Consider the following 53,225-nt stretch of genomic DNA (forward strand, 5'->3'; position numbering starts at 1 on the left):
AATAATAATAATAAAAAAAAAAACTGCTAAATAATTTGAAACAGTGGATAATTTTTATGCAAAAAAAAAAGTTTTAATAATGATGAATAAAATTCATTCAAAATTGGATTGGAACAACATGAGGGTGAGAAAACCATGACATAATTGTATTGTTTTAGTGGACAATCCATTTAAGACAACTCAAATGTTCAACTATTTAGTCATTTATGCTGATCTCAACTAAAAAGTTAAAAAGTTGCCAAGTAAACATAAAGTTGTCCTGACAAGTGTGTCTTGAAAAAGAGTCTTCTTTCAGATAGTAGATCTGCCAGGATCAAAGCTTGAATGACTGGTGACATTATTGTCCCTGAAGACAAAACACAAAATTAGGGACATTTAACTCACAATTAAACAACATTTATGGACAGCTTATTTTTGTGAATCATAAGACAACTTTCAACCACTTCAAACGTAGCATTAGCAATTACCTGACATCTTTATTAAAAACCCAAAGCAACTTTAGGATAAGTGCAAGTAGAAATATAAAAGAAGTCGCTATGCAGCGTCCTGTGAGGCAGCGGGGAATGTGTGGAGTGGACGTGACTGACTGAAAAATGCGCGCGGTTTTTGAAAAATATCCGGATAATATTTTGTCTCCAGTAAAAGTAATTACTTTTAAAAGGATTAATAGTATTGATAATATTCTCGTTTGGCTCTGTTCGAAGGCGGTCGCATTTTTCTTCCCTCCCTCCCTACCCTGAACTTCCCTGCTTGCTCTCTTGTATTGTCCTGTCCTTCTTAAGAGACTCTCGCTGCACTATTTACAAAACCGAAATTATGGATCTGATCAACTGGTCTCTTAACGCAATTGACACCATCTTCTCGACTAGGAAAGCGGGATCTGGAGAACCGGAATGTCCCGCTGGGACGTTTGCTGCTGGCTACACGATGGACGCATGGGAGAGATGGCGGGTCGTGTGGCTGGCGGCTCTCTCCGTGGAGGACATTGAAGACATCTTCTTATTCGGAACAATGATAACTGGGTTTCTGCTATTTGGATTAGGCGTTGCCCTAAATTATCAGAAAATTAAGGAGACGGGACTGGCTATCCAAAACCTCTCACGGCTGCCCGTCATGATGGAGGCTGTAGGCAGAGCGGTCGCCTCTGAAACAGAGGCGATTAACCGCAATATGGATTCGATCACGGCTAAGCTCTCGGCTTTGGAAAGGAAAATTGATGGACAAGGAGATCAGAATGGGCAATGAGAATAGCTGTGAAACTGGAAGACAGCTGTTCGCCCTAAGACAAAACAATCTTATCTCTTTCCGGCTTCCCACAACAGAACGGCTTGGCAAGGCCGCTCTGGTATCAACTCTCCGGTGAATACTGCAGGGAGACGCTCTTTCTTCCATTCCCTCCCCCCATCAAACACCTTGTTATTGTCGGGCGCTTGTGCTCTGTCCAAGGTCGTTTCCATGGCAATTGCTATGTCGCATCACAACCTGCGAACTGAGTCGACTGGTTTGGAGTGCTGGCGAAACGGATTTCAAGGCATACGAACTCACACGAACGTACACATACACACACTCATACACCTCCCTACCCCCATCCCACGCCTTCGTCGCTTCATCCTGTCAGTGATAACGGGTCCGTGTGTTTGCGCTGTAATGGCTGCTGGCCGGATGGCTGTTTCGTCTGAACTAGGATTACTATGCAAGTTATGTTCCTGTGTTGACTGTGCTTTATGCTGAGGTTTTTGTCTGTTCTCACACTGCACTCTCGTTCAGGAGCGTAGTGTGAGGACATTTTTTTTCTCCTCTCTTTCCTCATGTTATGCTGTATTTCTTCTTCTTTATTGCATTTCGTTGCCTTGTACCTACATGTGCAATGACAATAAATTGAATCCAATCCAAATTGAATCCAATTGAAATAGATTTATGTATTTATTATCACTTAGTTATGAAAGGTAATATATTACAGTTTAGTTAGGCTATTTAATTAGTTATAGAATATATAAAGCACAATAACCTAGAGACCTATGTTATACAAACGTGATTTGAAAAAAAAAACTATATTAGAAATCACATAATGCATATCTGAAATCCCAGCTAAGTTTATAATGGAACTTATAGGTCATGCTGACTAAGAATTAGATGGAAATTTTCCTGTAGCATTTGTTATTCAATAAACACACACTCTAATTATATTATGATTTTGTGATCTGTGATTTGCTGCATAATTGAACTGTACCTCAAGCTTGTTAAAACCCTAAAAATGTACCCTTTGCTGTCAGAACTGATTTTGTACCTTTAAATTAAAATAAAGGTCACCTTAAGGACCATTCTGTACCTTACAGGGTACTTTCGTGGCAAATGTACCTTTAGGTACAGAAACAATACCCCTATTTTTCTGTGTGTAGAACATCCAAAGGAAAAACAAACATGTTTTCAAGATTAAAAAACAAATGTTAAATATGTGAAGTATGGCATCCTAAATAGCATTTTGCAGATCAATCACATATATTGATTGCTCGTAGTTGACTCTAATAACTCACTGCTGGAAACTTGTCATGTCCTGCCTGGTTAGGACACAGTATGATACCATCATTATTTCATATGGTACTGCCACTGTATTTTTTTGCAAGGCTTTCTCTGAAAAGTAGACACAGCTACTGCAACATGTGAGAGTATGTCTTGGAATTCAACATCTACTTCAGACTAATACACAACATTGCACAAATAACATTTACCGAGCTGAACATACCTGTTTAATAGATTGCAAAGGTCAGCTGTCATCGTATTTGGAATATATCAAACGCATTGAGCTGCTCTGCTGATATGGCACGAAAAGTGCTAGTGCTCCATCTGCATCAACAATAGCCTTAATCCCATCCATTTGCCATTTCTGGAGGATTTGTTGAGCCTGACCTCAATATTACAGCATAATACAGGGTGCAACAGAACATTCATTGTAACCTCAAGGATATATTTGTTGGTTTGTCATGCAGTTGAATCAGGTCAAATTTTGCAAAAAACTTATTGATATTATACCCACTGCTTTTAGACCCACAACTAAGGAAAATTCTTGTATGAGAGATTGAGAGAGATCTCTCATGAACTCTATGCTTATTTAGGCCAAGGATCTTCTGGCCTGCACTAGTTACAAAAAGCTGACATTTTGCCAAGGTCTAACTGCTGACCTTCTCATGAGGCGAGAGCTCATGCCATTTAATGTCCTCTAATTGAGCACACTTGCATTGCCAAGAAAACATTGCCCTGAGATTTGCTTTACTGAGAGGGATGCTATCCACTTGCTATTAATAAAGGCCAGAGCAGCACCTTATCTTATTTAATATAACATATTAAGAGAATATAGGTTCAGTAACTTAGGTTAGATACTTACTTTACACAATACATACAGTATCTCTCCATTACACATAGTCTACCCCTGTTAAAAAAAAAAAAAGGATATGTGTCAGTCCTCTGTCTTGTGTGTCGTGTTCCCGCCTCATGTTTCCATATTTGGTTTGTTTCCTGTCCTTGTTATATGTAATCATTAGTTAGTTCTTGTCCAGCCGTGTTCGTCTCATTATCTATGATTATCCTGTGTATTTATAGTCCTGTCTGTTCAGTTTGATTTGGTCTGGTCTACTCGTTACACCCGGTGTTTCCTGTCGGTAAGCCTTGTCTTGCCCTGCCTTGCCCTGCCTTCATGTGTTCAATAAAGACTATTATTTGAGTTTACGTCCTCGTCTGCGTGTTCATCGTTCCTTGTTCCTCCCTGCTGTGTGCACCGTGACAATATGCTTGATAATAGGCATGTTTTGCAGCATGGCAGCTGGTTTGAGCTGGTCATGTGCTGGTCCTCAACTAGCTCCTGCTCAGCACCAGCACATGACTAGCTTAAACCAGCTGAAATCAGCAGCCATGCTGCAAAACATACCTAACCAGCATATGCTGTTTTTTTTTTGGGGGGGGGGATTTATTTTGACATCAAATAAATATCTAGATCAGTCAAGAAACTCTAGATGCCACAGGTTCTTTACATCCAATCTGTTAGCTTGTACGGTGTAGTAAATTTGATTGCTATCGCATCATTATTAGAGTTCTTCTGAAACCTTGCACCTCTCCCCAGCTCCAGGGGCACAGATGGGATTTTTTAACTGGGTCGGGGACCAAGACCAAGGGGGTTGGGGGGTGGGCAGTTAGGGGGTTTGCCTGAGGCATGAATCCGTATTCAGAAAGGCATGGAAAACAAATAACGATTGCTAACGGTTGCCTGTTACATTAGAGTACATACAATTTCACTTACCACATATACAGAGTAAGGAGAGATGACTGAGGACGATGGCGAATTATTTGCAGATCCTCAGCACCACTGACAAGCATCTGATCTTGTAAAATGTGTGGTAAGTACTGCCGCTCCTATGTGCGATCGCGAATCTCGAAAGTGAAACTAGAAAAAGCGATCGTGCATTCAAAAGCAGTTTCAATGCCAGGCATAATGTGGGGGGGGGGGGGGGCAACGACAATCGCGGAAACAAGTGAAGATGACACAAGCATATTCAAGCAAAAGCAAACACGGATAAGTTGTGTGAAACAAAGCAAAATCAACGTTACTCACCTATCAAGAAGAAATAAGGCAACCTCCGATTCGAGCCCTTCCCGCTCCTTGAGTTCTCTCCACTGCTGGAAAGCTGCTGATTGGCTACAAGTGTTTTTTGGGACTCAGTCAGACACTGCGGTCAAAAACGTTTTTCAAAAATCGTTCAGTGCACGTTTACGGAGCAGCAGGCTGGGCCACCACTACTTAGGCTAATGTACATAGCGGAAACCCTGATTAATCCTGTTTACCGATGTTGCCTTTCGTAGAGACAGTGAGGGGGACGGATCAGGTCACTATGAATCTAGGGGGGTCATGTCCCCCCCGTCCCTAGTGCCATCTACGCACCTGCCCAGCTCCACTTGTCTAAGCAATTTATGTATATTTATTCATGAAGCAGCATATCATGCTCACAGTGGCATGTTTGTATATCTATTTGCAGCAAGTTGCTCTGAAAACAGAAAATAATTGGCCACGTATAGTTCAATCATGACAACAAACTGCATAATTTTAGCATGATATGACAATGTTAATGTATTTGGACTTGGTTGACTGCATCTGCTACATCAGCAGCCGTGTGCAAAGCAGATGTAGTCTGCCAAGACCAAATATATTAACATTGTCATATTGTACTAAAACTATCCACAGAGTTGTTATGATTGAACTATATGTGAACAATTACTTTCTATTTTTAATATTAACATATTTGGGATTATTCAAGCATGGCCATTAAAAATAAATGAGAGAACATACTGATAAAATTAACAGATGGCAAGGATTTAGAGGACATCTTTTCCAGAGTTGTCTGACTCTTATTCACCAGCAGCTGTGGGATATAAAAAGATTGTCTTATGAGTGTGTGAAGTAGACATGAAGGTGAGATGCACTGCTGAGGAGTGTTAGGTGACGAGCAGAAGGTGACAACTTGTGATCATGTTTTCCATGAATAGATGCAGATTTCACAGCATGCGCAAGTTTACATTTACATGTGGTTAAGTTTTATTATGCTTGTTTAAGGTGGTAGAAGAATGCACACGTCTGGACGATACACAGAGGATTTCAACAAACAAACTTGCAAAAAAACATGTATATACTATAAGCAGGGGTGCATCTTTAGAAAGCTTGCATACATTGAGTGCATCCTTTGAATTAATATGTTGAATGAGATGAAAATAGGTGTCTTCAATTCCAGCTATGGATGGACTTAACCGATCAGAAATATATGACACTTGCAGTTTGGGGAGGAGTTGAAATAGGGATGTGAATTCAGACACTGTCTGTTTCCCATATTGAAACTTGCTATGTATTTGTGTACTTTTTCACAGATCATGTAGCAACATGCCATACTGTAAACCTCTGTTGTTGAAGAGGCTTTTTGATAAGGGTGTGGTAGCTGAAGGTCAAGTTCACCTTTGACCTAAGAAATGCCAACGCTGAAATTAATAATAATAATAATAATGAATTTAAATAACTATTATTATTATGAAAAAATACATGTTGAAAAATGCAACAACAACAAAAAAATAATAATACAATTAATAAAAGTTCACAGGTGAACATAGAAAAATTATATATATACATAAATGTGATTTCTGTTTAGTTCTTCTGAATAGATGCATAACCATGAATGAACCAAGTCATTTGATCAGTGTCAATGTGCTTGTAAAAATTCACCCACTCCAAAAAGAAAATACATAATGTAAAATAAAAATAATAAATAAATAAAAAATTAAATAAAAATATGAAATCTGTAAATAATGTCCTCTGCACAGGTAGGTGTTTTCCACCTATTTAGCTCACTAAAAACATATATTTGAAATGAAGAGGAAAAAAAGGTTACAAAGACAACTGACATTCATCATAACAATTGCCAGACTGCCAGTCGGGCAAGAAAAAGGCTATCAATTTTAAATATTTTGACATCTCAGGATTATTGCCATTTCTGACAAGCCCATTAAATATTGATAGTTGTATTATGGGCTCTGTCAATTTACCTTATGTCTTTTCGAACAATCCATTATGTGAATAATGTTGCTTGTTAGTTATGACTACAAGCTGTCAGAAGTATTCACACACCTCCCACCATATCACACATACACTGTAATAGCTGGATCTGTTTCTCTTTATTTAGAGATAGGATGGAACAATGCAAACATGAATGACCTGAATGTTTCAAATGAAATTTGACCTGATACTTCAAATTATACATCTTTATAATAAAATAACTATTGGGTAAGTCAAGGAGACAGTTTTAAACATATATTTCTGTCATGACAACTCTGGGAGGGATTGGCATGTAATGTACATGACAATGTAAATGTGTTTGGTATTGGCGGAATGAATCAGCTACACAGCTGCTATGGCAGAGCAAGTATCGAGAATACATCCACAAGATGCTGCTGTGAGCATGTAAGAAATACTGCTGCTGCACATATAACATACATGAAATAACCCCCATAGCATACCCAAATCACCCGATAGCAGATCTATACAAGTTGAGCTGGGGAAGGTGAAGGGTTTCTGAAGCATGCTGCAACTGCTACAGCAAACACTAGTCATATAATTGAATGTTGAGCAGCGAGCTCATTGGCTACCGATGGAGGAGAGAACCAATCAGCTGTGCCATGTGATAATGATGCCATTATGTCAGATTGAGTTAGACCTATCAGACTGCGCCATCTAGAGTTTAATGCCAGATCTTTGTGTGTGTGTGTGTGTGTGTGTGTACATACATATGTATGTATATGCAGGCGATTAATTTTTTCAGATTATCGCGTAAAAAATATTTAACGCAATTAACGCAGTGGCGGGGCTAGGGTTGGCCACCCCATTCACAACTGCCGCCTCTGTCACTTTTTTACTGAAAAGGATTGCATTTATTTAGATGCAGAACGTCTTTATGACCACATCAAACGGGTTTCAGACGCTCTTCAAATACACGCACAAAGGTACCGGTGCGCGCTTTAGCCTGTTTCATTTCATATGAAACAGCGAAAGAAACTATACGTGCATGCAATGTTGTAGTTATGCCGTCAGTTAAGGCATGAAGTTACCAAAAAGGCGATTAAAGCTGCCTTAAAACTGTGTGCATGCATGCAATATGTTATATGTGCGTCACATTTAAGAATATGTCTCTGAAATGGTTTTAAAAACAGTCCTGAGGCACCCCAGCACTGTCTCCCTCATCTAAAAAACCCGATTCAACTCGTCCGCTCATTAGTAGAGACTTTAAGACCTGAAGTGGGTCAGAAAAGGTAAAGAGATTTGTGAGAAAATAAGATGCATGTCAGATCCGCGTCACGTTCAAATAAGCTAATAACCAGCTGCTGTGACGTCTATTAATCCAAGAACAAAAGAAAAAAAGAGGAAATCAATAACTTTTATAGCTTTAAGGGGTTCATCTATATTTAATTTAGAATTTAGTGTTTGGTAACTATTAATTTTCTGTATATTTCTGCTAAAGGACACAGGTAGGTCATTTATTATAATGGGTTCATGTGAAGATTGTTTTAAATTCACTTAAATTAGAAGTTAAGTCTAATAAATGTTCAAATTGATAGCTCTCAATTACACTGTAATGCTGAATGGCTACAGTCAATGGTTAAATATTCAGGGGAAAAAAAAAACATTTTATAGAAACATCAGTAGTATTGATATCAGTGATGCTGGCCTTCAATCATAAAAAAGATGCCATTAAAGAAATATAAAAATATATACTGTCTTTATGTTGTTTGCACATTGTACATTCGAAGATTGAATGTGAAATTATTGCAATATAAAAGTATATTTTAAAACTTTAATGTTAGGTGCGATTAATCGCGATAAATTTTAGAAAAATGTGTGATTAATTAGTTGTTTTTTTAATCAATTGACAGCACTAATATATATATATATATATATATATATATATATATATATATATAGTCATGGCCAAAAATATCGGCACCCTTGGTAAATATGATCAAAGAAGGCTGTGAAAATTAATCTGCATTGTTAATCCTTTTGATCTTTTATTTAAAAAATTCACAAAAATCTAACCTTTCATTGGATAATAAGAATTTTAAATGGGGGAAATATCATTATGAAATAAATGTTTTTTCTCAAATACACATTAGACACAATTACTGGCACCCCTAGAAATTCTTATGAGTAAAATATCTCTGAAGTATATTCCCATTCACAATTTTGAGCACTCCAGGGTGATTATGAACATGAAATTATCCCAGCCATGGCTTCCTCTTTCACAGAAATATAAATAGTAGGGAAAACAAAGCCCAAATTCCCTTAATCATCCATCATTATGAGAAAAACCAAAGGATATATTTCTAATGTGCAGCAAAAGATAATTGAGCTTCACAAATTAGTGAAGTGGCTTTAAGAAAAGTGCTAGAGCAGTGAAAATTCCCATTTCCACCATCAGGACAACAATTAAGAATTTCCAATCAACATAAAATGTTACGAAACTGCCTGGAAGAGGACGTGTGTCTATATCGTCCTAATGCATGGTGAGAAGGAGAGTTTGCGTGGCTAAAGACTCTCCAAGGACCACAGCTAGAGAATTGCAGAAAATAGTCTCAGGGTCAGAAAACCTTAAAAAAATAGTCAAACAGCCCCTACATCACCACATGTTGTTTGGGAAGGTTTCAAGAAAAATTCTCCTAGCTCATCCAAAAACAAACTCCAGCATATTCAGTTGTCAGACACAACTGGAGCTTCAAATGGGACTGGCTTCTATGGTCAGATGAAACTAAAAAATTTGCTTTTTAGCAGCAAACACTCAAGATGGGTTTGGTGAACACAGGGATAAAAAGTATCCCATGTGTACAATGAAATATACTGCTGTATTTTTTATGTTGTGGGCCTATATTTCAGCTGGAGGTCCTGGACATCTTGTTTAGACACATGGCATCATGGGTTCTATCAAATACCAACAGATAAAAAATCAATAAGTGACTAACTCTGTTAGAAATCTTATTATGGGCAATGTTTGGATCTTTCAACCAGAAAATAATCCAAATACAAACCTTAAAAACAACACAAAAATGGGTCACTGAGCACAAAACCAAGCTTCTGCTATGGCCATTCCAGTCCTCTGACCTGAACCCTGTAGAAAATGAGTGAGGTGAACTGAAGAGCAGCAGCACCAACACCAACATGGATCTGTGAATCTGAAGGATCTGGAGTGATCCTGGATGAAAGAATGGTCTCTGATCTCTCTAACCTCATCAGGCATTATAGGAGAAAATTTAGAGCTGTTAAACTGGCAAATGGAGGTTTCAAAAAGTATTGAATAAAAGGGTACCATTAATTGGCCAATGTGTATTTGAGAAAAAAACATTTATTTCATAATGATATTTCCCCTCATTTTAAATTCTTATTATAAGGTTAGATTTTTGTGAATTTTTAAAATAAAAGATCAAAAGGATTAACAATGCAGATTAATTTTCATAGCCATCTTTGATCATATTTACCAAGGGTGCCGATATTTTTGGCCATGACTGTATACATATACAGTGGGGGAAAAATTTATCCCCTGCTGATTTTGTACGTTTGCCCACTGACAAAGAAATGATCAGTCTAATGGTAGGTAATGGTAGTTCGCAAATCCTTTATATGATTGATCTTAGGAAATATTCTAATATTTTGAGATACTGGATTTTTGACTTTCATGAGCTGTAAGCTCTAATCATCAAAATAAAAAAAAAATAAAAAAAAAAAATAAAAATAAAAAAACTTTTGGAATGATTTACTTTAATATGAATCTAGAATATATAAAAATTTCACTTTTTGAAATAAATACTAAAAAGAAACGTTTTCACAATATAAAATTTTTTTCAGATGCACCTATATATACCGTATATATATATATATATGTATACACACACACACACACACACATATCTTGCTCAATAATTGAATTATAATAAGAAATTATCCATAGTAATAATAATAATAATAATAATAATTCATTACATTTATATAGCGCTTTTCTGCTTTTCTAAGCACTCAAGGCGCTCTACATTGTGAGGGGTGGTGTGTCCTCGTCCACCACCCGTGTATATATGTAATTTATCAGTACTTAAAATAAAAACATATTTATTTTATATAATATATAAAAAAAATATATAATAATAAGATCATTCAACCCCAATACTGCTTGGGAAAGTAGTATTTCTACAGTTTTTTTTATTGTTTTTATTAATTTTAACCTTAAAATCACTCTTGAATGACTCCTTGTTTTCCACATGCTCTGCCAGCCATGTGTGCCCTCATGTCTGTTAGATAAAAGTGACAGACATGTCATCATGCCAGGACTCCCTGATGTTCATGATGTGTGCTGACAAACTGTGTGTTTAGAGAATTCATACATAAGTGAATATTTGAGCGTTTTACATATCACGGTGGACTAAAGGAACAGGGAGAAAGAAATGCATAAAAGTTGTTTACTCTTTATCTAATATTTTAATCTATTCATGTTGGAGGAAAAACACTAACAGATGGACAAGGCACAATGTTAGTTCTCAAGCTCACTAACCCTGCTGGATCAGTGTCACACATTAAGCCCCCAGATAGACAGACCTACTGCTGCCCCTACCCTTGTGAAAAATAAGCGCACTTAAAGAGAGCACACTTTCATGAGCTGTACCAATACCCACAATTGAGGCCCTTGACCACTTGCCTACTTAACTTATTTCCTGTATGTGGGCTTAAGTGTTCAAGTAGGCATGACGACACAAGTGTTTGTAGAAGTTTTGATTCTCCAATGGAACACATTTACAACATAGTGTTGTAAAAATGTGAATAAAGTTTTTACAGAGGTTTATTTACACATTTTGTACATTTGACTTAGAATTTCAAAATATTTTGAAAACTGTAAAATACAAAATACAATACTAATTTCTGCACCAATAAAATGTGCAACACTTTACATTTTTATATGTAATATCTAATTAAATTAAAAACTTTTTCTCCGACATCTTATGATTTTGAGGCACGTGAGTTCCTAAACATGAATTCTTGTCAATGTATTCAGCAGTACACATATAAAGATGTAATCAGTCTAATCAGTAAATTAATGTATTTAGAGTCTACATATAAAGATGCAATTAAGTCCTACTTAAGTGGGTCCAAAAACACTCTTAAGTTCAATTAACTGCATTCAGTATAAAGGATAATACACTTTTATTTAATTTAAAATATTGAAAATTATTTTCTAGAGCCATTTTAAAAGTTGCTTCCTCAAAGTTCTATACAAAGGCAAAACACAACAAAAAGAAACAAGGCAACACATAAACAAACAAACAAACCAAAATAGACAAGTAAATCTACCCTGAAATAAAATGTGTTAAAATGAGATTTAAAAGTACCTAACGATTGTGATTCCCTACTGTCAGTCGGGTTACAAAATGTCAGGGCATTGTCATAGTATGAGGAACAACTAAGAGACAACTGTGGGAAAAGCACAGGTTTACAACTTGATGGTGTTAGGAGCTCAGGCCAATACTGCAGAGTCAGACCATTAAATGCTTTATATGTCTGAACCTGACAGGAAGCCAGTGCAAAAACAATCCAAAATAGGGGTAATCTGATCATCAACCCTGGTCCCGATTTTGGCTGCCAAATTTTTCATTTGTTTAGAGAGGGTTTAGAAACTCTAGTAAGGAGTTCATTACAGTAGTCATAGTGCTATACAGACTTTTAGCAACAGAAAAGGATAGAATAGGTCATAGGCTTTCAATATTTCTGGGATAAAAAGGAAGTCTTAACGATGTTCTGCACATGGAGCTCAAATGTCAGGCTGGCATCATAGATAACTCTGCATTTTATGAATATAAATCTGTGTGTCATCAGCATAAGTGATCGTGGTAGCTGGCCAAGGGGTAAAATGTACATGCTAAAAAGTAAAGGGCCAAGAACTGAACCTTGCAGGACACCAGTATGAACAGGCCCAACCATCAAGATCATAAAGTGATTGTGGAGTTTTGAAGTGGCACTTATTATCACTTTTAGTCAATGAGATTAGAAATTAAAATAAGTTACTAAAAACTGTTCAAATCAGTGTTGTTGATGTTTTTGTGTTGTTGTTGTTTTTTTCCAAACTGGAGATTTAAATGCCCTTGAAAGCAAAGGTTCAAGCATGCAAGTGAAAGCTTTTATACACGACAGCAGCATACAAAATGACTCAGGATCTAGAAAGGAAAATTTAGAAAGAAAAGTATGCTTGATCAATCGGCAAGTAATGTCAATGGCACTAGTGAGCTAGAGATGTTTATGAACATTTTCAATTTTACAACTAAAAAGAGAGCAAGAGAGAGAGAGAGAGAGAGAGAGAGTAAGAGAGAGAAATCAATACTGAACTGAAGCAGATAAAGTGCTAGCAGCATTTACTTTAAATGGCCTATTAATACTGTGAAAGAGCTATATAGAATTGCTTTGGCTATTTTTAGTAATCATAATATGAGAAGAATATGAAGATCTTGCCATTTCAATTGATGCAGAGATTCAGTTTGCACTTAATATATTAAAGTATGTTATTTCTGTAAAACGTACTTTGTAAAAGTATGCTGAAGTGTACTTCTTTTCATGGGGGTAGATAACTACAATGCTTGTAACAGATGAATACCATTCATTTTCTCCAGAAATAACATTTTAACAATAACATAGAAATATATACAAAGCCACAACATATAAAGCTTTTAGTAGGCTACAGATGAGACTGTTAAGAAATCATAAATAGCTATACAAATCCATTAATCAAAGAAGTCACTATAAACATCATTGCATAAAAAGCTCAACAGTGCATGATTTATTTGAGTTGTACACTCTCAAAAGAATTAAACATTTGTATCTAATATTTGTAATAAACCTAAAATATAATGTACAACTGTTTGTTCTGCTCCTAAGCTGTTTGTCAAGTGCCATTTAGAGAATGTTGATATTTTGTATAACATCTCTTAAATGTTTTAAATCTTGGTGCTTGTCTGTTTTAGACCAGAGTATGAGCGATGCAGAGTATATCTGCCCTGGGGTGAAGAACAAGTTACATGTAATTAACATTAAATTGGAAAATGAAAAAAACATTTGAAACTGAGATTTCATATTTAAAAGTGTGTACTATGCAACACTGATGAATACAGACAATAAGCCTATTTCCATAATAGAATATAATAGAATAGGGTCCTTGTTCACATCTCAATGGAGGAGTATTTTATAGCTCGCTTTCCACCATCTCTATTGGATTTGGCAGAAATGTTGTACTGTTCTCCTACCTCAGACTTGATATGCCCAGAGGTGGGAGAAAAGGAGAAGGTTTCATTAACAGTCGTTTTAATTGCTAATCGACTGTGCTAATTAATGAGAATGGAGCACGACTATGCAGAGCTGACAAAAAGACAACTGCTGCAGTTCAGACACTGAGAGGAGCCGGTGTCTCAGAATAGATTCAGGGTAAAGAGCTGTACTGGTGATTGTTTTCCCTCTAGATTTGGTTTAATAGCCCTCCTAGGCTCTAAGGCAACAGAGGTTGGGGAAGTATAAAGCCTACTGAGCTGCATTGCTGTCTACTGTCTACATGAGACAATAGTAATAAAATAGACTTTTCCAATAAATTTACCATATTTGCTATTCACACATGCAGTTTATGTTTTTAAACAATACCCTACCATTCACATATTAGTAGCAAAATTCCATTATTACATTGTGATATAATTTGCCAGAAATCCGTTTTGCTAGAGAAACTGTTTTCATATTGTAGTGTGGACTGTGAAAATGTAGGTATTTGAAAAAGAGGTACGAGCAAGGTAATTTAAACATTTTCAGACATGTAGGTGTGAACAAGAAACTTTTGGAAAATGCTGGACAGAGAGCATTTTTAAACCAAAACACGATTTTCAAATATATCCGGATTAAAATGGATTTAGTCTTACCTGCTGACATATTTACAGAGACAAAGTGAGCATTATGCACTAAATGATTGAAGGTCACATTATACCAGACTTCCAAGTTGTTGTGAACTCTACAAACACGCACAGAAACAGGTGCCTGGTTGCTAGGAGACATGATATGACAAATGAAAACAATATGTGTTCTAAAATCATCTTGTTTGATAACCTCCTATTGGAAAGAATCATAGTCTGAACTCGGCTGCTAAAAATTGGAAATCTGTGCCCATCATACACTACACATTTTTTTCTGTGAAATCTGTCAACCAAGCCCTGTGGCCTACTGCATAAAGCTAGTTGAAAAACTTTAGTTTCAGAGTAGGTTTAGAGTTGACAAAACCAAAATAATCCAACAGGTTCAACATGCTCACAAATTTCGATATAAATATTAACAGTTAATACAGGGTTTGATCTCTGGAGCGTGTGCACCTAAATGTTTAATACATACAGCAAATATCCAATCACACAGAACATGGAGTGCATCGGTTTGATTAACTTCTAATTTGATTAACTCTCTATGGTCGGCACAACTCACTTCTCTGCTGAAGATCATTATTAAAAATAAAATGGATTTAAACACATTCACAAAGCAAGCATAAACACTGCTGCTACAGTGAAAGCTTGAGAAGGCAGCTGAAATACAGTATATGATTATATCACAGCCTATTCATTCTTGCCTGTTTCTTGGGGAAATTTTACAACCCGAATTCCGGAAATGCTGGGACGTTTTTTTTTTTATTTGAATAAAATGAAAACTAAAGGACTTTCAAATCACATGAGCCAATATTTTATTCACAATAGAACATAGAGAACATAACAAATGTAGAGAGGCAGAGTCTCTCAGAAGTAAATATAGGCAGAGGCTCTTCAATCTGTGAAAGAGTGTGTAAAAAGATTGCGGAATACTTTAAAAACAACGTTCCTCATCGTCAAATTGCAAAGGCTTTGCAAATCTCATCATCTACAGTCCATAACATCATCAAAAGATTCAGAGAAACTGGAGAAATCTCTGTGTGTAAGGGACAAGGCCGAATACCTTTTTTGGATGGCCGCGGTCTTTGGGCCCTCAGACGACACTGCATCACTCACTGGCATGATTCTGTCATTGACATTACTAAATGGGCCCAGGAATACTTCTAGAAACCACTGTCGGTAAACACAATCCGCCGTGTCATCTGCAGATGCCAACTAAAGCATTATCATTCAAACAGGAAGCCATATGTGAACATGGTCCAAAAGTGCCGTCATGTCCTGTGGACCAAGGCTAATTTAAAATGGACTGATTCAAAGTGGAAAAGTGTTCTATGCTCAGACGAGTCCAAATTTGACATTCTTGTTGGAAATCATGGACGCCGTGTCCTGAGGAGGGGGCTAAAGAGGGCTAAAGAGGAGGGAGACCTTCCTGCGTGTCATCAGCGTTCAGTTCAAAAGCCTGAAGGAAGGCCTTGTGCATTTCAGCAGGACAATGCAAAACAACATACTGCAGCTATTACAAAAGCATGGCTTCGTAGTAGAAGAGTCTGGGTGATGAATTGGCCTGCCTGCAGTCCGGATCTTTCACCTATAGAGAACATTTGGGGCATCCTTAAATGAAAAATACATCAAAGATGACCACGCACTCTTCAGCAGCTGTAAACTTAAATCAGGTAAGAATCAGGCCAAAATTCCAACACCAAATCTCCAGAAACTCATAACCTCGATGCCCAGATGTCTTAAAGAGGAGATGCTACACCATGGTAAACATGCCCCCGTCCCAACTATTTTGAGACCTGTAGCAGGCATCAAATTTGAAATGAGCTTATTTTGTGCATAAAATTGTAAAATTTCTCAGGTTTAAACATTTGTTATGTTATCTATGTTCTATTGTGAATTAAATATTTCCCCTGTGTTCAATACATACAATATGCATTAAATGGTTATTTATATATGTAAATATACATGACTGTAATGGCAGGATAAAGCAATGTAGATGTAGTGAGAAAAACGAATAAAACTTTACAGCACTACTGCTATGTTTCTCTTTTCCAGTTGTACCTACCACTAGGAAGGCCGTTCATTTGCTCAAACTAAACTCAAACTTACCTGAGTAGCAATGGAAACCGGCTTCATGCAACAGGTCTCAACACGCATACCTGTAGTTTTCAAATAAGCCTGAAGAGCCTGATGAGCGGGGTCAGGTGTGTTTAATTAAGGTTGAAGCTAAACTCTGCAGGGCTATGGCTATGAGTCTTTAGTATAGTGTTTATAGTACATACTGGCTACTGTCTGTTGTGATCAGATCTATTTATGATTTTTCAAAAAAAAAAAAAATTTTATTTGACAGGGGACTTCTTGATTGAGTTGGCCAAAGACATTTGATGGGGTTCACGATTGCTCTTAAAGTATTTGGGAAAAAAACTAATGCATCAACAAAAATGCTTTAGTAAAGTTAGCATGTTACTAAGCTAACAATGCAGTATTATTAAGCACAAAAATAGGAGACTAGCAAACAAAGTTTTGTGAGGTAGTTTATTTTAGTTTATCATTTAGACACGTTTATCCACGGGCAAATTACAAATGTGGACAACAGAAGCAAATCAGTACTGTCCTTTGACTCAGCTTATATTTATTTATTTATTCATTCATTCATTCATTCATTCACATAGCTTGTCACAATGCATTCTGGTGTTGCTTTCTCCAGAAAGGAAGGTTGCAATTATTCCTTTACATTAGCTATATGAGACGACATTTCAATTACAATGCCCACTGCTTGGATCGGGCTTTGTATCGAGGTCATACAAAATGCTTTAAATCTAATTAGTTTATCTAATCTAGTGTTTTTTTTTTTAACACACCTTTAAGGCCCATTCACACCAAGGACTATACTTACAGCTATAAAGATATTATAGCTATATTAGCATCGACACCAACACACAATAACATTCTGTTTATTTTGCATTCACACTGCGATTACATCATCTGCTGCTTTAAATGTTCAAGCTTTTTAAAGTCGGTTGTATTCTGACTGATATTAATGTTTTTATCGTTCAATAGCTGGAAAACATGTTCTGGAAGTGATTCCAGTAATATTGTTCCAACAGTATTGTTATAATTATGGTGTTGAGTACCCTATTGTCAATTAAATAGAATGATTATTACAACTTTATAATTATTGTCATTTGTGTGAATGGGCCTTGAGAATGCTTAGAAACTTAGAAAATATATTTTATATTAATGCAATACTTTACTTAGGCCTCATTAAACAACCAAATATAAAAATATTTTTTATTTCTTCCACTGCCCCTTTTCAAAAGCACTCTGACTAAATGCAAAATTAACCCATTCTCAAAAATGAAGCATAATGTATATAAATAAACCATCCTCTGATTTTGAATTATGCATGCATAAGGACTGAATGGTAGTCCCAAGGTCTACTGGTGAACACAATGCCTATGGGTAGGAAGGCGGACAGGCAACTGAGGCAAGCAATTAAACATCCCTGGAAAAGTAGGCCACGCCAAAATTACACACAAGCCATGAGTGTGCCCTGCTGGGATCCCTAAAGACAAAATAGTGAGCAAAGAATTATTCAAAAGGTGGAAAGAACCAGACACATTTGAAAAAAAATTTTTTTTCTCAAGGACAAGTAGTGTGAAGTTAGAGTTTTATGTTAAAGCACTAAAGTCATAGCTGCTCCAATTATAAATATGATCATTTGTATGGTAATAGAAAGCTTCGTTAGTGTAATTTAGCAGACATTTAATCATAATTGACCTCATTTAGTCTCCTAATAAACATTCCTGGCCTTAGGTCGACAAAAAAACTATTTACAAATATGTGACCATAAACGCAACTGTCAGCATTGCCACAAGGGGCACTATAGCGGACATTCGCATAAACGGTCTTCTTCTACAGAGTTTCCCCTTCAGGAACTCGAGCTGCGTCAGATACGCTTTGGGAACTCCTTCAGCGTGACCGTGCTCGGAATTATCTGTACAATCAGTCCAATGGAAGGGCGAGGCATCACGGGCGGGTGACGTCACGACCAGGAAGCTTTAAAAGCACGTGAGGTGGAGCCGGCTTCAGCTTTCTGTCATTCAGCAAGCGCTCTATGTGTCTGTCAGTCCGATATTCTCTTCAAGAAGGGAGCCTTTGTGAGTGTTCCTCACGGTGCTGGCCCCGCGGCTGCCAAGGCAGAGCACATGGATCATCAGATCCAGGTCCCGCTCTCTGTGTTTGGAAGCCCGTCCCGCGGTTTCTTCCCCCAGAGAGAGGGCTCGACGCTCCGCTTGTCTTCCTCCGAGGAGGTGGACGTGAAAGACGTCGATGAGCTTTGTAAAGCTGCAGTGTTTACACAAGCATATTATGTATGACAACATCATTATAGTCACGCTGTCAGCTCTAAGATAAAGGGAAGATCTTGCGGTTCCGGTCCGCCACTGCTGAGGCATGGCGGCAAGTGAGATCGCGGGGATTGCAACATGGATCTGGCGGATGGGTTGGAGACGGGTTCGCCCTATCTCCACCTGCATTCCCCTATATACATACATATGTGTATATAGGAGCCTCTTGGGACTTTTCTCGAGTGAGAGCACGATGCTTTACCTTTCTTCCTCTAAGGAGGTTGAGGTGATTAGCAGGGGCTGCTGGGTGGAGCAGCCCCAACCGTGGTCCAGCTCCTCATTAAGGAGCAACATCATTTTGGCTCAAGACCAAGGGGTTCTCCCCGAGGGGAAAACCACTCCGCACTTTCAAGGTCATGAGACGTTGCATACGTGCCTTAGACATGTGGAGGAAACCTTGGTTCTTGTCCCAGGGCCCGGTGTTGGGAGCTCCTTGTCGCCGTGTAACACTAGCGACGGATGCGTGCCTCACCGGTTGGGGAGCGGTCATGAGTGGCCACCCTGCCCGCGGTCTGTGGAATGGCCGCCATCTGACATGGCATATCAATTGGCTGGAGATGCTTGCCATGTATCAAGCACTCAAACACTTCCTCCCAGACCTAAGAGACCACCTTGTGTTGGTGCACACAGACAGCACGTCGGTGGTCTCGTACATAAACCACCAGGGAAGTCTGCGGCCGCGACCCTTGTACAAGCTGGCGCACCAGATCCTCGTGTGGTCCCAGAGCAATCGTCCACAATCGTCCACCCTCGCCCGGAGCTGTGGAAGCTGTGGGTGTGGCCACTGAGGGGGCACAGCTCATAGCTTCCGGTCTCTCAACCGAGGTTGCTGAGACCATCCTCCAATCCAGAGCTCCCTCTGCTTCAGGCCTTCTGTCCTCCTCCCTTCAGGGAGCTCGACCAGCAGAAGCTTGGATAGTAGATGCTATTAATATTAATACTGCCTATGAGTCCTCTCAGCTCCCCTCGCCGATGGGAGTCAGAGCTCTCTCAACCCGAAGTGTGGCGGCCTCCAGGGCCTCCCTAGCAGGTGTGTCTATGCAGGACATCTGCAACGCTGCTGGGTGGTCCACGCCCCTCACTTTTGTAAGGTTTCATGATCTTGACATTTTAGCCGCTCCGGGCTCTTCTGTCCTCTCGTCCTAGTCACACTAGGCAGGGACTTCCCAAAGCGTATCTGACGCAGCTCGAGTTCCTGAAGGGGAACGTCTCAGGTTATGCATGTAACCATGGTTCCCCGAAGGGAATGAGACGCTGCGTCTCGAGGCCATTCCTCCGGCATCCCTGCCAGCGCTTGCTTCATTCTTAGAAGCTGAAGCCGGCTCCACCTCTCGTGCTTTTAAAGCTTCCTGGTCATGACGTCACCCGCCCGTGACGCCTCGCCCTTCCATTGGACTGATTGTACAGATAATTCAGAGCACGGTCTGAATTATCAGACCGTGATAATTCAGATACGCTTTGGGAAGGCGTTCCCAAAGCGTATCTGACGCAGCGTCTCGTTCCCTTCGGGGAACCATGGTTACATGTGTAACCTGAGACGTTCTCTTTCAGGCCAGCACTGTGATGGCAGAGCAACCTTGCTGAGTAAGTTAACATGCTAATAGCTGTACCTGAGTTATACCACATTTGGTTTAGTAGAAGATAAATTTGAGCACTATCGCCACCTAGAGTGTTGGAGTTTGTACTGTCACAGCAAAAGCAGGTATTGTTGTATGCTGTACTATTAAATGCAATTATTTATATTTTAATATGTAATTTCTTACTACTTCTGAAATCTTTGAAATATGGTTAAAGTGTACTGCCAAATGTACTGATAAGTGTTTAATATACATTAATGTCATATTTTATTGAAACTCATATGTCATGTATTTAAATAAAGGCAGCAGCTATTTGTACTAAATGTAAATAGCGAAAGAGGACTTTTTACACTAAGTGCAATAGATTTAAATAGTATTTACACTAAGTTCAAATAGCAATGGACTCTATTTACACTAAGTGAACATACCAGTATTTTTAGCGATATGTTATTTACACCAAAGGCTATAGAATACCCTAAAAAAGAAAAAGAGAGTTTGTTTACACTATGAGCAAATAGCTATTCTATTTACAAGATTTTCTGCTATTTATAATACTTGTTATGAATATTGGCCATTATATCCACCTCAGTATTGTAGTACATTATAAAACAGTATGCAATAACGTATTCAGTGTAAATTATCATTTTAATTCAAATTATTAAATGGATGCCACCTTGGGACAATATAAGCCCTCCCTACAGCTCACCCTACCCGATTATTTCCTTCTGTTTTTATTGAAAATATTCGCCTGTCTGATGTGATATGAGATTTAAAAAGTCTGGCAAAAGGCGAGTTCGAACCCATATCGTGTCAAACATGCCTCCTGCACATGCTTTATCATCTATGCCTCTGAAACTGTTGTTAGACTTTTGTAGACTTTTTTTGTCTTTTGTAGTGTTGATTCGCCCAATCACTCGTTGGTGGGCAGAGTTAGTGTAAATAGTCTCTGCCAAAAAGACGGCTATTTAAACTTAGTGCAAATTTTAATGATGTCACATTTTAATGATGAAGTTGCAATTACATGTATCAACTTTAAATATAATCAAATAGCACTTCTAATCAAGTACTTTACATATATTTTAATATGTTAGTCAACACATACTTAAAGTATGTAAAAAAAAAAGTAAAGCGTAACTAAAATTATAAAACATTTTTAAAAATGATTTAAAATTTTTGACATTACTACAGAGTGCAAGTCTACATAAGTGTGTTAAGAAACATAGTCATGAAGCAAAGTACATTTCTTTTAATTTACATTTAAGATTTAAAGTACACTACAAGTGCTCATTCAATACAGTTAAGTGCACTTTTTTCCATTGGTATCCTGTTGCATGCTAAAATTCAGTACATTGTAAGTTTTGGGTTGTGAATGCCACTTCATGTAGACCTTAATATCTGTGTGTGAGACGCCTGTAGCATTTGTCAAGTTCTGACTATGTAAAATAAAACATCTTTACCACATTGCTACATTTGAGCACAAAACTACGCTCTCGCCTAAAATGAGGTGACAGATGTCACAATCAGAAATCTGTTGGGATCCTGTTAGAGGGGGTCGGCATCAACACAGTGGGAGAGCTTCCTGTTGAGTTGAGTCATCTGTGTAAAAACAAAACGGGGTGTTGTGGACCTTAGCTTTTAGTAAGTTTGTGGTGTTCTGTGATTTTTTTTAACCTTGCTTGCTTTACTTAGTCGTGACAGGTGACCTGCTCCCTCTCTCCTTGTGGCCAGACAACAGCTTTTGGTTGACAGGAGCACAGCAGGACACACACACACACACACACACACAAATGTGCTGTAACCTCTTGAGGGAGCCAATCCATTTCGTAAGCCATAGGCTCTGCAGACATAGTATGTCAGATTCATCTTCTCACGCAGATGAAACAGACATTTATCATGACATACATGTTTGTAAGCCTCAATCTGAGTAAAAAAGATTGAATAAGTCCAACTGGATCTGTCACGGTACTTAAATATTCATGAAAACCAGAGGGACAGCATTAGTCCTATTTCTTGACACTACAAATTGCAAGCACCACTGTGAAATGATATTTTCATCTTTACTCATTTAGGGCAATGTTTTTTAGTAGAGTAGAAGCCAGAGAATCTTTCACAGATAAAGACTCAGTCCTACACTAATTTTACTGTAATGTCATTAGACTGACTTACACTAAGGTACTTAGATTGCATTTTGGTTTGTCACTTAGTGTTCAAATAAATTATACTTACAAATACTGACGTGTTGTTTTCCACTGTGCTTTTCCTCACATGCGTCACAAGTGCATTGCCACAGGTTGTGGTGAGACACGAAAGCTCGATGCTTCAGCTGCCTCCATAGCAACAGTGAAACATCACAATTTGCTAAACCTTAATTTAACTGGACCTGTTTCTCCCAGGCACTTCCATGCTCTTGTGTTTTCTTTGAATGTGATTATTGTGTTCTGTTTAAGGGTTTGGAAATGCTGTAGTATGCATGCTTTTTTAGTTTTGTAGTAGTTTCATTAGTTATCTGCTAAAACATAAATTAATCTATATTTATTATTTTGTCCTTTGTGAAAAAGAAAGTGCACGTAATTGTACTGAATGTGCACTTGTAGTGTTCAAATCTCAGAAGTTTATTTTTCAGAAAACTGTACTTGCAGATAATATAATATGAATTAAATTAAAGGCCATTTATTTATTTACATTTCAGAAATGTTCAGATTTGTGGTTGTTTTAGGGTCATTGGACATTTTGGAAATATTTCTGATTATATTTAATGTTTATTAAAATAAATCAGCAACTATCTGTTATAATGATAATACCACAGACTATAACATCGTATGACATGAAGTACAATTTCCTGACTTTTTGTAAGGCCAATTTGCATTATGGTAAAACCACCATCACTTTATTGTTTATTTAAAGTTTGTATGTCTGTTATTTGTTATTTTTAAGAATATGATGCTCACCTTGAAAGCGAGCTTCAGCCAGCCTGCCTAAGCCTATTCTGTTCTGATGGATTTTAGAAGGGTTTGAGGTATTTGTCAGTTTGCGAGACCATGCAGCTACACTAGCGAACCACCGCAAGCTGTTTTAAACAAGTTGTATGATCTTATGAGCTCACTGCTCTTTGTGGGATTTTTTTTGTCTTTGACTAAATTTTTCCACCAGCACAGATCTACCTTATACTTTGAGAAAATCCTCTTAAATCTGAAACCTCAGAAGGATTTGCAAATGTCCTTAAGTGTCGTAACCAATCAACGATAAAACAAGTTCAAAGGATCTTTTGAACACCATTCTCACAGATCTTGTTCTTGTCGAGTACAGTGCAGTTTAATATAGACTTTTGAATGAATGCTCTGTAAGGATAAAGCCAGAAAATGTTATTGCTCATATGTTGCTCTTTCATAGCTCATGAGACTTGAGTACCTTCAAATGTTCAAATTTCAATTTCGGCTGAAAACTTCATCAGTGCATGTTATATAAAAAATAAATAAAAATAACCAGTAGCCAACTTTTCATGAACTCATCAATTTCAAAATCAAGAGCCAACCCTGCATTTTTATTGATTAATTTATTTATTTATCATTGCATATTGTGTTTAACCCAGAACTGCATTTTACTAAGGAATGAAATTTCTTTCAAATGCTGCTTTGTGTTGACTTTTTATATTGCTTTTTTAAGAGCATTTTAAGAGTATTCTCGTTTTATACTCATTTAGCATCTATGTTCAACTCATTACAGAATCAGTGCATCCATGGCATCTGTTTTTCGATCTGTATCTTGACATTCAGTCTTCTCAGCACGAGAGAATGTGAGGTGAAGGAGAGCTGTGAACAGACGAGATGAACAGGGCTGCTAATTAGCCAAGCAGAAATAAACCAGCTGTCAGTCTAATGTGCGACTGCTGTGCTTCACTCATATGAGACTCCAGCCCACCCAGGAGAGAGAAATTGTGATCATCTTGAGTCAGTGGAATGAGTTCTGACAGATTTGTCAAGTCATTGTCATTGGACATTGTTTTAAGCAGTTAAATATTGTATTTCTGATATGTGGTTTACAAGACTATTGCCGTGTTGCTGTTATGATTAATGAATTACTCAAGTATCAGTTTGCTCTTTTTAAAGCTCAGAAGACTTACAAGTATAGCTGTTTTATTAACTTTCTCAAGGTTTTTCCTAAGATTCCTTTGATGGCTTGTGCTTGTGGGGAAAAAAGTACACTTCTACTAACTGATTTTGGACACTCAATTCCATGTTAATGCAATTAAATAAAATGTATTATAGTTTAAATGTATATAAACTTTAGAATGTGTTTTGACCCACTTAAAGACATAGGTCTGTCTTTACAAGTACTTCCATAATTACATTTTTAAAGACTTAAACCTGCTTTAAGATGTACTTTAAAGTAAATGTTTTAGACATTATTACAAAGTGTACTTACAGTCATGAAAGAGTACTCTCTTTGAGTACTCGAGTTGTTATCTCACACAAACGCACTGTGCCAAACTGCTACTCAACAAAAACCAAAAGACAGAACAATTGAACACCTTGTATATCTTTATTATTTTGAACCTAAAGGATACACAATCAAAAATACTCAAGGCTTTGCTACATCTCAACTAACAACAGCACAAGATTTCAAAAATCCATTTTTTTCTGACAACAAATATAAAAATGGAAAAAGAGCAGACTTGAGACCAAACATAGCAGAAAATCAAACTTTGGCAGGAATTCAGATGAGACATTTTACCAAATCATCTCAAGAGTCCAAGGTTTCGCCTCTGGTTAAATGCAAGCATAGACACCAGCAAAAGCAAGTCGCAAAGCTCTAAACACCTCCATCCATTGAGAAACAGTGAGAATATTACAATGTGTCTGACGAACATACACACCATGGGTAATTGCTCTCATGAGTTATTTACATCGAGGTTCAAAGTAGGAACCATAACATTCTGTACATTTACAATATGTTCTTTTGCCATTTTATTGTTGGACTATATCAATATTTCAATAACATGTTGTAATAGGTCGTACATAAAAATGAGTCTAACAAGTAGGGTGTCTGTTTTCGTATTCTAACGTGAGAGCATGTATGTATATTTTCTGCTGTTTCAGAAATAAAATCACAAAACTCCCTGTTTTATCATGCCTTTCAAGATTGTTACTTATCTACATAAGGGGCGTATGGATATTCTGCTTCCATAATGGGTCATTGACACTCACAGACATTGTGGGGAAACCGCTTGACAAGATTGCAGAGTCATGCCTTTGTACAAACAATAGCTGAGTATTAAATAAATAAAAAATTACAACAAAAATAAATATTAATAAATAATAATAAAAAATGAATATAAGATTAAAAATATGCAGCTAAAAAATTAAACACTGGACAAAAAAGAAACAAATGAACTGGTGGAATATTGGGGGGGTTAGGGAATTGCGCGATGCAGGTGGACGTGATGACAAATCTTTAAAAAGCAGCGTGGAAAATCTCATTGGCTGTCTGTGTTGGGAGGCTTGACATCATGTTGAGCACTTCCAGCAGGAAGCCATGGAGAAACAGAGCGGGAGGTGGTCTGCTTGGCCATGCTGTAATGGCTGATGACAGTGTAAAAGCGGCCGCGGCTGTTGGCGTCCTGGGCAGTGTAGTAGGCCTCCAGTGAGGCAGGGATGCAGCGCTTGTGCTGTTGGAAAAAATAGGAATATGTAACATTAGAGCTATGAATTTAACTCCAAATTTGTTGTCAGCATATGAGCATTACTATTATTTCAAGATTATCATTTAAATGCTTCAATGCATCACACAAATTGCTATTATTCTGTCATCGTCATAGATTAATGTATCAATAATTTAAGAAGGTTTATTAAGTATCTTTATATGTTACATGTTGGTTTCTGTTTAGTTCCTGTCTGACCTTATTTGGTATTTCCTGTTCTCGTTTTGATAATCTTCATTCATTTTTAATCAATCATCTTGTTTGCTCCTTTGTTTCTCATCCTTTATAAGTCCTCAGTTCTCCCCTTATCTTTGTCTTGGTTTAATGTTATTAAATTTGTGTGTTGATGACAATTATTAAATACTCCTTTCATCTACTCCTTTGTCGTGCGCCAGTTACTACAACCACGTTCCGTGACAGAAACCAAGACCTAGAACAGAAGAACAGATCCTTAAATGGATTAACGAGCCCAGTTCATCGCCGTGGCTCAGGCGATTCACGACCCGTTTGCCTTCGCGGGGGCATTCTTTCCACTCGCCCTCGCAAGTTCACTTGAGGGAGATGTCCTCAAGACACTGTTCCGGATCGGGATCACATATCACCAGCCTATGGAGCTCCCAGACACTTCCAACCTCGATTGGAAGGAGGCGGTCGTCCGGTGTCTGGAGAGTCTCCCATCCCGATCCGGAAGCCCGCCGGCCGCTCCCTCAAGACCTCAATCCGCGGTCACCTCAAGCCCGCCGCCTTCCGCGGCCCTCCCAAGCCCGCCGACAGAGAGTATGGCAAGCCCGCCCTCGAAATGCGCTTTCCAATGCCCGCCTCTCCAGGGCCAGTCCCTCCAGTGCCCGCCTCTCCAGGGCCAATTGCTCTAGAGCCTGCACTTCCAGAGCGCCCTCCTGTGCCCGCTCCTCCAGAGTGCCCCCCAGACTTTGATCTCCCCAAGAATTTTTTTTGGGGGGCTATATAGCCATGGCCTGTGTGGCCGGGCCAAGGGCCAAGGCCACAGAATCCCCTGATCCGCCATGGCCACCTGAATCCCCTGATCCGCCATGGCCACCTGAGGCTCCTGATTCACCATGGCTCCCTGAGACTCCTGATCCGCCATGGCTCCCTGAGGCTCCTGATCTGCCCTAGAGGTCTCCCTTGTCTCCGCCTTGTTCTAGCCCTGCTCAAGCCTCCAGGGCGCCCGCCCCCCCTTCCCTATGGGACTGTTACGGCGCAAGACGTGCCTTCAGGGCGATATCTGTTACGTGTTGGTTTCAGTTTAGTTCCCGCCTGACCTTATTTGGTATTTCCTGTTCTCGTTTTGCTAATCTTCTTTCATTTTTAATCAATCATCTTGTTTGTTCCTTTGTTTCCGTTCCTCTATAAGTCCTCAGTTCTCCCCTTATCTTTGTCTTGGTTTAATGTTATTTCAATGGAAATTCGTGTGTTGATGACAATTATTAAAGACTCTTTCATTTATTCCTTCGTTGTGTGTCATTTACTACAACCACGTTCCGTGACAATATGTAATTTCGTAATTACTTCATGTGTGTTTGAAATATTGTTAAAATGTGCTACATTTATGGTAAACTAAAATATACTTGGTATAAGAAATTATGATCCGCACTCACGAGAACAGTCTTATTTTTCCATTTTATTTAACATTCATCACTGATGGAGAAAAGAGACAAACGTTTCGGCTCAAGTAACGGAAGAGCACGGTGCAAACAATGTTGTTAAACTAAAATATACTTAAATGTTTTTTTTATTTAATGTTTTACATTTGTAATTACACATCTGTAATTATGAAGATGCAATTAAGTAGATTTAAAAATATTAACTGTAAATGTAATGTTCTATAACATACTATACTTAAATTTATAATCAAGAATGACATTAAAACATGATTTTAAATTAACTTTAAAACTTTTAATATACCATTAATACAAAGTGCACTTTTTAAAAGTGTAATTATAGTTATGAAAGTGTACAAAGGAAGTCGTGGCCTAATGGTTAGAGAGTCGGACTCGTAATCCAAAGGTTGCGGGTTCGAGTCTCGGGCCGGCAGGGACTGTAGGTGGGGGGAGTGAATGTCCAGTACTCTCTCCACCCTCAATAACACGACTGAGGTGCCCTTGAGCAAGGCACCGAACCCCCAACTGGGCACCGCAGCATAAATGGCTGCCCACTGCTCCGGGTGTGTGTTCACGGTGTGTGTGTGTTCACTGCTGTGTGTGTGTGTTCACTGCTGTGTGTGTGCATGTTGAATGGGTTAAATGCAGAGCACTAATTCCGAGTATGGGTCACCATACTTGGTAGTATGTCACTTCACTTCAAAATGTCCTTTTAATTTGGCTTTTTTTTTTTGGACTTTTGGCCTTTTTTTGTGGAATTTAGTCTAAAAAACAAAGTGGGCATTAGTATTATTTTGAACACCTATTAATTTTACAGCAGTATATACAGTGTCATGAAAAGGTTTTTGCCCCTTCCTGTTTTTTTTGGGGGTTTTTTTGCATATTTGTCACACTTAAAAGATTCAGATCATCAAAGAAATTTTAATATTACACAAAGATAATGCAAGTAAATACAAAATGCAGTTTTTAAGTGGTGATTTAATTTATTAAGGGAAAAAAGCTGTCCAAAACTACCTGGCCCTACGTGAAAGATTAGTTGCCCCCTCCTGTTAAATCATGAAATAACTGTGATTAACCACATTATTTTAGAAAGCTGAGTTAAATTTCACTAGCCACACCCAGGACTGATTACTGCCAGACCTGTTGAATCAAGAAATCATTTAAATAGAACCTGTCTGACAAAGTGAAGCTTGCTTAAAGAGCAATGCATCATCTAAAGATCTAAAGAAATTCAAGAACAGATGAGAAACAACATAGTTGACATGTATCAGTCTGGAAAGGGTTATAAAGCCATTTCTAAGGCTTTGGGACTCCAGCGAACCACGGTCAGAGCCATTATCCACAAATGGAGACAACTTATGACAGTGGTGAAACTTCCCAGGAGTGGCTGGCCTACCAAAATTACTCCAAGAGCGTAACGACGACTCATCCAGGAGGTCATAAAAAAAATAAAAAAATAGCATATAAAGAACTGCAGGCCTCACTTGCCTCAATTAAGGTCAGTGTTCATGATTCAACAATAAGAAAGAGACTGGGCAAAAACGGCATCAATGGGAGAGTTCCAAGGCAAAAACCATTGCTGACCAAAAAGAACACAAAGCCTCATCCCACATTTTCCAAAAAATATCTTGATTATCCCCAAGACTTTTGGGCAAATATTCTGTGGACTGATGAGACAAAAATTAAACTTTTTGGAAGGTGTGTGTCCCGTTACATCTGGTGTAAAACCAACACAGGATTTCATAAGAATAACATCATACCACCAGTCAAACATGATGATGGTAGTGGGATGATCTGAAGCTGCTTTGCAGTTTCAGGACCTGGACGACTTGCTGTAATTGATGGAACCATGAATTCTGAACTCTATCAGAAAATCCTGAAGGAGAATGTCCAGCCATCAGTTTGTGACCTCAAGCTCAAGCACCCTTGGGTTATGTAGCAGGACATTTTGGTTTTGGAGTGGCCAAGTCAAAGTTTGGGCTTAAATCTAATTGAGATGCTGTGGCATGCCCTTAAACAGTCCATTCGAAAGCCCTCCAATGTGGCTGAATTAAAACAATTCTGCAAAGAAGAGTGGACCAAAGTTCCTCCACAGCGATGTGAAAGACTCATTGCCAGTTATCGCAAATGTTTGATTGCAGTTGTTGCTGCAAAAAGTGGCACAACCAGTTCTTCGATTTAGGGGGCAATTACTTTTTCATGTAGGGTCAGACAGGTTTGGACTGCTTTTTTCCCTTAATAAAATGAAATCATTATTTCAAAACTGAATTTTGTATTCCTCAGGTTATCCTTGTGTAATATTAAAATTAGTTTGATGATCTGAATCATTCAAGTATGACAAATATGCAAAAAAATAAATAAATAAAAAAACAGGAAGGGGGCAAAAACTTTTTCAAACCCCTGTATTTACAGTATTTCTCTCTAAGTAATTGCATTTATATGTAACATTTGACAGTTGAAACTGGATGTGTCTTTAGTAGTTTAGTCAAATTAAACAACCAGAACACAGACGCAACATCTCATTTACATATCGACCAACGCAATGTACCAAGCGCAGCGCAAATTAGTGTAGTCGCGAATAAACAATAAAGAAAGAAATAAGCCACAGTATGTTGAAAAGAACCTGAGACCAAAAAATGAAGGGTTGAAACTATTTTGATAAAGCTGGTATTGCGTTACTCCTAGTTGAGGGTTCCAAGTCGTCTTTTATTTCCTGAAGCAAATTAAAAATAACATTGCTTGGTAAACGATATGTTCGGATAATGTGTTCATCTGGAATTCAAAATATATTAATATGTGTGGAAAAAATTCTCTCCTTTCTACCACGCACTCTCTGTTCTCTGTGGTGCCTCTCCTAGCAACAAATTGCATCCATTTCAAGCGCAAAATAGTTTAAGACATGTTTTCTTGGGGCGTTAAACAATGGAGCAAATGCCAGTAATTTGACGAGAACAAACGTTAGTAAATCTCGTTGCGTGATTCATTTGAATTCTCTCCTCCCATAACTTTTGCGTCTGAAAGGGAAACTCCTAGAAATGCATATTCAATAAGGTCAGGCGCAAAAATAACTGTGTCCACGCCTTTTCACCGCTAATTCGTCACTGCGCATCTTTAGTAAAACCTGACAGTACTATATGAATGCCAAAAGACGGTTTGCACTGGCACAAGCTTTTAGTAAAACTGGCCCTTTGTGCTCATCTACTTACCTTATACACAAAGCCATCAGGGCAGGTGTGGTCATAGGTAAATGCCTTGTACACCACCAGAAACACTATGCAGGCAAGAAAGGCCAAGGCCAGTATGATGAGGATAGTCACCTGTGTGTGGAAAAAAAAAGACACAAAGTTCATTACTGTGCCCTTTTAGCTATTCTAGAAGTATTTAAGAGTGCTTTCACACTTGTAAATCAATTGTTTTGTTCCGAAACAGGGTTTAAAATGATTACAATCTTGTTTTTTATTCTTGGTGAGGTTCACTTTCACACGGCAAAGTTTCACACAGACCAAATTTGTTAATACAAGTCACACGCGAGTAAACTGTTCTCTCGTTGTCACGGCTGTCATCTGTCAGGATGGAACAACAGTTTTGCGGGCTTATTGTTGGGTTTTTTTGTAGCTGTCATTATATTATTTTTTCATTTTGAGCAGGAGTCCAGGATTCATTGGGAAAACATTTTTAAAATGCACCTACTAAGAAGAAGACCAATAAGACGGCATTATAAAATGAAAAAGTGCGCTTTGATTTTGAATGGCGAAGACGTGCTCACCCACAGACATTATAGGTTCATTTTGAGGTATTAGCAAAACAACAAAGTTAATGCTTTTCATGGAACTTACGTAATTACCCATCATACATTGTGATAAAGCAGGGTTCATTGGTCTGTTGCATCGGATTTCTTTCTCACTACAACCGAACCGCTCCAGAGTTTGTTTTCAATCGAGCCGAGACCACCTCGTTCAGGCGATCTCGGACCGATTGTTTTGGCGCAGATCCGAGCACGATTGCTGTGTTCACATATGCCCAAATAAACCGAGCAAAGGGGGGAAACACGCCAGGTTCCAAAACATCGGGCCAAGTGTGAAAGCACCCTAAGATTGACACTTTACTTGTAGCTCAAACAGTAGGCCATGTCAAGGTCAAGAGGGAAAAGCAAGAAATGCAATGCAAGTCACTTTGTAATAAAGCATTTGCCAACTGCATAAGTCTAGATTAAATGGTCATAACCTTGTACAAGTCTTAAAACATCAAGTGAATCTGCTTCTCAAATGAATTTAACTGTTTAAATTCAGCAAAAATAAATTCAGAATTTAGAATTTAGTAACCGTAACTGTTCAATGTCCAATGTTTGTTAAAAGTGATAAGAAATATTTCTGCTTATATTTTTCCAAGTTGGATACATGATAACCTAATGAAAGATAAACATTTATGTTGTTCTCACATATTATAAATGAATTAAAAAAGTGTGCCATACATCAACACTGAATTATGCGTCAATTATGAAACAAATGCAAAACAACTTCCAATTTTGAGGTCTCTGTTTATTCTTTAAACCTCTGCAAAGGCAAAGACAGAATTGGGGCTAAATCGTCGGATGGAGACAATAGTGTGATCACATCTCTGTTGTCTTTTTTTCCCATCAGTGCTAATTTTTTCACATCACTGTCATCTTCAAGTACATTCACCTCACTAGATGCAGTTCAGTCTGTCACACTACATTTGTCTCGATAAAGCAGCTCATACAATAAATCTATGTGGTCCAATCTAGAAATCCCAGGCTTAAAGAAGACATTTCTCGACCAGGCCAGACTACTTTGTCAGGGGAGGTTAGTTCTTAGTTTTTGAGGACTGACTAATTAGAATTATGCAAATGGCAATGAAAGATAAATGAGAGAAAAACAGTTCACATCTGAATATTTCAGATCTCTCCAAGATACTGAAAAATGGCTGTGCTGTCAGAAAAGTGCTGCAACCGCTATATCAATAAAAAACTGCCATCTTACATCAAAATTACTATTAAGAAATAAATCCACTTAATGACTAGGTTAAGACGCTCCATGTGGCTGAGCAGCAATGACCTTTGAGCGAAAAGTTCCTGCTTTGGCCGATCTGGCTAACACAAGACAATCGTCAAGGTAATTCATAATGCGGATTCTCATCTGCCTCTCAGAGGGGAAAGAGTCGCGTCCACCCACTTCGTAAAAGTGTGCGGGGCCAGAGACAACACAAAGGACAGGACTGTATATTGATAAGCCACCCCCTCGAACGTGAACCCCTTCAAGGTCTGTGATGAGGGGCTATCTGTATGTGAAAGTAAGCGTCTTTTTTCTTGAGAAAAAGGAAGTAGTGGCTGTAGAAACCTGACTCGCTGTTCGATAGAGGAACCATCTCTACGGTCCCTTTTGCAAGCAGACTTTGCACTTTGGCCCAGAGAACGTGAGAGTCCTTATCCTGGGGTCTGCAAGCGAACTGGAGCGATTAACTTTGTTCTGCGGTCTGCAGGACTTAGCTTGACACGCCCAGGATGGCTTACAAAGCCTGGAGCGGGGTGGCAAACGGTCTGAGTCTTTCGAGATGCAGGTCACCACAAGGAAGGGAGCCACTGACATTCGTGGTAATGAGAAAAGGAGAAGTGTTCTTTTGATTATGTGGGTCCGCTATCACAGTGGTAGTTTGCTTGGGCGTGTGCTGAGTAAGAAGGATGGGCCCTGCTTGAGTAGAGCTTCCATTGCCTAGAGCTAAGCTGGGGGATGGAGAGTGAGTGAGAGACTACTTTGAGGGCAGTCCTGCCTCGGCGGGAACTTGCCCTCTCCTCGTCCTCTCTGCATTGGGATCAGGACGGCTTCTGCACCTCGGATTCCAATGTCACTCTTGGGCGGGGTCCCTGGCACTTACAAAACGGGAAGCGTTTAGTTGCCTGAAGGCGCTGTGTTGGACTTGGACCAGCTGCTGAGCTTGACTGCTTTAGTAGGAAGTGAAGCATGTCTTGTGATGACTTCTGTGCCGTAGTGAAATGCTTGGCAAATCCATCCATGACAGGGCCAAACAGTCCCATTGGGGAAACTGGGGAGTCCAGGAAGGCGACCTTGTTAGCGTCCTTGATCTCCATTAGATTCAATGAAAGGTTGCGCTTCAGAGCCACTAGGTTGGCCATGGCCTTGTCAATCGCCTGCACAGTGGTAGTGCGGAGAGCCAGGTCAGTCACTGTACGAAGCTCCTTAAAGGGTTTAATTATTAAACGGTCATTAATTACCCTCATGTTGTTCCAAACCCGTAAGACCTTTGTTCATCTTTGGAACACAAATTTGTGTTGTGGTACTCTCGATAAAGGTGGAAGACAGTAACTCAGGGGAGAAGAATTGTTGAATAAAATCGCTATTTTTGTTTTCTTTGTGCACAAAAAGTATTTTCATAGATTCATAAAATTACAGTTAAACCACTGATGTCACATGGACTATTTTACCAATGTCCTTACTGCGTTTCTGTGCCTGGAAACATTTCAGTTACATTTCTGTCTATGCTGGGCCAGAAACCTCTCGGATTTCATTAAAAATATCTTAATTTGTGTTCCAAAGGTCTTACAGGTTTGGAACGACATGAGGGTGAGTAATTAATGACAGAATTTTCATTTTTGGCTAAACTATCCTTTTAAAGGCATCAGAACTCAGGCCAGACTTGTCCATTGTGCAGAGAAGTTTGGCCTGGAAAAATTGGAGCACCGCCATCATATGGACCCCTGCCCATAGAGCGGAGGTGGTCCTGTGGGCTCTTCAGGAGCCAACCAGTCCAAGCTGAGTTCCTCCATGGCCTTCGTGAGGATGTGTCCACGCTGGCCCGTGCTGAATCCTTGGGAGGAAGGGTGCCGGGTCCTCGGCAGAACAAGCCCAATTCTCTGCATCTGAATCGGTCAACAGTCAGCGACATGGAGTCATCAGCAGCAGATTCTTCAGAGAAGAAAATTCTGACGAAATGGAGCTCAGAGCCAACTTATTTAGCAATCGGTCCCATCCCTTTTGGCTGGCCGAAGCACTATTTGTTCATGTAGCTAGACGAATTGAAACAAATCAGGCTTCAGTATTCAGAGTAAACAGGAGTTTCCCCAAAGGGAGAGACCGCTCGAAAGGGAACTTAGTCTGCTAGTTTGCTTTTACTGCTGTCGTGCTCTTGCAAACTATTCTAACTCAAAGTTTGATAGTTTTTTTTTATTTTTATAAAAGACTAAAAGAGTTGTCAGAAGCTTAATGGTGGAATAGTCGTGATGTAGTCATCACTGCATCATTCCATATTGTTTTTTTGTTTTTTGTTTTTTTGGGGGGGGGGGGGGGTTGTAACATTAGTAGATAATCGTGTTGTTAGCTTAGCATCATGCTTATGTCAAGCCCTATGGAAATCAGCTGTACAAGCACTTCACACATGCACTATTTGTATGGCCTATTAAGAGCATTTCAGATGCTACTTTTGAGGGTCTATTACATTTTAAGATATGGAAGCACACAGTTAAGTGTTACAGAAGTAGGACTCAGACGGAGAGAGAAATGAATTGACAGGTATTTATTGACAATGAGCTGAGCAACAAGGAGTGAGACAGGTGAGTGGTGATCCAGGAGGTCTTTGGTAATCTGGAGGAGTTTTAACTTGAGTATCTTCTTTTGACAGGAAACTTGGATCACGAACTGGACACACACCTCACCAAGATGGCAGACTGGGACAGAACACAGGAGCAGACTGACTAAGGATTGCTGGAGAACACACTCGGGAGGAGACACTGCAGGTAAGTAGACAAGGAGGTAAGTAGTAGGCACAGAGCTGTGATAGCTATGGCAGTCCTCTTCACACGAGACCGGACACTGAGTGCTGTGAGGTGTGTGTCTTTATGGCATAGCTAATGAGTGGTACAATGATGTGCAGGTGCGTGTGATCAGTACTCTGGTGAGGGACTGCGCGGTGATTGGCTGGTGACAGAGCCTGGCAGATCTCTGACATTAAATGGATCACTAGTTATGAAAAACATTACTAGAGATGCATGATAGAAACCACAAGTGAGGTAAACTGCAAAACACAATATCAGCTGGTTTAATTTTAGAATCATATGACCGTTATCTGTTTTCTATCTCCATTTATTTATTCTTTTATTACAGATTAAACAAGTGTACAGCCTGATGTCCTTGGCCAAAATTTGCCCCATTTGTACTATGTTGCTAAGTGGTGAGACTAGTGGCAAAATGGCTGGGTGCCTTTCCACTCTGAGTAGCATCTAGATTTGAACCACTTTAGTGTTTAAAGCCGCCCCCTGATGGGACATTTTCAAAAAAAAAAAGTTTTTTAAATCCTGCATGAAATCTGGCTATGGTTTGATGGGGAAAGACTTGAATTGTCTTTTTTGCTTCAAACTGAGCACCTGCTGCTTGCAGGATAAATAAATTCATAATTATTCATTATTCATTACTTTTGCATATTATTAATGCTGTCTTCACAGACATTAAAATATTTTTTCATTCCCATCCACAATTAAAGAAAGATAGGAAGCAACAAAAAATCTCATTCTGGCAAATCAAATCCAGACAGAGGACAGATTCGGCATAAAATATGGTCATTCTCACTCAAATGTTAATGTGTTTGTGGCACACAAGGCATACCACCATCTGCTTTCATGTTTGTCACCCCCACATAGTTTATTCATCATTATTGTGCCCTACTGATAACCCTCAAGGTTGTTGGGTGTTTTGTTGTTGTTTTTCTTGGTCCCTGGTGTTGTTGTTTTTTGGGGGGAGGGGGGTCAGATTAATCTATGTCCAGAAAACCATAATCCCCAGGGTGGATTTATTCAATAGCTCACCTTCTCTGGAGTTCTGGGAGTATTAATGCTTCATGTTGATTCTGCATGTACTACAGAGGCTACAGACCTTTATATAGCATGCAAAGATATGTACAGATGAAAAAAACAAATCTTTGATGTCCTGCCGGATGTACTACCACAAAGACCAGCCGTTACCGATCTGCGTAACTTTGCCAATGTGGATTTTGGACGCTGCATTAGAAACACCCTCGCAGTAGCGTTAACTAGTTTGTTTTTGTAATTTGATGCAAAGGTGAAATAATACAAATTTTTGTGTTATAAATGTACATACATAAAAAAAAAAATATATATATATATATAAGTCTAGAACTCTTAAGTAAGAACATGCCACTTGCTCCCCACTGTCAGTGCAGTTTAGTAAAAATAAAATTATAATTTGTTGTCTTATTTTATTTTTATTTATTTTCTTGCAATCAATATAAAAGGAATCTGTCTTAGCATCCCTGTGCTTTCATTACAAGGATTCTGGGATACTGTAGTTGTGGTTCAATATCTCCCTTGTTCCTGGCATTGTCTTACTGCCTCTGCAACTGCAACAATCACCTACAAACACAGCCAGACCACTTTCCACTCCATATGTGTGAGCAGCCCATCCGTCACAATTTCCTCAGGGGTTCTGAGATTCTCAGTTTCATCTACTCTTGCCGCATAACAACAGTTCCCACAAAGCAGTGTGATGTCAGTCAATAAGTAAATCAATGCATCCCTTAGCTTCAGATGGTGGAAGACTCATTTTCCAAAAGTAACTCTATTATGAGATGTGTGCCAAGGCTAACCACAAAGCATTAAAGAAGATATCCAGCTTTTATTTTTATTAGATGAACAATACCTCAGACATCTGCTTTCTAAATGACCCACTCCTCCCACCTTGTATTTTTGAGCATCTAAGATTAACTGAGGAACAGCGCACAGACATTTTGAGAAAAAAACAAACAGTTGTGGGATTTGTAATCTTAAGCTTGATCTGTTCCTAAGCATTTGCTACAGACACACAGCGGTGAAAAAGGGTGAGGAGAGGCTGGGGAAAATCACAGTGACGCATTAGGCATCAAGGGAACAGAAAAGACTAGGGTGTTTATTCAGTATTTGTTAAGCATCAATGCCAGTCTGTACGGCCTCGCTCTGTTCACTGTCTAAGGCACCATCTCAAGGACGTACCTGATGTGAATATTGTTCCATATGTTAGACAGCATATAGCTTGTTTTAGAAATGTAAAGGCAAAATCACATGTCCTTTGCAGAGAGGGCAATTCCAGAATGCAAAACATAAATTAAATCCCAGATGGCAGATAAGTAAAGAGTTATATTATATTAAATTCTGAAATAAATAAAAATTGTGTGTGTGTGTGTGTAGCTTTAATATAGTATCACGCTGCTAGCATAGCAACATTCTAAATTTATTTTCATTTTCATCATTTTCAAACAGTACTTTCTTTTATTGTCATTGTCTACCGAAAGGTCATGTAATATATAATTACACATTTGTAATGATAAACTTGAATTTATCATAATAAATAATTTAATCGCTCTAAAATATTCTCATGGTTAAGTCATTATATATTGATCATTATCCAATTAAAAAATGCAATTTTGCAATTTTAGTAATCAGCATCTACTGCAGTCAAGTGTTTACTGCAGAAATGTGTAGCAACATTTTCTTTGGAGTGCATTTATTTCTGTGCAGATTGAAAACATGCTTTGGTCCGTAAAACTTTTTTTAATCTAATTATGGCCTAATTACCATGAATATTACATATTCATAACAACTGTTTTTGAATAAGCCAAAACCATCTTGACAACTATTAACACAGAAACACTGTTTTGTAGTGTGGCTCTCTACACGGCTAGAAATCCCTTTCCATTTCAAAAAAAGGCGAAGTGACACAAATAAAGAATTCTCCTCAGGGCTATGACAGAGATGTCATGTTCAGCTCCAATTACTGTATCTTAATATGAGCCAATTAGGCTGGGTCTCTTTAGAGATACCCAAATTGAAGGGGACAAAAGAACAATCTAAAAGACAAACACTATTTATCGGAGAATCCTTCAGAATATTTAAGGCAAAAGAAAAGAGCTTCTGAGAAAAAAAAACAACCTTTTGAGCTACTCTTTTATCTTAGAATTCTAAAGACAGTTTTTTATTATTTAACTGCAACAGAGGAAACAGCTCTAAGAAATATTAAAACCTGCAAAAATGTCATAATTTTTGGTCTTTCAGAGTATCAACTGATTTTCATTTTGGTTGTGCCAGTGTTTGAACACTTAATACTGCTAACAGGAGTAGAAGGGCAATTTTTAAGCATATTTCATAAATTATTTGTATTGTGAAGCACAGTATAAAAAAACTTAAATGAGATATTTGAAAATGAACTCTGATCAAAATTAGAGAACACTTAAAGATGCCGCCAAGTTATTGGTGTTAATCTGGTACCTGGTGCAAATTTCCTTAATAAACCCTATTTAACTAGCAGCATTCCTCTAATTTTCACTGAGATTGTAAGATGACGGGCCACAAGGTGACTGAAACCCTGTTACAGGAGGCTGTGTCCAGATGAAGGCCAAAGGAATGACTTTTTCAAGACGATGCTCCTGTCACACTGCAAAACAAGTAAACTATCACCTTGAAGCTAAGAACACTGAAATAATTAAATGGCCAGCCCAGAGACCTAATCTAAACCTGATTGAAAATCTCTGGAAAATCCTTGGCAACAAAATTATGGCTATGAAACCCACCACAGTTACCAAACTATGGAAGAGAGTGGAAGAAGACTGGACCAAGATCACACCAGTGAGAAACTAGTGATACCTGCAGCCGTAGATATGCTGAAGTCATTCAAAGTGAGGGCCTCTACACTTCCTACTAATTTCTGACAGCTGTAACCCTCTAAGATTTTAGTTGTAATCTTCTTTCGTGCTACAGCGGTAACTGTTCTCTAATTTTGATCACTGTGTTTTCCACAAAATAAAGATTTTTGGTGAAATGCCGTGGTTTTGTCAAACATGCTAGTAGAACAGTGGTATACCTACAGCTAATATTCCTTGAAATTTTCAGATTAACAATAGAATATTAAAAAATAATCTATAAAAAATATTGGGTGGCCTGTGCACCAAAGTTTTTTTTTTTGGTATCTGTCAGTTTTCAGTTTGTTGTATCTGGAAGTTGTATCTGTCAGTTATACTGCAGTGTTAATCTAACTTCCTCTCAAGTGTAGTCTACTTGCGATGTGCTAACTGCTTCTCTGATCCAATGTAGAGCTAGAAGGCTTCTGTAGGGGGTAATCAACAATATGGCTGAATAACAAGACTGCCTCTCCAGGGCCGTGTCTCTCACACCAGTGAGCCTGTGGGCATTTTGGCCATTAGCCCTGCTAACAGTGTGTGCTGAAAGACAGAGAAAGAAAGACGGGAACTGTGCAGTAGGGAGAGCTGCTCCATGCTACTAATTGCTCCCCAAGCACCCTATAAGTGCATAGGTAAGGCTTTTGCTCAAGAGAGGCAACAGTGTCATAGAATAACGTGAACTCATTTTGCTGTATAGCCAGATACAGTGAAATGCGTGTTTTGCCATTCTGCTGGAAAAAAATTTACCAGCGTTGACAAATTTTCTGGACATGTCCTGTAAAGTTGTATCATAACGAAAATAAATGAAGGCTGTCAAAATGTATGATGTCATATGGTATCAAAGAATATAGTGTATTTTTAGAGTGAAATATGTTTTGTTGTGATTCATTCTCTCGTCTATTACCAGTGCAGGTTTATAAGTAATAATGTCTGGTATTCATATACATATTTGTTCTGGGCATTGCCTGAATTCCATTAGGACAGCACATACAGGAAGTGTGTGACTCAAGAGAAAGTAATTTGCATTTTGTATTAGATCACACTAGAGTGTGGACACAATCCAGATTCATTAGTCATAGCTCTATGCGAGCTCACAATGTGTTAACATTATACTGAACTTGCTCATCTGGTGAATAAAACTCTGTTGCTGAAGTGTTATTATTTAATAAATCAAAAATGAGAAGTATGCTGCATTTGCATGCATTTTATTTTGTGGTATCCCTGGACCAAAGAGTGGATTGCAGACAAGAGCTAAGAGCTGGGCAGGAGAAAACACTGCTGTTCTGTAACAGGAACCGCAGCAAAACTTCCAACTCAAGTACCGATATCATCACTCTTTAAATTGTATTAAACGTTTTGCAAAAAGTTGTGGTATATTTCATTATTTCCATGTCCTAGAACAACTAATTATATATTAAAACAAAGCAGGTTTCACTTTAATTAATAAGCAATCAAAAATATATATTTATTTATTTTATGTATTATGTTGGTAGGCATGTAGACACTGAAGCTTATATGTAATGAGAAAAAAAAGTAAATGCTTTAATTAAAAAATTCAAGTTTACTGAATTCCGAATGGGTGGGAAACCTTCCAAAAAAAAAAACTTTCCCACAGCTCACATGCAAAACAATACACTGACAACTGTCAAAAACAACAGGTTATTCTATAAACCTGACAATGCAATGCAAAACTGAGTTGAGTTCTGATTTTTCTCCAGTTTTGATGTTAAAACACATCACAACATGCACTGAAAAATCCATCAGCACCCAGAAAAAGATGTTTGCATGCCAAGTGAAATAAGGGTAATGGACAAAAAATGTAGGTGTGCCTAATTTTTGGTGTACACATTTATAACCTTGTAGTATGTTAAAAGAAAACCGTTTAAGACATATGTGACCTTACACAATGCTGAGTAATTAAGTCAAGCATGTAAACGTGTTACCTGTCTACGTCAATAAGTGGGTGATATTTCTATCTGCAAAGATATAGACAAAAGAGATGAATGTGATTCTCCAGCAGTGGTGGAAGGTGAGATTAATCAGGGTTCAAATAGAGGAAAAGCCATCTGGTGTCATAAATCATCTCTATCGTTGTGAACAGAGAACAGCACGTCCCGCAGGAGTTCAAATACACTGTCGCATTTTAACGTGACAAATGACTCCAGTAAATTGCCTAAGCTTTTCATTCAATTCTAATGGCGTCTCTGGCTTCACAGAATATGACAAATGCAGATACAAGATATAAGTGCGGTGCAATACTGACCATTTTATGACATACTGGTTGACACAGAGAATTCCAGACAAGTGTCCAAAATCAATATGGGTTTTTCAAGGATAGAATCTTAAATGTAATATAAGTATCACTTTTTATTTCTCCTCTTTTCTACTACTTGTTTCAGTTTTTATAACCATCTCTTACTATGTGTAAGTAAGTTGTTGTTTTTAGCATCTGTGATGAACTATACTGTCGTGATTTGTATTTATTATCTATTTTAATTTATGTCTGAATTTATTATGTCTGTATAGGTCTTTTATTACGTTTTAGTTTTATTTAATTTGAGTTATTTTAATACTTCAACAAACTAAATGGAAATAAAATGATATATATATATTGAATTTATAAATGTGTATGCATACAGGTCCTTCTCCAAAAATTAGCATATTGTGATAAAGTTCGTTATTTTCTGTAATGTACTGATAAACATTAGACTTTCATATATGTTAGATTCATTACAACACAACTGAAGTAGTTCAAGCCTTTTATTGTTTTAATATTGATGATTTTGGCATACAGCTCATGAAAACCCAAAATTCCTATCTCAAAAAATTAGCATATCATGAAAAGGTTCTCTAAACGAGCTATTAACCTAATCATCTGAATCAACTAATTAACTCTAAACACCTGCAAAAGATTCCTGAGGCTTTTAAAAACTCCCAGCCTGGTTCATTACTCAAAACCGCAATCATGGGTAAGACTGCCGACCTGACTGCTGTCCAGAAGGCCATCATTGACACCCTCAAGCAAGAGGGTAAGACACAGAAAGAAATTTCTGAACGAATAGGCTGTTCCCAGAGTGCTGTATCAAGGCACCTCAGTGGGAAGTCTGTGGGAAGGAAAAAGTGTGGCAGAAAACGCAGCACAACGAGAAGAGGTGACCGGACCCTGAGGAAGATTGTGGAGAAGGACCGATTCCAGACCTTGGGGGACCTGCGGAAGCAGTGGACTGAGTCTGGAGTAGAAACATCCAGAGCCACCGTGTACAGGCGTGTGCAGGAAATGGGCTACAGGTGCCGCATTCCCCAGGTCAAGCCACTTTTGAACCAGAAACAGCGGCAGAAGCGCCTGACCTGGGCTACAGAGAAGCAGCACTGGACTGTTGCTCAGTGGTCCAAAGTACTTTTTTCAGATGAAAGCAAATTTTGCATGTCATTCGGAAATCAAGGTGCCAGAGTCTGGAGGAAGACTGGGGAGAGGGAAATGCCAAAATGCCAAAATGCCTGAAGTCCAGTGTCAAGTACCCACAGTCAGTGATGCTGGTGTTGGTCCACTGTGTTTTATCAAGGGCAGGGTCAATGCAGCTAGCTATCAGGAGATTTTGGAGCACTTCATGCTTCCATCTGCTGAAAAGCTTTATGGAGATGAAGATTTCATTTTTCAGCACGACCTGGCACCTGCTCACAGTGCCAAAACCACTGGTAAATGGTTTACTGACCATGGTATTACTGTGCTCAATTGGCCTGCCAACTCTCCTGACCTGAACCCCATAGAGAATCTGTGGGATATTGTGAAGAGAAGGTTGAGAGACGCAAGACCCAACACTCTGGATGAGCTTAAGGCCGCTATCGAAGCATCCTGGGCCTCCATAACACCTCAGCAGTGCCACAGGCTGATTGCCTCCATGCCACGCCGCATTGAAGCAGTCATTTCTGCAAAAGGATTCCCGACCAAGTATTGAGTGCATAACTGAACATAATTATTTGAAAGTTGACTTTTTTTGTATTAAAAATACTTTTCTTTTATTGGTCGGATGAAATATGCTAATTTTTTGAGATAGGAATTTTGGGTTTTCATGAGCTGTATGCCAAAATCATCAATATTAAAACAATAAAAGGCTTGAACTACTTCAGTTGTGTTGTAATGAATCTAAAATATATGAAAGTCTAATGTTTATCAGTACATTACAGAAAATAATGAACTTTATCACAATATGCTAATTTTTTGAGAAGGACCTGTATATATGTATGTATGTGTGTGTGGTTGTACATATACATATATATAGTTGTTGTTTTTTGGTGTTTGGCTTAGTGTTATGTTTTGAATCATTATTATACTCTTATACCTTTTGTTCTTTAATATTTTGAGTAGTTTTTAGCTTTATTTTTTTGTTGTTTTTCATTGAAATGTTAAGTTTTGAAATTTTGTTGTATGCATTCGTCATTTTCATTCAATTTCTTTATTTGTAAAATGTGTATAGGTAGTAATCAAAGTTTTAGCTTTTAGTTTTGATCTGTTTTTAGTTGTTTTAATACTACAATCGATTGCTTCTGTTGTCCTCATTTGTAAGTCGCCAATTGACTATTATTGCATGAAGAAAAAAAAACAGCTTGCTTTTGTGTTTTGCAGAAGAAAAATGAAAAACATGACGGTGACAGGATTTAAATTTTTGGTAACATTCTAAATTTTTTGGTTGGCACTATAGTGGAGACAACATGTAAAAACTGGGGTCTGAGTGTTTCCAGCTTGTCTTTGGAGACTGTAGACACCATCACTCAGCACTATCAATCACTCTGACAGTGACTGCCCCCTGCATTACCCGGGGTCACTGCTTGACAACATATGGTTTTGCCCAAGCAAACGATTTGTCAAATTCAATGAATGGCCATCATCTGTAGGGGGAAGCTACAAGCAATTCAGCTTAACTGCAGCATAGCATGGTCTCCTGACTTCAGGGTGGGTGACAATCGTCTCTGTTTACTGGCACTCCCACATGATTGGGTACTTTATTTTGTCATCGAGCGAACGGCCAGTGACAATTTACTGCGTGACTTGGGAGAATGGATTGGCAGCGTTATACAAAAGTGGATTGTGTGCCCTCAAATGCATCTCTCTGCATGGCTGTCTCTTTTCTGTCAATGACAGGATGAGTTACGTTGCACCAACAAAGGCATTTCAGCTTGAACGCTTGCAGACTTTCCCATAAAAAAGACTTTTAAAAGGACAGAAGACATTTGCTAAATGATTTTTTAAAGAAAACATATTCCAATTAAATGTTACTTTTTTTCACATGTACTACCAGTGCATTAATGGCTTACCGTGGTATATTGGTAATCAACTGGCTTCACACTAACCAAAAGGTAACAAAATGTACCATGGTATTACCATTGACTTTTGGGTATGTAATATGGTAACGGCAGTATTATATGAATTATTTTGGAGAACCATGCAAAAATCATGGATATGAAAATGGCAAGCAATTGTCTTCACACTAGGCAAAAAAAAAAAAAAAGCCATGATATTACCATATTTTTTGAACATTGTATCATGGCATTATCATGTAAATACACTGGCACATCAATCTGATCACTGAAGCCAGGGTACATGGATATGGTAAGCGTTAATTACCATGGTGAATATTGAAGCAAAACGAATATAAAGTTGTGCAATTAAAAATTTTTAATAAATAAATAATGAAAATATAATACTATAATGTTTTAAAGTATAATACAGAATAAAAATGCACGTTTTACAAGAACATGCATGACTGTTTTTAAAATTGCAAAAAGATGCAAGGTGTACAGCTTTATTTGAAATGTGCAATGAAAACTGCACAATTTAAAATAAGCTCACTCTATTTCTGGTCTTATAAAAGCTTAACTGTGTATTAAAGTGTTTTTTTCTCTCTGTCTGTCCGACTAGCTGCCTCCGGTGAAGCAGTCTTTTTCACCCTCTTTTTTATTTCTTGTTCCCTCCCATTTTCTCTCTGGAGATGTTAAAATGGTAGGCTAAACAAGAGCCGAAGGGCCTAGGCAGTGGGTGTGCCAGGATGTGAGTGGTCCTTCAAGCGAGCACGTCTGCCGCTCACCCAACCCCTCTCCTTCATTCTTATTCTGCTGCTCTCCCAGAGATGCAGAGACTGAAGGAGCAGCATTTCGGCTCAATGTCCTCTATCTCTCTCTTCCTGTCCCTCATGTCTGCCATCGGCTTGACATCCATTCAGCTATGGGATGTGTGTCTGAACTGAGGATTGTGCAGCTACGTCTGAGGATTAGCTGGGTATCTGTTTTGAACTGCTCATGAGAATTTGTGTGTCTCTGTGTGTGCAGACGCTCTCCATTAAGAAGCTTTATTATTTTCAGGCAGATTATTAATTGGTTTGCAGCACTGCCTGATGGTTCTGCAGGGGTGTATTCCTGGAGTTTGACAAGTTATTTCTTCTAAGAATCTTTGTGCTTGTCTGTTACATCAGTAGTTTAAAACCGTATTCAGCACAATACATCAACAAACATAATTCTAAAGAAAGAAAAGCATAATTTTGAATCTGATCTTAATACATTTCTGAAACAATGTTTCCGATTTTGTAACCACACAGGCATGGAAAAATAATATTAACCAGCAAGATTTTTGTTGTTATGTTAGCATGTTGCAATTCAGTTGTTAGGAGGTGGTTGCCTATTGCTACAAGCCAAAAGCACCCAGCAAAGTCACTAAAAAAATCTGTGAATGTAATGGATCTATGATATTTTTGGCAATTTTGCTGTGTTAAAATGTTAAACTCATGTTAAAATCTGTAAGTACTCTTACTTATTTCTAAGTAATTCTTTTTTTAAAATTAAACCGCCTGACAAATGTCAAGCGACAGACCGGAAGTTACCCATTTCCAATAGAAAGTCATTCAGAACGAGTGTGGAGTTCCAATCATATGCGTATGCATAAATTCTGGATCTGATTTGAGCATTGGGCATGTTAAAATAATGAATTAAACTTCTGCGGCTAGACCGTATCCGACCGCCCGACCGGATGTGATGCATTCTAATCAAAACCATGAGCGAGAAGTTAGAAATACTAATATTTTTCCACTTTAACATTATTATGTAAACACTATTTTGTAAAATAACAGTTAAGAATATTTATGACAGAAATAATGATTTTATAATTATCAAATCATTATTTATGTTGATTAGCCCCAGAAAACCGACTATGTTTTTATTAGGGGAGTTATTTTTTTTGCGTGCATATATTCATACATTCATTCTTTAAAATTGTATTTCATATGATAACAATAAGCCAAGGGAAGTGGTTGCTTTATGACAAATTTGAAAGTTCTGTGCGACTGCCACTAGGGGGGGAAATGCGACAATCGTATCCAAATGTCGGAGACAGTGGAAATGCGGCTTTAGGGATTACACTCTAGAAACAACTAGCACAGACATTCTCACGAACCATTCAAATCCTAATGGATAAAATCAATTCCCATCCTACTTTATTTCCCTCTGAATACTCTTTTACGCTATATGTAACAGTGCGGCAAATCTAAGATTAGTAGTAATGTAATTCTTTTTGAACAACAATAAAATACATAGTTATGTGTTTAGTAATATGTGTGTCACTTAGTACATTTGTGAAATCAGAGCCAAACTCATCCTTTTCCCCATATTTTCTCTGCCAAACCTTCCAGCCAACTGTACTAATAACACACAGATATCATATAACCTCCCTGCTTAATTAAGTTGTCTTAATACCACATTTATTTTAACATGATATGTTAATATGTTCCACTTGGCTGCATAAGACACCAAGAGACCGCAACTCTCTTTTGTTTTGAACATTTAATGAGGAGGAACATTCCTTCTTTACTTGCTGGTGAAGCTACAGCAGGGAATATGATAAAAATCCAACTGGGAGGCTTCACACAGCAGAGATAACCCTGCAGTTAGCTTTCTGTACTCCGGATGACTCATTCTAGACGACAACCTCCAGAAGAGTTTCCTACAACAAGCTCATACAAGAATGCTCTGGGATGTTTCCTTCAGGACCTCAAAAAATAACAAGCAGAAAGTTGAAGGATGATCTCAGGCTAGAACATCTAGATTTTGTCTGTGGAAATATTCTGTGTATGTCAAATGTATTATCGTTTTGGTAGTGCACTGTGGTTTCAAGGCAGCTGACAGTTTCATTCAGTGTCATTTAAGAAGGAAGTCAATCTTTTACCAATGTTTGCGGTCTTCTTCACCTGCCTATTCAAAGACCTTCACTGCAACGGTAAAACGTCCCTCCAGACTCTCCAACTCTGCATTAATGAAAACAGTTCTGACTGCCAACAACTCTCTATCACCCAACTGCCTCTAGAACTGCTTCCAGGATTCAATCCAAATAGCTGAAGCAAAGTGTATTGACAAAGTCTGAATGTCTACATTCTTGTGCCAGCATTAATGACACTTAAAAAAGAAGAGATCTTTAAAACATCTTTGTATTACCATCCTATTGTAGTGATGGGGGAAAATGCTAAAAAAAAAACTAAAAAACAAGATGGAACCCTGAATGCAACCTAGACATTTTTTTTAGACCAGCATGAATATCCATGCTGTTACAGTCTGGTCTTTGAGCTGGTTTCACAGGTTCACCAGTGTGGTCTTGCTGGTGAATCAGTTTTTTTAGTGAATCCCATGCTACGGACCAGCACCCATAACATCTGCTGACATCTGCTGTTTTAGCAAGCGAGCGGAAAGCAAAGCCACCAAAGCCAATTAAAAAAAAACTGAAAGAACTGCTTGCTAACATATCATTGTACAATAATTGAGGGCAGTCGTGGCCTAATGGTTAGAGAGTCGGACTCGTAATCCAAAGGTTGCGGGTTCGAGTCTCGGGCCGGCAGGGATTGTAGGTGGGGGGAGTGAATGTCCAGCGCTCTCTCCACCCTCAATACCACGACTGAGGTGCCCTTTAGCAAGGCACCAAACCCCCAACTGCTCCCCGGGCGCCGCAGCATAAATGGCTGCCCACTGCTCCGGGTGTGTGTTCACGGTGTGTGTGTGTGTTCACTGCTGTGTGTGTGCACGTTGGATGGGTTAAATGCAGAGCACGAATTCCGAGTATGGGTCACCATACTTGGCAGTATGTCACTTCACTAATTCTTCAATGTTCATTTTCTTTCTATGAATTCCTGCCAAAGGAAGTCCAGCCATACCTTCAGCCTTTCAGAAACTCCATCAGTCACACTGATGGTGAACTCCTCCACCTTGGGAACCTTCAGCTTGGCCTTATTCTTCTGTTCCGTCTGATACTCGGTTCGTGTCTTCACCACCACCTGCGAAGAGAGTGTTTATTCATCAAAACAACACTTTGACTTAATGTAAACAGTAAATTCCCTGAGGGTTTGATAACTATACCATAAAGCCAGAAACATCTGATTAATAATAACCATAATCATGTTAGGCCTTCCTCATGATAAAACTTCATGCTGGTTTTTAAATTGCTCAAAATCACTGATCTCACAGACACGTTGAGGTAAGCAGGACTTCCAGTAAACTTGTCATAATTGGCCTTACCAAAATCAAAGCCTATTCCCACAACAGCACTCAGTCATGGCAAATCAGACAGGGTAGACCACATTACATCCCAGACGATGAAAAAACCTACTTGAAATACAAACTGATTATCAAAAATCTAATCTTAATCTGGTTTCAAACCACATGAGTATGTGGTTTAGGTAAGGTTTATAAAAATTGGATTTCAAGTGTTCAAATTTCAAGCGGATTTGAGTTGGATATGCCAAAAAACATATTTCTTGAATTGAAATTTAGTAAATTCTTGTGAATTCATTCTGTCATTAAATTTAAATTCCAACTAATGAACTGAGAGGGCGCAAATTTGAAACTTAGAATTTTGCCCAACCCTCGCTGAAGGGAAGATGTATGGTAACAGATGGAGGAATGACACCTCTAGATGATTACGTCTCAGTATTGACCTCAGTTCCTGCCACCTTGTTTTCTAGAAACCCTGAGGTTGATCAAGTCGAATGCCCTGTAGACCACTAGATGAAACTTAACCAATTGTCATGAACTCTGCAATTACTGCTTATCTGTCTCCTTCCCAAACCCTCTGACATTTCATTTTCCCCCTGAAAAACCATCTTGTCTGCTTCCATTTCTCTCTCCTTCTCCTGAGCTATGTGAGACACTCTGTTATCGCTGGGATTGTTATTCCTTTTTTCCACTCCCCCAGAATGCAACCTCTGCCTCCAGGCAAGGTTGTGCATTGTCTTTTTTGCTGCTGATTCAAGCCATCGATAGTGTCAACATCAGGGACTACTCTGAATCGGACTAGATTGATCCTCTCCAATATAAGTGTATTACATATTTGATTGAAAAATGCTCTGAATAATGATGAGATGGTGATGACATGCAGCTTGTGATTTGCATGCAATTAGCAGATGATGAATTTGATAGTCCGATGAAAATGGAGTGGTTTCGAGATTCTGGATAACAACAAGACAACCTGGCCAAATGCTTCCATATGTAAGTCCCCCTGGGAAAACAGACTTAAAAGCTGGGAGAAAAAAAATGAAAAGAGCATCTGCAGTGGTCCCAAAACTAGCTGCAATCCTAGCAACATTACATCTCAAATATCAGAAAATGAAATCCTTATTTTTTGTTCTTCGGTAAATCTAAATCTTCAAAGATTGTGTTCTTAACTTGGCTCATGTAAAATAAATAATGCTAAAACAGCTTTCAAATAATTTGCAGTCATTACTGCCTGATTGCTATCTGCAGACCTCTAGAGAGAATATAATGTTTTCCCGCAGGGCTGATCCTTGTCCTGCTTAAACACTTTAATGTCAGCATGAAAAATTAATGGTTATTACATTGTCCAAGTTTAGGTGACAGAATTGCATCAAGTGCAAGGATTTACAGTAACTTCAGATGCTATGATTCTCTGCTTAAAATAATTCTACTTTGCTTTCGACCATGCAAACAAACTGCCTTCAGCATTATCAATTAGTTACATTTAAAAAAAATTGTACTGGGCTTATCATTAGACTTATCAATAGTCTTTGAATCTGTATACTCTTGAACTGACTGACATTATACATGAAACTATAATTAGTTATCTTCTTTTCAAAATATAATTGGGCATATTTGAACAAAATGCTTTCAAATCATTTGTACAAGACCAATTCAGTCATCTTTCCGACTCAGGGCCGTTCTGTTAAAGTACTATTCTCTTTCATCTTACAAAAAAAAATCAAAATTACAATCTCATTTTTGTTAATTAAATAAGAACTATATTGAAGTATTATGTCATGTAATTAGGGCAGGATCATTGTCCTGCAAGGCCTCAGAGCACACGTCTTTGGAAATAAACATTAACTGACCATATCTTTTCAGCAACTTTTAGAAATATGGCAGCCTAGAAAAAAAAAATGAAAAACTGTATTTTTTGCTTTTATCCTCTTCATATAGTAATTCTTGCCTACCACTCACAATTGGAGCTAAAAAGTGAAGCTGTAAAATAATAAATATTATATTTACAACAAGTTTTCATTACACAACATTTTAGTTCACAATGATGATCATATATATATATATATATATATATATATATATATATATACATAAAACCCTAAATTGCATAGTCTCTGAGTGCCTCTAGTTTTCACAATAGAAGAAAAAAGGCTCACCATGTGACAAAGACATGTTAATAATCCAACACATCCTCTTCACCTCTGAGCTGGCATTAAACAGAGCATGCAGCCTCCATATGACATCTGAGATAAAAGATAAACCGGCCTTTTCTCTTTGTCATGCAGGCCAATAAAGGATTGGGGAGGGGGTGTTCGTGGGGTGCTTACGCTTGCGCAGAGGGCTGAGCGTTCCTTAAAATATGATAGCGTTGCTTTTTGTGACTGGTTTGTGCACAGGTTTGGGCAGAGTGACAGGCCACTTCAGTTAGCAGGTGCAAAGAATGATTGTGCATTCCTCAGCAGAATCCCAAATGAGGGCTGAAGCACCACTCACAGAAAGTGTCACAGCTCGCACCCTAAAAGCACACTGGTTGGCAACCCAACCTTAAAAGCATAAGATTGTACTGACATGTTTGGGGAAAACAGTGAAAGCTTATCATATTAAATCAAATAAAAAAACAAGAAATAATCCAAAGATAAAATAAAAGGATAGTGTAATAAAAAAAAACAGCTTGACAATGTAAGTTAACACATAGGGTTAATACAACATTATGCTGTCTATGCATCAGTACCATTTGACATTTTGCTATGTGATAATAGGTGAAGGTTATATTTTTTTCTGACCTGACAAGAGGCATGGTAATGTTCTATTATATAAGACCTGAAGAACAATGTTCCTTACCTTGTCTGGGGCTTGGTACTGAAGATTAGTAACATCCAAGGGCGTGATGAGGGGGACGTTTTGAAAGCCGTCCTCAACGCTAACAGCTTTTGCTCCTTTGTCTTGTAGATTACTCCCCAGTTTAACCATCTTTAAAAGATTATTTCACTTTTCACCAGCCTATAAATGTAGAGGATTTTTAAAAAACACTTGTAAAATAGCATTTGAAAATATTCCAACCTGGCTCCAAGTCAAATATCGACCAAACAAAAAATCTATACACCTCTGGCACATCAATAAACCTACATCACACCTTATAAATCAAAGCATTAGATAAACACCTCACGCGTCTGTCTGATGTCAACCCGAATGCTTTAAAATGCACAAACATTGCGCTTGGAAATAATAGCAGCCTGCAGGATTGTGCATTGATCTTTAAGATGAAAGAGGAAAAAACACAGCACAGCAGAACTATATTGTCTAAAATCCAGGTGCCGAGACATCAGCCACAGCGCAAATAAAGCATCCGCGCCCCTTTTATGGCTGGTTTACCAGTCACAACAATTGATCTCCCACCCAAACACAACACGCACCAGATGAAAAGATGCTTTTAAACACGGACTCACCGAACGCGGGCAACTTTCACGCTTTAAACGGGCTTAAAGACAGTTTAAATTCGGCTTGTTGATGAGGGCAGGTGGAGCGTCGAGATGGAGATGCTGTATATGCGTGCGCGTGCGTGCGTGCGTGTGTGTGTGGTGCTGATGCGAGAGATGCAGATACTGACGGCCTCACGCAGCATCCAAACCCTCACTTACACTCAAGCCACTAGGGGGGATCTAAAAGAAACCATACATTTGTTTTGCCCGACCCTTACAAAGCCTGAAGCTCAATACCTACCAACACCAGCTGACTTGTTTGCCATCTAGTGAAAAACTGAGAGAAGTGCAGCAGCATTTTCATTTAGGGTACATACCAACATTTTATGTCAAATAAAGAACGTGTGTTTTATATTAATTCCTTGCGGGATAATAAATGATGTACCGGAATTGTAAAGTACTTACTGTTAGAATGTCTAAAGTGGACTATCGAAATAAAGTGTTACCTATTATTATTATTTGGGGGTATTTATGTGGCAACATCATTACGACAAAAGACACCAATGCTAATTGAACAATTGCATGTAATAATATCATAATAAATTAATTGGTCTATGTTCGAACGAGAAGATCTTTAGTTGCCAAACAAAATACAAAACTGATTTGTCACTATCAAATTTTAGAAACACAACTGTTAGAATAGTATTTGCTCACAAGTGAAGTGACACTGCCAAGTCACAATAGCTATACGTTGTGCAAGCCCACCAATTTAAACCAGTTAAAACGTCTTT

General features: G+C 38.4%; 1 protein-coding gene across 1 annotated transcript; it reads right to left on the minus strand.

Moving 5' to 3' along the window:
- Positions 1-25,955: 25,955 nt before the first annotated feature.
- On the minus strand, positions 25,956-51,985 carry LOC306855605 (neuronal vesicle trafficking-associated protein 2-like; the record flags this gene model as incomplete). The annotated part of the gene is made up of 4 exons (XM_079394377.1): positions 25,956-26,147; positions 31,006-31,116; positions 48,679-48,798; positions 51,857-51,985. 4 exons carry the CDS (start codon positions 51,983-51,985, stop codon positions 25,956-25,958), a joined length of 552 nt encoding a protein of 183 aa, XP_079250503.1.
- Between the last annotated feature and the right edge of the window lie 1,240 nt (positions 51,986-53,225).

The sequence above is a fragment of the Barbus barbus genome (genome assembly GCF_936440315.1).
Source record: "Barbus barbus genome assembly, chromosome: 36".
In the NCBI taxonomy this organism is placed as follows: domain Eukaryota; kingdom Metazoa; phylum Chordata; class Actinopteri; order Cypriniformes; family Cyprinidae; genus Barbus; species Barbus barbus.